Source organism: Sceloporus undulatus, chromosome 1 (assembly GCF_019175285.1).
Source record: "Sceloporus undulatus isolate JIND9_A2432 ecotype Alabama chromosome 1, SceUnd_v1.1, whole genome shotgun sequence".
Classification (NCBI taxonomy): Eukaryota; Metazoa; Chordata; class Lepidosauria; order Squamata; family Phrynosomatidae; genus Sceloporus; species Sceloporus undulatus.
The window spans coordinates 275501510-275573598 of record NC_056522.1 but is presented as its reverse complement, the minus strand read 5'-3'; the positions used below and the strand labels follow the sequence as shown (position 1 = coordinate 275573598).

The window sequence follows — 72089 nt, the reverse complement described above, 5'->3', positions numbered from 1 at the left end:
CACCTGCTACAATTGCCTGGGAGCAGGAGCTGTTATATGTCCAATCACTGAAGTCCATTACACTCCAATGATGCCACAGTTCTTGAGTTGTATGATTAACACGAACATACAGTATGGTGCAGTGGTTTGAATGTTGGACTACAACTCTGGAGACCAGGGTTCGATTCCCAGAAATAATGTGAAGACACATAACAACAACTGTACTATTAAGCAGTCACTGTGTAGAGTGAACTGTCTGCAAGAGACTCCTTGATTCCATGCCATGGTTTGAGGGGCAGTATGTTAGTTCATTATGAATATTTATGAGCTGCTTACATTTTTTTTATTTATATACCACTATTCCAAAGATCATAGCGGTGAACAGCAAGTAAGCTAATTAGCAAGTAAGCTAATTTGCCCCCAACAGTCTGGGTACTCATTTTAGCGACCTCGGAAGGATGCAAGCCTGAGTCGAGCTTGGGCCCTTTTGCTGGTCTTGAACTCGCAACTTTGTGGTCTTGAGTGAATGGCTGCAGTACAGGCATTTACTTGACTTGAGGCAGTTTGAGTTGATTTTCCAGGAATCCCAGAAACAATGGTATTCCCACCTGGTTGGTGGTTTGAACTTCAAAGTTACAAAAGAAATACTTTTTGCTTGATGGTAATGGCACTGATTTAATCAAGCAGTAATAAGTTCAGGACAACCCCAGGGTGTTTGGGATAAGATGGGATGTGGGAAAATATCATAGAGGCTAACAGAAATATTGCCTTAATGGTTTGGGCTGATAAACCTTTGTCTGTGACCTTCAAGAGGAAATGCACACATCACGGGGTGGGGAAGCAGCAGTATTCACAGCCATAAAGTTACAAGCGTGCATATCCTCCCACCCTAAGGCCTTGCCATTAAACAACAGAACAATACAGATTAATATATAAATCATTCCTCCCAGTCTAGGGTCACACAGTGAGAGTGTGTGTGTGTGTGTGTGTGTGTGTATCCATCCCACTCACTTCCATGCCAGCATTCTCTGAAGATGGAAGCCACAGATGCCAGCAAAATGTCAGGAATAATATCTTCTAGAACATGGCCACAAAGCCCGAAAAACCCACAAAAAAATGGATGCCGGTCATGAAAGCCTTTGACTTCACATTACAGGGGGGTTTCCACATGCCCTCAGATCTATGTGACCAGTTCACTTAAAGGTCCTCTGACCTTTCCAGGTTCACGCCTAGAACAAAATATAACAAAATATGTGTACCCTGAAATAATAACAAAATATGTGCACCCTGATAACACATAGATTTCAGGACTATGTCATCTAAAAGAAATTACTGTAATACCATTTAAAGTACTAAAATTCTTTTTGATATCCCATCATTCGGAGAAGAGGGAGGGAGGGACGGAGGGAGGGAGGGAGAAAGGAAAACAGGTGGATGCAGATGACAGAAATGATCCTCATTTCCCCACACTTCTGGGACAAAGGAGGTTGAGAGCATCAACAACTCAAGGAGTGTCATGGATCTGAAAAGTAGGTACGGCTTCAGTGCCACCTAATTTAGCCCTCTCAACTGCCCATCATGTCCATAATGTTTCTTAGCCCAGGTAGCCTTCTAGTTCCTGCAGGGCATTTCAGTACGGACATGGTTTGCTAGTCAGAAAAAATATTTTCGGTATGATTAATACTTCCATTTCTAAATTGCTCCCACTCAACTGGCAGAATATCTTCTGATTCGTGCCATTACAGAAATAGCACCAGATGGCATCTGTTTGTGTAATTAATTTAATTGATCATTTCTCTTCTTTTAAAGAGTGTAGTTGAAATCTCATCTCTGCAAAATTAGAATTTAATGGAGTTCATCTTCAGATGGCTAATATGAGTTCAGAGAAACACAAAGAATGAGGTTGAAGCTTCTATTTTTAACTGAAATTTTGGGGGAAGTTGTAAGACGCAGATCTTAGAATGTTACTTTTAAAAAATAATTAGTTACCATTATTTTTCATGGCTCGACAATTAGTCAATTGCCATTACAGTTGCAATGCTTTAAAAAGTAATTCTTCCATTTCTCACAAGTAAGTTAAACAGTTACTTTGAGTTACTTATAAAAACCACTGAATATGGCAGTGCAAGACCCAACATGAGCCAGAACATGAATGCCACCATATAGTGAGGTGACCTCCCATAAAAATAAGGAGATTATTGTACTGCCTCCGGTGCCCGACTTACCTTTTCCAAATTTGGCTCAAATTCAGAAGTTAGGCTGATTTTATCGCATGGACTTTTCTCTCAAAACACCTTCCCATTGCTTCCAATACTGAATTAGGGCCCTGTAAGTCACTTTGGTAGCCATTTTTTGCCAATCAGAATTTGGAAAAAATGGCCGCTGAAGTGACTAGTGAGGCCACGGGAGGCAACAGGAAGCCATTATGAGAGAAAATTCCATGCGATAAAATAAACCTAACTTCCAAATTTGAGCCAAATTCGGAAGAGGTAAATCGGGCACCGGTGGTGGTGCAATTAGCTCCTAAGAGTAACTTTAAAAATTACAATTAACCTGCCAAAAGAGTGATGCTATCCCTTCTTCAGTTGCAGCTGTAATATAATGAGTTTTAGCTTCTATATTGAGGGGAAAGGAATTAATTACAAGTAACTTGATATTTGTAAATAGCTCCTTCCAAGTTCTGTTAAAGAGTGGCACGTTTTTGACATCTCTTGGAACAAAGCATCCCCTTTAGGTTTCCGCCTATTCCAAGTTAACAAAATGTGACCGAGAACCTTTCTAGCCCAATATTCTATTTCCTTAGCAGATGATGATGATGAAGATAATAATAATAATAATAATAATAATAATAATAATAATAATAATAATAATAATAATTTTATTTATATACTGCTTTTCCAAAAGATCAAAGCAGTTTACACAGAATTAAAACCAGTTATAAACACATCATAAAAATAGATAAAAACTAGTAACACAATATAGACTATACAAATCTAAAACAATATACACTATACAAATGCCTATCGGACTCTGTGTTCAGGACATGAGAATATTCGCACAATCACAGTTCAACCAATCTTGGTAGGTATCTTGTCACTGGGTGCCTTATCCTCCATTAATCAGTCTTATTCCCTTTTTAAAGGCATCCAAATTGACAGTCATCACTTCACCTTTTGGTACCTAATTCCATAACTATGCTGCAATGTCTACCAGCCCTGAATCGCCAACCATCCAGCTTCATTGAGTCCCTATATTGGGAGAAAGACAGGATTGATGATGATGATGATGATGATGATGATGATGATGATGATGTTGATGACAACCACTTGAATCCTAAGAGAAAGAGTCAAGATTTTCTCTTTCACTTGCTCCACACTATGGATAGTTTTATACATCTTTACTGGGTCCTTCTTTTTATTCTAAGATCAAAAGCAGCAAACATTGTACCCTTCCTTCATAAGAGAGTTGCTTGAAACCGTTGATCATTTTGAAATACATATTGGGATAAAAACTGAGATAGAGAGTTGTATGCCTTCAAATCATTCCTGACTTAAGGCAACCCTTAGGCAACCCTATCATGGGTTTTCTTGGCAGGATTTGTTCAGAGGAGGTTCACCATTGCCTTCCTCAGAGGCTGAGGGCATGTGACGTGCCCAAGGTCACCCAGTGGGTTATTAGCCCAACTCAAAGTTTACAAAATATTGTGCAAGCTTTCTGATTGCCTAGAACTCTTCATCTGGCAAAGTGGTAAACAAAATCAAGCTAGGAGAAAAAGAAGAAAAGGACAAATATGACTAAATTTTAAGCTGAGGAATCTAAACCCAGTTGCAATCTTAAATGGGAAGAAAATGCAATTTTCACTTGCCCTTTCACAGAAACTTTTCCAGATCTGCAATATTTTTTTCTAAGTCTCAGCAGCAAAAACTGCACATAATGTTGTTGTTGTTTTTGTTTTCTTATATCCCCCCCCCCTTTATCCCAATATAGGAACTCAAGGCAGTGATATAAGAAAATAAAATAGCATTTCAACTATGGTTGCATTACAGAAATCATTATAGTGATGGGTTTATTTTTTATTCTTTTCCTAATGACTAGAAAGCAACAAATGTGCAGCAAATACATACATTCCAGGGAAGTCAAAGGGGTTGTACTGCAACATCCTGGATGCCTCACACCAAGCAGCTTTCAAGACAGCCTCTCTGCACCAGATAACAAGTCTATATACATGCCCAAGAAGAGAGTGGCTGGATGTTATGTTCAAGGGATACCATGTTCAATCTGTTTTCTGTTTCAGTGTAGATTGTTGCTCTTCTCTGAAGATGCCAGCCACAGATGCTGGCGAAATGTCAGAAAGAAACTCTACTAGAATATGGCCACATAGCCCGAAAAAACCCACAAAAAACTATGGATGCCGGCCAGGAAAGCCTTCGACTTTACATATGTTGCTCTTCTGTTTAAACGTTGTCCACTTGTATTCATGCCACTACTGTGTATTTACAGCACTCCAAGGAAGATTCTTGTTTAAACAATTCTTGGGCAATTTCAATGTAACAGTAAAAGAACCACACAAGCATCAGATTGTGGATCTATTTTCTTAGCTTACTTCTTTCCCCCAATTTTTCTCTTTCCAACTGAATTTTATCTGGTCAGTTGGAAAACTACCATTAGTCTTGTGTACAGGATTTAACTTTCCTGCTTTGAAGCACTGGACACTTGAATATATCCTCTGAAAGCACAATCTAATGTGCATCTATACTGTTGAAATGGTGCAGTTTGAAACCACTGTAACTGTCATGTCTCTATCTTACAGGATCCTGGGATTTGTACTTTCTGAGGCACCAGCACCCTTTGGTGGAGAAGGCTAAATACTTTGTAAAACTACAAATCCCAGGATCTCTTAAGGTGGAGCTACAGCAGTTAAAGAGGTGTCAAACTGCATTATTTCTACAGTATAGATACACCTCTTGTGCCCTCCAAATGTTTTGGACTACAGTTTTCCTCAGCCTTAACCATTAGCTTTACTGGGTGGGACTAATAGGAACTGTAGTCCAAAATGTCTGGAGGACACCGGAAAGATCAGTTTCCCTGGAAGGAGAGAACATTGAAATCTATATTTGCATCTAGATACTGTGTAGGAATGTTAGGGATTCAGTAATAAGAACAAGCAGCACTGAAGCCATCACAATACATTTGGTTTCAGATAATAGACAGTTCCAGAATGTGTAGTTTCTGTTTCTGCCAGCATTGTTACTGGTATCCAAAACAGTCAATTAAAAACTGCTTATTCATTGTCCTCCAGCTTGCCCCTGCAGTCCAGGAGTCAGGCTTCTAAGAAAAACTTAAGGTTATTTGGCATCTTGCCTCAGTGTAAAAATATTGATTAATGATGGATCCCATGAATTGCTGATAGATGTATGGCGATGTGGTGGTTAGTGGCGATGCTGAAAACTGATCTCATCATGAAACGGAGATCATTCATAATCAGTAATAGAACAAAACAAAAAACCTCAGGCACACTAAACAGTTTCATGAGCAAAAATAACCACCCTAGATCCCAAGCCATTAAAATATTGATCTTAGGCAGCAAGAATGTTGTGAGAGACTGGTGCCCTCATTTTTCACTCACCCTTGCATTTAGAAAAGAAATGCATAAGACAGTTTACAAGGATCTTAAAACTAATAACCGCATCTCAAAGACAATGGTTTCACTTTCTCAATAATACTGTACAGCCACAAATTGGAAATATAAGAAGCACCTTTAAAAAAAAAGACTTTATTTAGCATGCTTCCACCTAGATCACACCACAGAATCTACAGATTCATTCAGAATGGTAATCTGAACTGATTTATATTGTACCACTTATTATTGCTTCTGAACACTTCTTGATGTTTCTTGAGACTTCTCCATCCAAACACATTCCTGACTTTTAAAAACAAATCAGCAGAAAGCAGCACATTTCACTTCATATGTGGCCATCTTGCTTGTGAAATGAGTTGTGATATTGGATGTGCATGGGTATAATCTCCATCCACTCCTCCCCTGGTGTTATTCTTGAAGGGCTGTAATCCCCACATGTGCTCCTATTTATCCCCCAGTACCTTGCTTATTAAAGAAAACCTGTAGAGTTGTTGTTATTGTTGTTATTATTATTATCATCATCATTATTATTTTCCCTTAATCCTTCTTAGCCAAGGGTATCACACACATGAACGCACATCCCTTGGTTACATGTACTTAAAAAAAAGTTAACTATTCCATGAGCCAGTAAACCTATAAACGTCAAGGTTTATAAATGTCCCTATAAATGTAAGTTTATACTGAGACCTGTTCTAATCAAATCCATCCTTTTTACGATCTGGATTTCTGAGTCATGATCAAGTGAGATCTGAGAAAACTAAACAGCCAAATAAGTGGTTTTAATTTTTATCAAATTCAGAAATCTTCAATTGCTTTTAAGATGTGTTCCATTCTCCTATGGAAAGCCCAAATGAAATCAGTGGGAACAGGAAGAATGGTCAATAAATGCAGGTTGCAAAAATGAGCATGTGTTTTGTGATTTTGTTTTTTACCCAGTGCTATGTCAAACACAAGCAAAATCCACAGAACTGTCAGTGGCCAGTTGGAAACTTTTGGAAACTGCTTGACAGGTAATAATATAACAGGGGAAACATTAGCTTTCTTGAGTCTTGGTTTTGGGAGAAAGGCAGAGTATAAATAAAGACCAAAAAAAATCATCATTGTGAACATCACCATCATAAGCATGGGACCATCTGCCTGGGACTATGCTCTGATTCATTATAAACAGTTTCATAATAATAATAATAATAATAATAATAATAATATTTATTTGTATACCGCCCTCTGGCAAACCAATCCGGGCGGTTAACAACAGTAAAATATAAAATATGACAATTAAAAACACTTTATCCCTCCCCCCCTTAAGACAGTATTAAATAGTATAACATATTAAAAATACAATATCAAGGATAAAAACAGCAATTAAAACTAAAAACCCTGATATCCCTCTGTTGATCCTCAACCATCTCTAAGATGGGGCCACGGGAGGAATGAGGGAAGCAGGGAACCTGGGAACCTGGGCCGGGATGGTTAATCTGGAAAGGCCTGCCGGAAGAGATCCGTCTTGACCGCTTTTTTAAAGCTGTCTAATGATGTTATCTGACGGATCTCATCCGGCAGGTCGTTCCAGAGTTTGGGGGCGACAGCAGAGAATGCCCTCTGGGAGGTTGCCGCAAGCCTAGATTTTAGAGGCTGCAGTAAGTTCCTCCCAGAGGACCGGAGAGCGCGGGGAGGATTGTATGGGAGGAGGCGGTCTCTAAGATAGTTTGGACCCAAGCCATTTAGGGCTTTAAAGGTGATAACCAACACCTTGTACTGGGCCCGGAAGCTGATAGGCAGCCAGTGGAGGGACCTCAAAACCGGAGTAATGTGGTCCCTCCTAGATGTACCTGACACAAGCCTGGCTGCCATGTTTTGAACCAGCTGTAATTTCCGAGTCAAGCACAGGGGTAGAAACACAGGGGTATTAGAAACACTGGATAGTCTCCATTTGTGCGTCACTTAAAAACCTTTTTAAAAGGACAAAACAAGGGCTATGCTGAATTTTGAAGCAGACTGTTAAAAAGAAGTAGCAGAAGGAGAAAGAAGGCAGCTCCTGAACTGTCTGGGAATAGAAGTTTCCCTACTCAATGTAGAGGCATGTTTCCTGACTTGCAGTGCTGTATTTGTTAAGGAAAAAGCAACATGGGACATACAGTAGTGAAATAAAACTTGTATGTGAGAGTCAGAGTGACTCAACAGAAGCCAATTGAGAACCACACAGGTGTGAATGGTAAAGCAATTAACAGGTCCTGAATGCCAAGGACAAGAAGTGCCTAGTGAATAATTGGACACACCTGACAATTGTTAAGTGGTCAAGGCTGAGATGATGAAATCATTAATTGTGGGATGAACAAAGAGAACCAATGGGAATGATGTATACGCCTACTGGGTGGAAACAGACCACAGTAGGTGGTACCATGATATGGCTATAATAAGGACTATACATCCCAATGTATGTTGTGGGTAGTAGTAGTGGATTGCAGAGTGGAGAGTGAGGAGTTGAGTATTGTTAGGAGCTGTGTATATAGTAGAATAAAGTAGATCTTTTATATAAGACTACTGAGTTGTCTGGTGTCTTGGGTGAAGCTACAAGAACCAGCAGGACCCTGGTGAAGAAGGGTGAAGACTTCTGTGGAAGCAAGAGTGAGAAGGCTTGGAGAGTTTGTCGGGGTCTTCAGCCTGTTCTCTGCAACTCTTGCAAAGATATAACAACTGGCCAAAAATGGTCAGCGTGGTGCACAACCAGGTGGTGAGTTCCAGGCCAGGTGAAGAGCCACAACTACCATCATCCCTGACAGTATTGTGCTGTGAGAACAGTTTCATTGCTCCTCACAGGTCAGCATAGCATTACAAGCAGTGATGGGGAATACATGACCCTCAGTATTGCTGAATGGCAGCTGCCATCGTCCATTACCTTCAGCTGTGATGGTGAAGGCTGATGGGAGTTGCAGTTCAACACATTTGGAGGCCATGCCCTCTGCACCCATGCCATATAAGAAACAAGCAGGTGATCTCTGTTTTTCCTGTGTTGCACCAAAAGAGGTACCTGCCTTTACAGCACAGTGTGAGAAGACTAAGCATTCATGCCCAGCTGCATCTATGCCCAGGACATATCCCTTTCCTCCAACTCACCCACTACTTGCTTGGCTTCCTCAAAATCACAAAGTAAGTCAAGGGTGGGTTCACCAAAGGTATTGAGACTACAGCCCTCATAATCTCTCACTATTTTGGCTTGGACTCATTGGCACTGTGCAATTCTATAAGGAATGTGACATTACTTGCAGGGTAGTAATCAATCCTAAATTCTGGCTTCACTGAATTCTTGAATTTGGGGAGGGGGAATATAAAAATACCAGATGGACATAAGATAGTTCAACCATGGGAATTTTAAACCACTTGAAACCATTTGTCTTCCTCTTTGTGCAGTACCATAGATGCTACCCCACCAACAATGAAACAGAAATGAATCAATAAAAAAAGCAGGGGTGGAAAACTGTACTTGAAGCAGGAGCTAATTTTCTAGAACTTGTTAGGTTCCTTTATGACTCGGCCAACCCTGTTACTGCACTTCATGAAGTAACTACATGAGTAACTCATTACTAACATATTGCTGTTACTATTGGAAAATACAGAAAAAGCACTTTGGTACTGCCCACTACTGATCATACTTCTGAGTGGACTACTCTGCCTTGGAGAGCTAGCATATTGTAGTGCTTTGAAGATTGGTCTACAACTCTGAAGGCCAGGGTTTGAATCCCTGCTCAGTCATGGAAATCCACTGGGTGACCTTGGAGAAGTCACACTCTCAGCCTCAGAGGAAGGCAAAGGCAAACCCTCTCTGATCAAATCTTGCCAAGAAAACCCCATGACACAGTGGCCTTAGGATCACCTGAATTCGGAAATGACTTGAAAACACACAACAATAACAAATCCTGCTTTGATTTCCCCGCCAACCCAGCCTGAACTTACTTGTCCATGCAAAGAGTAAGAGGATCACATGGCTGCTAGATGCACTGTAGGCAGATGCTTTGGCTAGGCATGCAGAAACAGTCATTCACTCAATCCCTCTTCCTTCTGCATCTCCTGCTCATCCAAACAATTGTTCTAAATCTCCATTATACATGTAAGAAACACCAGCCAAGCCAGCTCCAGTGTGCACCCTGTGCTGCTGTTTGGAGCAGCCAGCCAGAGAAGACAGACTCTCCTCTTCACCCACTGCCATGCACTCACACTGACTTCTTCTTTTTCATTCTGGCAGAAACAGCGGTCTCTTTCATTTGGGCAGAAAAGGAGGATAGAAATGGTTGTTGCTATGTGCCTTGTAATTTCCTTCATGTCGTTTCCAACTTATGGTGACTCTAAGGTGAACCTATCATAACAAGATTTGTTCAGAGAAGGTTTACCATTGCCTTCCACTGAGGCTGAGAACATGTGACTTGCCCAAGGTCATCCAGTGGGTTTCATGGCTGAGTGTAGAATCAAACTCTGGTCTCCAGACTCCAAAGTAACACATCACATCTAACATGGTATTTCCATAGTCTGTGATTTTATTCTCTCTGCCCTCTCAACCAGCTGCACATCTGCATTTTTGACAATTTGAAAGTGATGTTACATCACTTCTGGTTTTGCTTAGGTCCACTTTACAGAGGGGAGCAATAAAATGTTTTGTGGGTTGGGGAAAACTACATAACCATGATCTGGTTATGTATGATCTGATCTGGCTATTTTGAGTGATTGCTAAGCTTTTTTTTTTTTTTTTTTTGGCCTTTTAAAAAAAAAGACAAACAGTGCTAATAGTCTGTGGTATACTGGGTCACAAAAACAAGACTGTATCAAATGATTTCTCCATCCTTTGAAGTAAAGGGTGGTCTTGATCAAGGAGCCTTTGTAATATGTCTTTGTAACATGTAATCTGTCTCACCTGTAAGAACAGTCTTTAAATAGTCTTATTAGCTGCTTGTGTGAGACTGTCTCACTCAGGCTCTATTCAAACAGTGAAAATAACCCAGGACGAATCCAGGTTGAATCTTTCTTGTTCACATGCATCCTCAATGCACCCAATTAAGCTGGGGGGGGGGGGGCTGCCAAAAACCCCACTTACCCTGGGATAATTGATATCAGGATATCTTCTGATTTTTTTAAAAAAGATTTCCATCATCAACAGTGTGAATAACCGATCCGAATAGACCCGGGATAATTCGGGATGAAACTTTGCATGCCTTGAATGCATTTCAAATACATTTGCATCGACAGTCCCATCAGCCTCCCTGGGATGCCCTTGTGTTCCCCATCACTTATGTCCCCCCATCACCTTTGAAAAATAAATCCTGATCACCATCATCCTCATGACCATCTTGGACGCTCTCTCTCACCTCACCATTGACTGAGGTGAACCAAGACAGAGGTACTTTGAGAGAAAAATTGGTGCCAACATTGTGCGCCAAGGACTTCCTTCCTGAAGGGGAGCTGGAGCACCACATTTGTAACCCAACATCCTGACACAGGACGCTATCCTAGGCCTTGTGTGGAGGCAGTCGAGAAAGCATGGCCCCTTCCCCCATGGAACAGCTGCCATTGAAACCAGGAGGAAAGAAAAGAGGGAAAGAGAGAGGAAAAGGGAGGAGAGAAAAAGAGATGCCAAACCCCTTCTGTCTGGCTGAAGGGTGCCGGTGGGTGTGGGGACAAGGGAAGGATGTCTACATGTGTGAGCAACCTAACTCACAGAGATGTGGAGAGATGTGGTTTGCAGAGAGATGTTGTTCCATAGTGTGAATAATAAATGAGATTATTCATATTGTTCCACCCAAAAAACAACATCTGATTGACCCCTCACACCGAGCTGATGAGCACAGACTACATTAGCAGTTGTAATGGGAGAGGCTGATGGGAGGGGCAACACAGACTGGAAACTTCTGGAGGATATTTCTGCCAGAAGAAATGGCAGGATATTTCTAGTGGAAGGTGAAACAAGCTGCACATGGCATCACACAGCACAAGCACACATCTAATATGCAAAGTTGGTTCACTTCTCCTTTACAGTCTGCCTCACATCTCTTTTCAAAAGGCAGAGCCTTTTGATGAAGACGATCTCAGGGTAAGTGTGAATGCAGAAGTAATTCACATTTTCTTTTTAGAATAATGGACAAAAATCAGCACAATAACATAGTTGACTAACATATCTAGGATCTTTCCCTAGATAGCTGCACATTAATCTAAATTAAATTACATTGTTCCAAGAAATTGCAGCTTCTGTTTCCTCCAATAATTGTCATGTTGTGAAATGAGCTAGAGCAGCTAGTGTATACCCAGGGGGGAGAATTCAATATAGTGACCCTATTATGATCTGGGACAGTACAAATACAATTACAGAAACCACAGTATTCATTAATGAATGAAAGCATTAGCAAATAAGGAAGCTAGTGTCCATTTAATGAACATGCATGACATTGCATCCTAGAAGCTGCAGAAAAAAATTAAACTGCCACTTACCATATTGCACAAAATGGTTTATTTTGGCTGATAACAGAGAGAAACCTTTTATAACAGAAACACATTGGCCATGCTTTTTCTCAGAGAGAATTCTGCACTTGAATTTGTCAGCTCAGGTGCTAAAAAATAAGTCTTGTACTGTGGATGTACTCTTTCCCATAAATAAATAGCCCTAAATGACACAGATTAATGTCTTCATCTGCTCCTCATGGCAACCTGCTGATAGAACAGATTTCATTAGTACTCCATCACATCATAATTATCCTCTCCAAAAATGGCAGTGTTCCCATGACAACATTTGCATTTTATTATTTAAGAACTCATAAACATTCTTAAGTGAGAATGTGTGCAGTATGGGTAAAAAGAAAATTTAAATTTGCCACTTATGGGAGATGAGGCATAAAATGCCAGGTGCAGCTATCCAAAAATAGAGACGTACCAGCAGATCTTGGAAAACACCACTCATGATTTCTTGTATCTATATCAGTTGCAGTCAGTTTATTTTCACTGTACTGAAATGAACTAATAAACTCAGATAAAGGCCACTGGTCACTGACATAATTTCCATAGATTCAAATGGGAAGCAGATAAGGCTTCACACAAAGTTCTTCAAACAACGTACTGTAGCATTAAAGCAATAAAAGATTTTCAGGCATGTAAAGCAAAGTTCAGTTCTGCTACTCCCTGCCAAACAGTACATCCTATAAAACAGATTTCAAGCAGGCAAAGCAGAGCTTTAAAACACAAGCTGCACTTTCCCCCTGTGTGTTTGGTTTAAATACTTTGCTCTTGCATGTCTTTAACATTGAGGGGCATTTGAACAGCAAGACTGATGTTGTTGTGTGTCTTCAAGTAATTACCAACTTATGGCAACCCTAAGGCAAACCTATCATGGGCTTTTCTTGGCCAGTTTCTTCAGAGGGTGTTTGCCATTGCCATTTTCTAAGGCTGAGAGAGTGTGACTTGCCCCGAGTCACCCAGTGGGTTTCCATGGCTGAGTGGGGATTTGAATCCTGTTCTCTAGAATCATAGTCCAGAGCTCAAACCACTATAAGACAATGGATAGTTGAGGTTTAAGTACCTTTAAATCATTTATCAACAATCAGAGGCAAGAATGGCTTTTCCCTTCTTACCACTAAAGAGAACCACCTAGACTCTCTCAGGGTGCTGCCACCCTGCAGGATTAATGCAGTTTGACATCACTTTAACTGTCATGGTTCCATCCTATGGAATCATGGGCTTTGTAGTTTGTTGTGGTACCAGCACTGACTGGGAAGGGTAAATGGTGTACAAAACTACAAATCTCAGGATTCCATAGCACTAAGCCACTGCAGATGCGACCGCAGTGACCCCATCCTGGATAGCTGTACCTGCCAAGAGGAAGACTTTCCTTAAGCCCTGCTGATGAGTTGGGCTATGCAGGGGGACTGTATGGGGTGCCTATTGCAGGGAATGTGTCTTGCCCAATACCAATTAGTGATTTTATTTATATTCTGCCATTCTTCTTGTATAGGATCCAAGGTGGCGAGAGAGGAATAGTTTGAAGTGTAGTCTAAGGGATTCATGGCACATAGTGCAAACTGATGGCTACTATGGGGGATCCTATGGGACAGGTGGGATAGAAATAAAATTTTATTATTATTATTACTCAGATGCATTATTATTATTATTCAATATCATCATCATCATCATCATCCCATCCTTCTCTCAAGACTGGGACTCAGTTTACAATATTAAAAAACAGAAACAGGCCCTATTGAGTGTCTTATCCCATGGTGCATTGCTACCTCTCCAGATGTTTCTGCCTGAAACTCTTATCAGCCCCACCAAGCCTGAATAATGGGGAAAAAATTGTGGAAATGTAGTCCAAAAACGGATCCAAAGGTTCTTACTGTTTCAGCTTCTAAACCACATGAAACTGATTTGCCTTACTCTGCAGACATTCTGAATCATCATGGGCCTTCATGGGAATTTTAGTGTACCTGGAGCTGAGCTTTAGCTCAAACCAGAAGTGCAGAGAGTACTTAGAGAGTGCAAGCAGATACCACATGCTACATTGTATTATGCTGACATTATTTTTCAAACTGATTGGCAACATTATGCATATATGGGGGCCAGCTCTGTAATAACCTAGATTACAGAGACCTAATTTTTATTTAGTAGAGTAATTATTGTGCCTTTAAGACGTATCTGATTTATGAAGCTCCTAAAATGAACCTATCAAGGAATTTTCTTGGCTAGATTTGTTCAGAGGGGATTGCCATGGCCTTTCTCTGAAGCTGAGAGACTGTAACTTGCCCAAGGTCACTGAGTGGGTTTCCATGGCTGAGTGGAGACTTGAACCCTACTCTCTCGGAGTCCTAAGTCGAACACTCAAACCACTACACCACACTCACATTTTGTATTAATATCAATCCCTATAAAAAAACTTACTATGATTTGAATTGTTTGAATAGGTCCACTGGATCAACTGGATTTGATGTCAATTCTTAGGTAAATTCTATTAATTCCATTGGACTAACAATTGGATTTAGACCATAATGTGTGTTCAGGGAGATACTCAGATCATGAAATGGCTTCAAACTATTTCATGATCTGAATGTCTCCCTGAGCTCACATGTCCAAGCATTATAGCCTAAATCCAATTCTTAGTCTGATGGAATTAACAGAATTTGCTTAACTGTTGATTTAAGTGTCGAGATGGCACCAACCATAAAACTAAATCCCAATTAGTCCAACATTGCTTCTAGTAGTAGCCACAATCATAGTACCATGGTAAGAACTTTCCATCGTTTGGTAAGAGCTATGCTCCCATTTAACATTGCTATCATAGCTGAAAGCTCTTCATTGGATCTTTTGTCTATAAACATGCCTACTCATTTTCCAAACTTTTTATCATACCAATAGCAGTTAATTTCACATGTTCTTTAAGTACTGTATGAAGGACCAGTGTGAACATGTCTCGCTTCTTGGCACTCAAAGTGTTCACACGTAAGTGAGAAAATTTTTAAAAATCCTTAAACTGTTCCAAAGTCTCTACCACAATTCCAGTTAATCATGCTGGGATGACATGTCATCAGAGTTATCCTCTAAGATTATTTATCACTTTGTTTTTGCTTTCATTGTGAAAGAATCTGAGATACATGGCATTTTATAAGTACAAGCAGTGCATTCAAGACAATGTAAAATATGAGACATGTTTCTACAATATTCTGTACTAATCACTAGGTTCAGTATCAGCACCAGATAATCATACGGATAAAGTCTTGGCATCACCCCAGTAATCAACATGTCCGGGAAGAAGGATTACTTTCCAATGTGGCAGAAACCTGTTATCAGTGTTTTCCCCCTCCATCTTTCTGATAAACCAGATCATTGTCTAAGCAAGCTTACCACATTTACAATTTAAGTATCTAAATGATAACATAATAGTGTCATCATTTATTCACAAGTAGCATATTTCTATAGCCTCATAAAATACCCTTCAATATATGAATTCAGTTGTAAGACTGATGGTATAGTGATATATACAGAATTAAATGGCTCAGGTTTGGGCTGCACATGTATGTTTTTTAAAAAAGATCTGTGAATGTAGAATCCTAAATTCTTATTATCAATTGATTAAGAAAGAATATTACTACTGTATATGAAACCTCTTAAGTTTGACAGTGCATTGAGTGCTATCATTTTGTTTCCCAATCTCATAAGGGAGAAGTCCAAAATGAAGCAGCTCAGCTAGAATTTCTTACTCTGCTTTCCAAATGATGGAAAGAATGTGCCTCCTGATCTACAGGGATACCCATTCATTTCAATAAAGAGAAACCCCATGCACATCAAGTATGTCCCTCTATGTGCAGGCTGTCCCTCTATTGAACAAAATGAAGTCTGATATCACTTTAACTGCCATGCCTCAAAATGCTATGGAATTTTGGGACTTGTAGTTTTGTGAAATGTTTTGTAGTTTTGTGAGATATTTAGCCTTCTCTGTCAGAGAAAACCCCAGAATTCCATAGAACTGAGCCATGGCAGTTAAAGTGGCATCAAACTGCATTATTTCTGTAGTGCAGATGCAGCCTTATTCAAACAGAAAAGAAGTACTGTGCTCAGCTGTCCCAGGAGTTTCATCCTCTCTCAACAGTAAAATGAAATCTTTCCCAAAATCTAACAAGTCCCAAAGTAGCGTGTGATTAAAAAGTCAGTCAGAACTTGTTTATGTCATTTTATTGAAATAGTACATATAGGAGACTAGACAACGTAACTTCTAAGGACATTAAGAAAAAAATGCAGATTTAATATTTTTATCAACAATGATCTTGGAGTGATAAGTAAAAACTACAAATTATTTGCTGGAATGCAATCAGCACAAGAAGATCAGCTTCTACAACCAAAGGAAAGAGAAGAATACAAGATGTCCTGACTCCAACAAGCAAAATTCCAAGCTCTTAACTATAATTGATCAGAAGAATCTTGTATTTATAAATTAGTTTTCTTCTGAGAGAGATTAATTTTATCACCAAGACTTAGTGCCATTCCCTGCAAAAGAGAGGAAAAACAATAGCTGGTAATAGTTCATGTAGTTTTGCAACAGGTAATATTCAACAGAATTGTATCTTCATTTATACATCTATCCTGAAACATCTGTTATTCATGGCTCCAAGCAGGACATTTAAGATTAGTGTATTGTGTAAAATGATGAGGAAAGAATTAAACTGTAGATAGGTTGTTATTTTGCCTTGTCAATGTAAATGCTGTCACAATAACAGCAATGAGGTTCAAAACAAAATGAAAGGAAGTTTGTATTGCATCAAGAAGCACTACTGGGGAAGAAGAGGGAGATACATCTAAACTTAAGGGGAAATATGCTTTTTCTAGAATATAGTAATAATTTGATCCCCATATTTCCACAAAAAGAAAATACATTTTCACCTCAGTAAGTCATATAATTTTCTGCAGGATCAATTTTCATAACATCATAAGGAGTAGGATATACAATTGTGGAACAGAAATATAAAATTATATTCTGGATGTGAAGTAGTAAAGAAAGATGGCCTTCTATCCTGAAGAGCAGGTTTCAATCACAGTCTAGTTTATATTCCTAAGTGAGGGTTCTGACCTATAAAGTGCTATGTGGCCTGGAACCTTAGTATCTGATGGAATATCCTCCCCCCCCAGGGGTGCCCATTTAGAAGAGCCTTTCTCCAATGGTCCCTCATTTTGAAGCCCACAAAGTGGCTTACTTGAGATGAGATCCTTTCAGGGGTGGTCCTGCAGTTCTGGATCCCCTCACCCAGGAAATTGGCCTGACACGCATATTTTTCTGCCACCCACAGGCTAGAACTTCTGTGTTTTCCCAGGCCTTTTAATCCCCCTCACATATTAGTAGTTTTAACTCATGCTTTGTTTTTGTTTTTTGTTGGTTTTGGTTCGTCAGTTTTTCCCTTGTTTTTTATTGGTTTGATTTTGTCTTGTATCACATTCTTTTTTAAAAATTAGATTGGTTTATCGTTGTTTTTAGATAATCACATTATTTATTTATTTTAATTATATGTTGCTACAGATTTTTTTTAAAATTCTTATAGCATCCTATAAATATCAACAATAAAGAAAGTATATTATATAAATTATAAATGCATTCTAAGTACATCTCCATCACCATACCAGACATTATTCCTGACAATCCTGAATCTTTTGGGAGCAGCTTTTCAGGGGGCATATATAAAGATATAAGAAATCCTTCTAAGCTTCCAAAAGCTCTTTGGATACCTTTCTGTATGTTTTTAAAAAATCCTCTATTTCACACAACTATCTGCTAATGACAGATGTGCCTTTCTACATCCCATAAAATATTTATTTGGAAATTGGTCTGGAGCTGCCATCCAGGATGATGGACTGAGATCATAGCACCACTCTACCCTTTGAAATTTATCCAGAAAAACAGCAACCAGAGAACTTGTTATAGCTAATGTTAAATGGTGAACTTCAAACAAAGACTGTAGACTGGGGTGGTACGTTCATAATTTAAAAAAGAAGAGTTTAACAGAAAATACTGTTACCTGACTTTTTGCACGAATTCTTATGTGTCCTGTAACTGGTGCATCAGGTCCAAGATGAATTGGCTTTTCAATGCTGACGTTTGCAAGGGCATCTTCTCCAAATATGGATCGTGCATATAGATTGGCAGCCATGAAGCCACAATATCCAGAAAGAGCCTAGAAAGACAAGAATTTATAACCTTTTGGAAATGTGTTTTACTCCAACAGGAACAATTCAGCCAAACTTTTGAAGAAGTATAGCCCTTGGGCTACGTGGCAATCAATCCTATTTTTGTAACACTCAAGCCTTCCTGACTCTCAATATTGCCCATTTCTGACATAGGAAAGGTGGTGAATTGTCTTTACTAGAAACCTGCAGAGGTTTTTGCATATGTTGTAGGTCCCCCTGCACTCTTTAGCATTTAAAGATGTATTCATTGTACAAAATCGGAAGTAAATTTCTGGCTATATCTGAATTAGGTTGTTTGTTTGTTTGTTTGGCATTTTAGCAGTCTGTCCAGGCACTGACATATTCCTGGAATAGAAAACTGGTCCCTGAATGTGTTGTAGTTGCTCATTCCTGGGTTAAAGTTTGATCTTCTCATTATACAGTATTTTAAATTCTGTCTCTCTCTCTCAGTCTCTCTTTCTCTCTCTACAAATTTTAACACACACACATAGACAGGACTCAAAGTTGTGTCCTCAAAACAGTATAAGTACTGAGCATGGAGCAAAAACTCCAAAATTATAACCATAAATATATGAAGGGATGTTAACATGGAACAGGTTTATTTTCTGCTGTTGTAGAGAATAGAACAGAGTGGATTAAAAATACAAGAAAAGAGATTCCGGGTAAACATCAGAAATAACTTCCTGACAGTAAGAGCTATTCAACAGTAGAATGGACTGCCCCAGAGAGTGGTGGAATCTACTTCCTTGGAGGTCTTGAAACAGAGGTTGGATGGTCATTCATGCTTACCTTTTCTGGGGTAAGGCATTTCATATTAGTTGACTTCAATATGTGTTGTAAATATTCATTCAGATCCACTATATTTGTATTAACCGTAACCTTTAAAAAATATAGAAATACAAGGACAATGACTTCCCAATCTCTCTTTTCTTTCATAAAATTAAATGTTACAATATATAATGCACAGAGATTTGTCTGTGAAATTAAATCGTAAATCTCAGCTAGTATTCAAGTTGTACTAACTATAATTCAATAATTAAATACTATTGCCTACCATAACTATAGTTCTCATTTCCTTTCAGATAGCCTATATCACGAATTTGTCTTCCGGTATTTTTATACTAGTATTTTGATCCATAGAAGAACAGAGTGGTGTAGTGGTTTGACCCTTGGACTACAACTCTGGAGAACAGGTCTTGAATCCCCACTCTGCCATGGAAACCCATGGGGTGTTCTTGGGCAAGTCATATTCTCTAAACCTCAGAGGCTAAGGCAAACCCTCTCAGAACAAATCTTGCCAAAGCCCCAGGATAATAATAATAATAAATTTTATTTCTACCCCGCCCTTCCATGGATATGATCAGGGCAGCTTACAAAATTTATAAAAAACAATTCAATACAAGATTAAAATTCAGTATAACAGTTAAAAACATTACCACAAAAAACAGGAACAGGAAATCAATAAAATACACATGTCAGGGGCAAAAGAAAAGGAAACAAGTTTAAATCAATCCAGGGTCGAAAGGGAAAAAGGGGCAGGAAAAATAAACAAACAAATTAAGGTGGGAAGGCCAGCCGGAATAGATATGTTTTCAGCTGTTTTTTAAAGACAGCTAATGAGGCGGCGGAGCGAAGCTCTGCAGGGAGCGTATTCCAAAGAGAAGGGGTAGCAATAGTAAAAGCCCTCTGTGAGGTCCGCGAAAGGTTAGACCTAGGGACCTCCAACAATTTAGTCCCGGAAGTTCTGAGTGTGCGAGGCGGATTATATGGGGAGAGGCGGTCCTCCAAGTACCCTGGGCCCAAGCCATTTAGGGCTTTATAGGTCAAAACCAACACCTTGTATTGAGCTCGGAAGCGAATAGTCAGCCAGTGAAGGTCTTTTAAAATAGGTGTTATATGGTCCAACCAGGAGCTCCCAGCGACCAATCTAGCTGCCATGTTCTGCACCAATTGCAGCTTCCAGGTTTGGTACAAGGGTTGCCCCATGTAGAGCGCGTTGCAGAAATCCAATCGAGAGGTTACCAAAGCATGTACAACAGATTCTAGGTCCTTTCGGTCCAGGTAGGGACGCAGCTGGCGTATCAGCCGAAGCTGATAACAGGCACTCCTGACCGTTGCATCCACCTGAGAAGTTAGCTGGAGCGACGAGTCAAGGAGTACTCCCAAGCTGCACACCGAGTCCTTCAGGGGGAGCGTGACCCCGTTCAGGACCGGGTGACAGATCTCACCACCAGAAACCGGGGAGCCTATCACCAGTACTTCCGTTTTCCCTGGATTCACACTGAGTTTGTTCTCCCTCATCCAGCCCATTACCGACGCCAAGCAGGCATCTAGAGGAGCGATGCCATCCTTAGTTACTGCATCAGTCGGAGACATAGAGAAAATTATCTGGGTGTCATCAGCGTACTGATAACACTGCGCCCCATGTCTCCGGATGATCTCTCCCAGCGGCTTCATGTAAATGTTGAATAGCATAGGGGACAAAATCGCTCCCTGAGGGACACCAGATGTCAGGGCCCTCCTATCGGAGCGACAGTCCCCCAGCTCCACCATCTGGGATCTGCCCGAGAGGTAAGAACGGAACCACTGCAAAGCAGTGCCCCCAATTCCCAACTCCCTCAGGCGTCCCAGAAGGATACCATGGTTGATGGTATCGAAGGCCGCTGAGATGTCCAAGAGCACTAACAGGGACACGCTCCCCGTCCATGCCCAGACGGAGATCTTCAACTAAGGCGACCATGGCAGTCTCAACTCCATAGCCCACCCGGAAGCCGGTTTGAAATGGGTCCAGAAAATCGGTGTCATCCAAGATCGACTGAAGCTGGAAGGATAGGTTTACCTTAGGGTTGCCATAGGTTGGAAATGACTTGAAGGCACACAACAAGAACACTTTTGATACTGGATACAGATCCTGGATACCTGATACAGTATGTTGATACTTCATGTGTGCAGTAATAAATTTATTCATACTAAAGTGTACATAAGTATCCTTTAATTGCAGTACATTCCCTAAGTTTTAAAGCATGTTACTGCATGCATGAAAATGCTGCACAAAATATATTTTTCTGATTCCAACCCAAGCCCCCAATATATAGGTAGAAGGGGGTAATGGGAAGCAAATTTCTCTCTTTCTTTCACACACATACTGTGTGTATCCATCTGAAATGTTACAAGTTAGTTATATGAAGTCACCTTTAGGTCACATAAAAAGTAATGGAGATTACTCTTGGAAACCTAAAAGTAAAAGAAAGGGCTAGAGAACTGGCACCCTGCAGATGCTTGGAAAGATACTCCTTTCATGGCAGCCCTCATTGCTGGCATTTCCCCCCCAGTAAAATTTAAATCAAAATACAGTGGGTCCTTGTTATCCCCTGGGGTTTTCTTCCAGGATCCCCCATGGATACCAAAATCCATGGATGCTCGAGTCTCATTAAATACAATGGTATGGCAAAATTGTGTCCCTTACATAAAATAGAAAATAGAGATGCTTGAATCCATGGATAAAAAATCCGTGGATAAGGAGGGTGACTGTACAGGGGAGACAATTTTGCTACAGTTCTTTCCATTTTAGATCTAGGAAAGGGTTTATGTGACAAGGAAATAAATCAGAATTTAATTATCAGTTTGCTTCCATGTGAAGTAAAAGCCTCTCCTAGGACCTAAAACAGTGGAGGACTGACCAAAATATGGCAAAACTGGCGTACACACATTTTTTGAATACTGCTTTTACATGGGATAATAATCTGAGAAAGAGGGTCATACTATCTTCAGCAGCACTTGCAGTATAAAATCATATATTTCATTATACTCAGTATTACAAAAGACCCTGATCAGCTAATAGTTCTACATAACCCCAAATTCTACATATTGTTTTAAATGATAGTTGGGCATGTCAGGAGTAATCTTCAAAGTATATTTCTACAGAGGAATTGCCTAAAAAGTCAGAGTGAAAGCAGTTCATTGGCTCAAATCCAAAGGGCTATCTATGGTGACTGGTTTGTTCAGAAGGACACATGCAAAGTGTATGGAGTACTTCCATCTCTTCTTCCATTTGCAGCTGTTCCCTAGAAATCTGCCATGGAGGGTAAAGGCAGCTTCAGAGGTGCCACCCTCACACAACTCAGTAAAGGTTTTTTTTTACAATATTATATTTTAAAATGTGAATAATCAAAACCAAAGACAACTCACTTTGTTTTCCCATTCAAATTCTGCCCACATCTGACGGAACTCTGCATCAGTACAAGTAGCAGGCTGGATGTAGTCCATTATATCAATGTGTATGTCACTGAGAACCACACAGTTTCTGTCACTGGCTGCTCCAGAAACATCATACACTAAAAAATCAAACAGATCAACAGAAATTGAACAACTCTACATCATCACTTTTAAAGTTTTAAGTTGAATCAAACTTACACATCTTCCAATTCAAAGCAAAGATCTCGCTTCAAAAACAGCCTTTCCATATGTTTTAAACTCTGCATCTTGAATTCTTGGATTATGTTTAATACACTTGGATTCATGCAGAATACAGAAGATGCTTACCAATATTACCAAAAATGATTCCATTTTCTGTAGAAGCGACTTTCACATTGGCCTTAATATTGGCAAAATCATGGGGAGCAAGTGTCAGAGGAGATGGTTTTTCAACAAGCTTCAAATCACCTATTTAAAATGGTTTAACAGTTAGCCAAGGAAACCACTGAGGGCAAATACAACTAATTGTACAAACAGGAGCCAGTATGGTGTAGTAATCTGAGTGCTGGAAACCTGAGGAAACTAGGTTTCCAAGTTGATCAGGGCTTGAATTCCCACTTAGCCATGGAAACCCACTAGGTGACCTTAGGCAAATCACACACTCCCCTTCTAAGAGGAAGGTGATGGCAAACCTCTGAAGAAATCTTGCCCAAGAAACCCTAGTACATTATTTTCATACACTGGTGTCAACTTGAAGACATACAGAACCAGTGGGATGTAGTTTGAGTACTGGTTAGAATTCTGGGAGCCAGGGATTCACATCCATGTTTGGCCATGGAAACCCACTTGGTAACCTTTGGCAAGTTACACTCTCTCAGCCTTGGAGGAAGCCAATGGCAAATCTCTTTTAAATAAATGCTGACAAGGAAACCCTATTATAAGTTCATTAATAGTAAGAGTTGACTTGAAGGCCCGCAGCAGCAGCAGCAGCAGCATCAACAACAACAACAACAGCATTGTTATTTACCTAATGTAGCTAATTCAAGTGTGCAATTTTGCAAAGTATCACTGGTCTGATTTACCACAAGCACATCCAATACTATATCATATTGGTTGACGTGAACATAAGCTTCGGCATAAACTGGATCGGAAAAGCCTGTCAACTGAGTCACCTGTGAAACAGGAAAAGAGATTTTGCCTGTAATCATGTACTTGTGTTGCAAGAGTAACCCCACTGACTTTAATGGGGCTTACTTTTGAATGGAGATATAGGTAACCAAGTAGAAGTGTTCCTAGGCATTACTTCTTTAACAGAAAATTTGGTACAAGAAATATAACAGAAAGAATAGCACGCAAATGGAACCTGTAGCACCTTTGAAAGAAAGAAGTTGGTAGCATAAGCTTTAATAGACTTAAGTCTACTTCCTCAGATATAATTGAGGAAGTAGCCTTCAGTATACACAAGCTTATATTACCAACTTCTAGGGAGCCCAGGTGGCGGAGCGGTTAAATGCTAGTAATGCAGCCACAACATTTTGAGTTTAATCCCAGGCTCCAAGGCTGATTCAGCCTTCCATTCTTTTGTAGTTTGGTAAAATGATTGCAATCAGTTTATAGATTGTAAATCGCTTAGAAAGTGCTGAGTTCACTAATAAGCTGTATAGAAATGTACATGCTATATTGCTGTAACTTATTTCTTTCTCCCTGCTATTCTAAAAGGTGCTGCAAGGTCTCTTTGCATGCTTGTCCAGACTACAATGGCTATGTGTTCAAACTGAAAGAAACCTTTTATCTAAAGCAAACAATATGCACATGTGAAACGAAACAATCAGGTCAAGTAGCCCTTGTAGAAGTAAACAAAAGCATTTTATGACTTCTAGAAACCTCTTGAAGGCTTCTTCCAAAATGCATCCATGGATTTTTTTTTTTCTTTCACCAGCCTCCACTTTTCTTATGATTTTCACTTTGGTGACCAAACTTACAGATCTATATTTCTTTAATATGCAGGGAGTAAGTGAATAGGCAAGGCTTACCTGCTTTCTACTCTTCTACTGACTTTCCTATTCATGCACACTTGGTAAGGGATGCTATTTACTTTGTCTGTTGTAGGCAGGCACACACTGCTATAGCAGGATCGGCCGAAATAGAATCCCATTCTTTCTCAGCTCGTTATACTGCATTGTTTACTTGAGGAACATCGCTGCAACCTAACACCAAAAGTCTTTGTTTCTTCAGACCTCCTTCTACAACCTCCTGATGTTCCTTAAAAATAACTCTAGCTAGATAGAGGACAAGAAGGAAAAGAGGGCCTAGGAAGGCTTTAAAAGACTTTGTAAAAATTATCTTTATCAGAGGCTTTGTTAAGTTAATTGTGCTATTAATGTTTTATCAAAAAACTGCAGTAAAGACAGAAGGCATCTCAAGATGCTAAAAAACACACACATTTGTTTCATTTAAAATAAAGGTTAGTGTGTTATGGCCAGTCTTAGTTTGCAGCTTCCTTCAGAAATCATATTAAGGTAAGTTGTTGAAAAATTTACCTCCTCAACACAATGATTACTTTGATACTAATAAAATGCTATGAAATTCACGGGGTCACCATAAATGAACATCCGATTTGGGGGCCATACATACACTCATACTTATTTTAGCGGCTGATCAATGTGTTCAGAAGCTGCCCTGTTATTTTAATAAAACCCCTGAGGAGGCCCTAAACCAAAATTATGAAAACCAATCTTGGCTTTATCTTTGAATAAAACAAAAATTCTTTTTTAGCTTCTTCAGATGTGGCTTCTCTTTAAGTGCAGATTGTTAACATATGCTCACCAGGTTGTGACTGTTTTAACCCATTATCAAAAAGCTAATTTTATTCTAGAACCATGTTGAACATTGTTTTATTCTTTGCAATGCTTTCTTCCATTTAGGTAAACAAGCCAGATTTAAGTTCTTCCACATCCCAAACCAATCAAAAGTATAAATCCCAAAATACCATTATTTTTTGCAGTATCCATCTCTTTTTGTAGGCAAATATTCACAGAAACTTCCTTTTCTTTCTCTCAGTAAAACTATTTCTATTCAACGATCATGTCAGTTTATCTTCATTCATGGCAAGCTTCCCTATTTGCAGACTTCTCCCCCAGGCCTTCATTACTGATTGGAAAACATAACAAGAATTCCTACAGGAATCTCTTTGGCTTTAAGAATGTGACCCGTAGTAGGCTTCATATGCTTTCTAATGTTATAGCACAATGCAAAGATAACTGTGAAATGCTAACTGCCTAACTGATTTCCTGGTTTGCAAAGAAAGTATCTTAGATTATATGGCAGCATTAGCAGACTATATGGCAGTATTATGCAAGTTTTAAGAATAATTTTATACAAAATAAATTAATGGAAAGTACAAACTATTGGAAACTACTTTGAGTTCCAATCTAAAGATTGCCTGGGAAGAGTTAAACATTGCACTACCTTGTTGAGCTTGGATGCCAGTGGATCAGCAGCTTCTTTTCTTTGTGTGTTCCCCATAGCGGCTAACAGACTGAGCTGGAATTGATCTTCCTTTGAGCTCATTTCATTTTTAGCAGTGAGTTGCATAAAACAAATGGGGTCATCTGGCTGAACTGTCACATTCCTCTTCTCAGATTCTTTCTGTGGTAAGGAAAAAGAGGGATTTGTTAAGATACGCTTAACATACACATAACAAAGCAAATCCTTTATTCCTTTCTCAAGAACTGAATTTGGCTCTGACAAGAGTTGAAACCCTAGAAAGATCACAAATACACAGGTGCATATGTGGTCTCACCTTCTGAGAGAGCTTCTCTTCTTCCAGTTTGGCAGATAACATGTGAGAAAGGGACTGCCGACATTCCTTGTTGAAAATGTCATTCATTAGAGGTGAACATTCTGAGAGCACCTTGAGGCACAGAGAAATCCGATCAACATCATCATCTGTAATTGGCTTTTTGGGAAGAGATGACTTGCCCAAGTGGAGAATTGTGGCCATGAGTAACATTGCCTCAGCTACAAAAGACTAAATTAGGAGAGATGAGAAAAAAGAGGAAAACAGTAACACTTGTTGTTTTTTAATTCCATACAGCTTTCCTTCTTAAAGACATCATGTAAGTTCTGATTAAAATCTGGTACATATATTGGCTGCATTTAGACATTATGCTAAGCGACAAAAAGCCTTCTACTCTCTCCTTCCCCTCTCCTCCTATGCCACAGATATAATGCTATCAGCCACATGTTGGCATGATTTTTGCAAAACACAATTTCATAACCCATTGTTTGAAGTTGGCCTGTTTCAAGCAAACCACACTTAACATTAACGGCAGTTTGATAGGTATTAAAAACACAAGTTGATGTTAATGGATACTAGAAGTTAAAGCTTCCAAACACATTCATCTTGACTGCGGCAGATTAAAAGGGGAAGATGTAAGGCTCAGTGTGGCTTGTGGTCATCATGTTAAATTATGGTTCATGGTAAACTATGGTTCACCGTAACATCCTGGTTTGTCTATTATGTCTAGAGCAAGGAAGATGATGGAAAACAGCAACAGTTGCCTTGAAGCCAAACAATATAACTTAAACACAGATCAAAGCTCTAAGATGCTGAAACCAACTTCCGTGAACAATAACTATACAAACACCATAATTGTCAAGTAACTGATGAGTTATACTTTCTCTCACAACCTATAACACAGCAAAAATCACCTATCAATATTTCCAACAGAAATAACTTACATTTTGTTTCTTCTTTTCTGGAACCAGAGTTATGTAACGTAAAGCAATCTTGGTCAGAGTTGTGGCAAGAGAAGCAGCAACAAAGAAATCTCCATCCAACAAGAACCCTCTCAGCGGAGGTCTACAAAGAAAGGCAATTTTGAATTCAGGAAAATAATATCTGGCAGTTTATACATTTTCTGTTTGTCTGTACAATACATTTTCCTCCACATAAACATTTAAAGCTAGCAGACTATGTGAGGAAAACAGAAAAGACAGCTTCTACATTTAAATCAATTTCTGAAAGACTATGCTATACTATATTATACTGTGTGGCTTCAAAACCTTTGCGCAACACATACCAAACTTGCAGACAATCACAATAAAAACAGTCACTTTTAAACACTATGGGGAGTGGGGGGTGGACTATGTATATAAAAGAGGAGAACACATGACCATACTGTCTGCTCTTAGTGACTAAAATTTAGTTGTACATGTAAATTGGGCTAGAATATTTCTGCACCTTTATCATGTTGTCTAAGATGGAACTCTGGGATTATTGGGTGTTTATAATTAGGCTCTAAAAATCTAGGAATAAAACTATGAATAAAAAATGAAATTGATTTTTAAAAATTAATTTTAAAAAAACCAAATACACATAGGACTGCTTACAAGGGGCAAACTTTTCCCCAGAATCAAGATGCTGATAACTAAATCCTGTCTGTATGATTCAAATAATACAGACACTCTGTTGTCATTCTGGCAAACAAAATTGCTTTACTTTAAGCTGAATATTACTGTTTGCTTTTCAGAAGCAGCAGAAGTAAAATTTCCCTATCCTAAATCATCTTTTAGTAAACAAAAGTTGAAAATACAGTGCACCCTTCCCTTATGTGGGGGATCCATTCTGGACCCCCCACCCACCCACCCACCCCGCATAAGGGAAATACAGCATATGCTGGAGCCCCATTGAATACAATGGGGCTCGTGCCTGAGGTGCAGCACATGCACCATTGCCTTTTCTGGGGCACAGCTTTCAGTGTATGCTGAGAACTGCATATGGTGCACTCACATATGATGTGGGCACACTGTATGCCTTATTGATTTTATTGTTGCATATTAATGTATCAAGACCTTTTCCAGCAGCCCAAAGAAGTTTGGATTGAAATACATATGGTTACAAGAAACAAACCCAATAAAGCATGTTTACAGTATAGCCCTGTTTTTATCTTCACATATCTAAGCCTCATGATGTTCAGAAGGGTTTATTTCTGGGTTAGAGAACCACTGCTTTAGTAAGGTTTAAATATTGTATTGAAATTAATCCAAAGCATTGCTTGGATGCTATTTTAATTAAGATACTCAGGCATGATGACTAAAAGCCCACAATTCTCTTGCATTGGTTTGAATTTAGTGTAACACAGTAATGCTCATGAGAAGAGAATCCCATGCTCCGTCTCCACTGTAAGCCCCCTCCCCCCACAAACCTCTTCCAATGGTGAGGGACCTGCAGAAAAGGCCTGGGATGTGTGGGAAGAGACTGAAACAGTAAATAACATTTGACGAAGTCAGGCAGAAACAGCCTGTGCTGCTGGAGTTTTCCTTGGGCAAACTGCCTCACCATATTTTACCACAACTGATTCTGGTATAGTACACATTCATTAAATTACTAATTTTAAGAAACAAAATAAACCTAAGAAGAGCAGCCATGTCAGTGGAGGCAGTAGGTGAGCCCATCCCATATTGTTGGTTGGAATCATTAGTATGTCTGCACCATGGATAAAAGCTTCTTATAAAAAGCAATCACTGTCGCTTTGTAGAAGCACAGGGTGTGTGTCCCAATGCCTCTGCAAACAAAGTTCTCTGGTGACTCAGCAGGATTCTTGGCCAAATTCTAGATATCCTGTGTGAACTCAGTATGTCTGCAGCCAATGATGCACTTTTGACTGCTTGCTAAGAGATAAACCCCTGAATTGTGCTACAAGATAATTAGCACAAGATGGAGGGTGGACTCCTTCTGGATGTTAGGTTTTAAACAGGGTAGACTATGTTCAGTTCTGAGCAAATACCAGTAAGGACAGATAACTCAGATTCACTGTTAGTTAACTGCTGCAGTCTGTACAAATAAAAGCCCTTAGGTGTTACATTCTTACTAAGAGAGCAGATATGAAAGCACAGATATAAAATAAATAAAACCACACAAGCAAACTCTGTGAAGGAAATGCACATATAAACACAGTTTTGAAAAAGGCAACAAAATTAATCACCTGTCTTCTTCCTTTTTGGCAGGTCTTGAACTACTAAGAGCACTCTGGGTAGCATATGTTCCCATCTCTGTAACCAGCTTTTGGGCAGGACCCACTGTAATTTCCTCCTCAGCCTTCAGCTCACCAGCTTCTTTCTTAATTTCAGATTCTACTATTGGGATCTGAAAGTGTAACAGAAATGTAATTTTTAAAAAATACTAAAGCATATAATTTAGCCTAGAAATAACTCTCAATTTTTGATACATTGTTTAATGTATTAAAATATACAAGTTATCCAGTCCCATTTTTGTAAACTGTTTCTTTCTTGAAATAAAAGTATCCTTTGTCCCATTGTCTATTATTATTAATGAGACAATTAGTTGTTAGACTGAATCGTCAAAGCTTTGATTCAGGAGTTTCAATAGTACATTACCTCTTTCAGGATTTTTATTCCCCTGAAATGTAGGAAGACAGAAAAAATGTCTTTGATTAACACTACAGATAAATACCTCTCCCAGTGATCTACGGACTTCTGTCATTACACTCTGTATATCTTCCTTTGTGCTGCAGTATTCTCCAAGGATCCAAAGTGCTCCACGATAAATTCTACAAAGTGAAGTACAAAGTAAGCCTTGTTATTTATATGGATAATGAATGTACACTGTGGTTTCATGCATTACATAGATACATAAGTCATTCCACCTCAAAACAATTCAAAGCCTACAAGAAATATATTTTCATAGCACTGCCACCATTTTCTACTCAACTGCATATCAGAAAGGAGTAGGGATGTCTCAGAGACATGCTAATGAATGGCAAAACCCCATGTCTCAGGCACCACTACAGAATTATTTCCTCCATAGAAAAAGCACTGGAGAAATGGCACATATATGCCCCTGAATCTTTACACCAAGGGTGGGCACAGTGCAGCCTGTGGACCCCACTCTTGTAGCCCCTGAAGCCTGCCAACAGTGCCATTTCCAATTTAAATATATACATATACATATATATTAATCTAATTTTGCCATATTTTGATGAATGGCATGACAAATGATGCCCTCAAATCATGCCAAACATACCAAGTTCTACACAGACTCCCCCCCTTCCCCCGAATCATTGCTCAAAATGTGACAGGAACTGAGGCAAGCTCACTTCCAGTATCCATTTTAAGAAGGACTCCAAAAGAAGCAGAAGTATTGGGGATAACAGCAATATTTTCATAATCACTTGCTGCTTCATTATCTTTAACAGAACAAATTAATTTAATTGCCCAAACACTTCTTTTTCATATTCAGACTTTACTATGAATGCTAGTCAATGATAAATGCAGTCAACACATCTAAATCTCTTCAAAGGATTTAGATTTGCCTGACTTTACCTAGCAGATCAGAAATGACATTTTCAGATATGCTAAGAGGCAGGAAATTATAATAATCTCATGCAATAAAATGAATTTGTTAGATTCTGCCCTCCATGCAACTCATTCATATTTAAATGATTTAACCATCCAGCGTCCCATAACAATAGTTCTAGTGGTACAGTCGGCCCTTGGTATCCGTGGACTTGCCATCTGTGGATTCAAGCATCCATGTATGGCAACCCCACACTGCCCCCAATGGTGGTGCATGCACATGGCCATGCTGCCATCAGGGACAGCCCCAGGGACAATGGAAGTTTCTGCTCCTATTCCCTCTTTCAGTCACAAACCAAGTGGGAGGATGCTGAAGGGAGACGATCCACCACAACCACCAAAAGAGCTGCTGAAAGGGACAACAACAATGGCAGCACCTTTCTCCACTCCAGTGCTAGCTTGCTGTGGTAGGCAAGTTCTCAAAGTTCTGTTATTCCAAGTGACAGTGACACCACTGGGGAGAACAGAGCTTGAGCATCCACAGATTTTGGTATTCACAGAGTGGGTCTGGAACAGATCATCTGTGGATAACAAGGGCCAACTGTATAAAGAATACAAAACCGTTGGCAAAAATTTAACAGGGAGATCCACAGATGGAACAGAATCAGGAGGGATGCAATCTTCTTTCTCCACTGTAGCCTCCCCATGAACCCCCCAAACTGGGAAAAACTTACAGAACTGGTTTTTGAGTGCTGCTACAAGGTGTGGGGGAGAGAAGAAATTTCTACAATGCCATTTTAGATGGCCATTAGTTTAAAGTAGCGAGCTGTACGTTTGCTTGAGTTTGTTAAGCTTACTTGACAGATTTAATAGCATGGAACACTTCCAACATCTTCTCAACAATAAGTAGCCTGAGATTTTCAAAACGTTGGATGGCTTCACGAACAAACTCCAGCACATCAGCAGCAGCAGCTTCATTGTAATCACTAAGGAACTCCATCAACTAGAACAAGAATGCACATGAACTAACAGCATAATAACATAATTTGGAAGAGATACTCCTGCCCCGCTCAACAACTAATAAGGCAGCAACTGGCTTGATTGTACCATTCTGGTTTAGACTCAACTTTTTTCTGACATGCATAGACCACTATTTCTCATTGTGAGAAACAGTACATCCTACAAGGGGCATTTAGGCAGAATCACCAGCACTCTCAATGGTGCCAGTAAAATAAAACTTATTCAGACATGCAGATGGTTATAACTCTGGCACTGTTCTCATTAATTTCAATATAACATTAAGAAAAGAAATTCCCAGTGGATTGTGCCAAATAACAAAAGCCTCAGAAGAAAGTGAAAGGCCAAATCTTTGTTTCACAACTTAGCTAGATGCTTTCTGGAATAATACACTAACTTAGAGAGTAATCCGAACTCCAGCTGAAATCCAGAGAAAAGACGTTAGGAAGGGTACAAGTAGTGCTGTATTGAAGGGGCAGCATGTCTGCCCCAAAGGCCTCCCTGGCACTGGGGAAGGTGCTAGGAGTGGATATCAACAGCATGGCCTGAGACAGATGGGCCAAAAGCGGCATGGCGGTGGCAATACTAGGGTTCCAGACCCCACAGCAACTGCATGGTCCGGAACCCTAGTGTGTAATGGTGGCAGCCTAATGGCGGTGTCCCATCCACACGTGCGATGCCATCTTGATGTAAGGGACGCACAACGCCTGCATGTTGCTTACATCATGAGTGATCAATGGTGCACTCGTGATGTAACCCAAGTGCCGCAAAAAAAACCCAGAAGAACCGGGGTTCTTTTTACTCCAGAAGGACATTGCACGGTTTGGCGGCTGCGGCGTCCCTCCAGAGTTAAAACAGGCACCTGCAGACTGCCATTTTTGGGCGGTCTGTCTCGGCCCCATGTCACATTGTTAGTGGAAGTAATCAGTTCAGAGCATACATGGGCAGTTTTGGATCCACAATCCCCTTGTGTTCTGACATGCCCATGGATCAGGTATGTCCTTACATTTGCCTGAAGATGGCATAGTTAACTGTCCTCCACTTGTCTCAGTGGAAGGCAAAAAGAAGACAGAAGTTAAACAACAATCTAAAACTTCTTTGCTGCCCCTAATGCTGTGAATTGATTAGATTTGGGAAGTGGCAGATGATCTCTGCTATACCTCTTCCTGCCTTCAATTCTTTTTTTTTCCTGTTACCGTTACTGCTTCTGTTAGGCAGTAACCTACAAGAACCTTATTATGACTTAGTACTGAATGATCTGTACATCTAGTCTTACAGTAGGCTGATAGTGATTGCAAGTTAGTTGCAAGAGTAACAGTGGGAAAGTGAGAAACAATTTGAGTTACATACCACAGGAATGACATTTGCAGCCATATCAGGGAACCGAACGCTACAAGAATGTAATGTTCGAACAAGCAACTGTCTGTATTTATCGGTGTCTTCATGTTCTGTCACATTATTTGTTTTAATTACTTCTTTTTTCAAAACAATCACCAGCTGAACAGAAACAAACACAAAAATTGCATTTAAAAAAAGAAAAGAAAGAAAATATGAAGAAGATTAAGGTTGAAATCCTATGTACATGTGAGTCAGAGTGAGCCCACCCCAAGGAGAATGACTTTCAAGAAAATACAAAGAAAATAAAGCTCATGCTGCCAACCTCTTTCTTTCAGTTAGTCTCAAAGGTGCTATAAAATCCCTTTTACATACTTTCAATAAAATATGCACTGCTGTTTCTAAAAAAGAAAGAAAAAAAGACAGAGTAATCTGTATCTTACCTCTTCTACATTTCTAGAAGACACAAGATCAAGAGCCAACTGTAAGGTCTTTTTGCGTACTTCCAAATCTGGAGTACTCAAAACTCTTAGTATGTCCATTACCAGATCCTGAAATAAAATGCACCTTATTTATAGGGATTCAATTATCAGTTTTTAAAAATACAGCTATTTTTTTGTGTACGATTAAATCATGAATTTTTAAACAGAATCGAAAACAGTACTCTCTACGGATGGAATGTATACTAAATGGTACACACAATACAATCAACTAACAATTTTTAAAAATAGAAAAACAGCCTTGGAAAAGTGCAATTTGGAGCCAGGGAATTGTAGAAAGAGTGCCTGGATCATTTCCTGTTGTTGGCCTGTTTTGTAATCCAATTCCCTAATTCAGCCATTTCCCCCTTCCACATTTACTAAAGCAGACAAACAAAGGGGGAAAGAGGGTGGAGACTCTGAACAGAAAACAACCACTGGTAAAAGGATTAAATAGCTCCTTTCTCCACTCCACAAGGCAACTTTTACTCCAAATAACAGATAAAAATACATTCAGGTCATCCATTGTTGTTTGAAGAAAGTTTCATCATTTTTATAACTGTGGATACAACTCTGTAAACAAAAATCTATTCCTTCTATCCCAAAAGACTATTTCATTTAATCACAATGCACTTCAAAAGTTTGGCTTCAATGCTTTAAATATGTTAAAATAATACACACTTGCAGAACTCTTTCATGGGCAGGGTGATCCTTGAGTTCAATCAAGCGATCCAAGACAATGAGCTTCACGTTGTTGTCACTTTCTTTAATAATCAGGTCAATATAGCACTGAGCTGCTGCCTTAAATTTAAAAAAAAAGAGAGAGATTCAAATGTTTAAAATGTTTCCATTTGTAATTTGGAAAAATGAATTAGAAATTGGGTGAAGAAGCAACATGTTTTAAAATAATACCAAATTTCACAGCCCAAGACCTGCCATGTTGTGAACATTCTAGTCCATTAACACACAAAGAGCAGACACCAGAACAGCTAGTTTTTGTAATGAGTGTTTTCTAACCTCTCTCTTCACCTCCAACAGGACTTAGTTGACTCATTGAAAAAGAGGCATCTATTTGGCATTTTCTAGCAGTCTGTATGTAATACAATGGTCCGAAACAGACAGGTCAAAAGGAGCCGCTTCCAGCTGCTTCGGGGGTGTGGTGTTCAGTTGACACATGCCCCCAAAGCAGCCAGAAACTGTTCTGAAGCCACACCTAGGCGACAGGAGCCAGACTTTTCAGTAGCAGATTTAATTCACTCCTGCCGGCAGCCTATTCAGGAATGCGGCAGTGCCCCACTTCAGGAGCAGAGTGTGCGGTTGTTGTGGGCCCCACCCAATTGAGGCTGGAGTGACCACTGGCCTCTCCTTCCTAGGTTCTGTGCTTCAGCCCAATGTTTCCCTAGAAAGCTACCTAAAGGAATGTATCTTTCCATATCAGTCTGCCCATGTTTTGGAGAAAGTGCTTCTCTCAGTCTCAACACTTTCACAGGCATGTTTGGTGAGAATACGGGAGAGAGCCTTCTCTTTGGCTGCTTTCAGACTCTGGAGCTCCTTTTCTAGGCTCAGATGCTAAATTGCTTCCCTCCTTACTATGTTTTCATTAGCAAGTGAAGACCTTTCTGTTCCAGCAGGGCTTTCTGTTTTAGTGTCCTGTATTATTTTTTACTCTATGCTTTTAATATTTCAAATGTTTATAATTTTATTGATCTTTTAATATTATTTTAATCTTCATTTTTGTACATATTAGCTACTTGTATTTTGTTTTTATTTGTCTTTTGTTTAATCTGTAAACTACCTTAAATCCCATTCTTGGTGAAAAGGTGAGATATAAATAAAGTGATTGATTGATTGGTATTCACATTCAGAACAGAAATCTATTTCTGAAGTATAAAAATCAGCTCTGTCGTTCAACCCATATTTTGGGTAGGTAAAATTCAAAATATGTTGCTATACTGCTTTTCACTTGAAGACTGAGGCCTGTTACAGACTGCCAAAATAAAGCTGCTTCGGGTCTCTTTGGAGGTATGCTATTTAAATGATGCATGGGTCCTAAGAATCCGGAAGCTGCACCAAAGCTGCACTCCAGTGCTTAGGAATGGAGTGTGGCTTTGGAGCGACCTCCGGACTCTTAGGACCCATGCATCATTTAAATAGCATACCTTCAAAGAGACCCGAAGCAGCTTTATTTTGGCAGTCTGTAACAGGCCTTAGACGCTGAAGTGTTTTGTTAGTATAGTTTCTGGACTTCACACAGGAACTTTTCTCAACAAGACATCTGTATTCAGCATTTACCACAACAAACACAATAGAGAATGAAGTCAATACATGACACAGCTTTCAGGTCACCAACTACTTCTTCAATTTTTTCCCCCAAATCTTTTAACATTTTCTTTAAAAATTTAAAAAGTAGCTGTGCTAAATTATGCAACTTGAGGGAAATGGTTATCCATACACGCTTTCTTCCATTTAACACACAAACCAAACAGTCCTATTCAAGCTGGTTTCTTTTTAATGTGGCGCATTATGCGGTTAAGTCCTAACTTGGAAGGTCAACAAGCTACATAAAAATCACCCCATCTCTGATCACACAGCATTTTCAAAATTGTGTGCATGATAAACCACTGGATCAGTGATTCATGCAATGTTCTTACCCATCTGGCAATAATCAAGAGATACAAAAGTACTTCTGTAACCCTTCTATTCTATCCCAATTCACAAATCTTAAATCCTCAGCATTTAATTAAATTAAATGAGCTGCACAATAAAAAAGTACTTTAAAATGTCACAGTACCACTGTACCTTGATTGCAGTCGGAGCACTGGAAAGTGTAACTAATGTTCCTGCTGCTTCATATTTTACTGCAGGGCTTGATGACTGCAGTAAATTGTAGATGCAACGAATAAACCGAGCTCTTTCTGATGGATTAGCATGGCAAACCTAGATTTGGAAACAAAAGATACAGAAGTAATGTTCATCTGTTGAATAAGGAATGGGTTTTTGGTTCTTGACTTAAGTTTTGGGGTTTTTGTGTGAAAAATCTTCAACTGCTTAGTTCCCTTATTATGGCAGTGAGCGGTGAAACACAGACACACATGAATACAGCATGGTGTAGTGGTAAGAATGTTAGATTAAGACTCTGGGAAATCAGAGTTGAAATACCCACTCAGTCATGGAAACCTAAGTTTTACCTTGGGAAAATAACATTCTCTAATACACTTAGAAGAAGACAATGGCAAACCTCCTCTGAGTAAGTATTGCCTAGAAAGCTCTATGAGAGGGTGCCATAAATCAAAATCCACTTAAAATCACATCACAATAAATGAAGACTATCTCCAACAAAAAAAACTCCAATAAACTGCCAGCAAAATTCAATTGGTTGAGCATGGTTTTCCTGGATTTGTTTCCTGTCCCTAAAAGGCAATCCTAAGAGTTTAGAAGCCCTCAGGCTCAATGCAGATTTTAAAAATGTGACAGCTATCAGACACCACAGATTCCATCCCACCCCAATGTGCAAATGGATCCCTTGAAACCAACCCACTTTCTTGTTCCATTTCATGAAGCAGACAGTGGCCCACAAAGTGTTCTGGCACAACATATGCAATCCTTCATGTCCCATGGTGCCACCCCATTTCTCCATCCTCACAGGGTTTTAGCAGAACTGTAGTGCTGAAAGCCATTTAACATTTCTTGTGTAGAGTCCACTTCTTTCACAATGAAAGATTCATTTCGGTTTTATTTACCTTGTAGATTAGTTCCACAATAACCAGTTGGAGAATATCACCGAATGTCTGGACTTGATCGATGCAGGTACTCAAGTAATCCAAAGCTCGATCCTTCACAGTGAAACACAAGTATGAGTTTTACCATGTCTTATTTTAAACACCCACAGTAAGACTTGTGCATTTTTACATTTGCATCCTACTTTCCAGCCCTCACAGTCACAACTGACAAATGAGGATTATGATTATTCACATGAACCTCAAACCTTGGGATCAAATCTGCTCCTGGGTTTCTCAAGTGGCCCCATGCCTTTCCCTATGATGACACTGGAAAGTTCCCAATTTTTTTATGTCTTCTTGCTGCCTCCGTGCTTAAAAGGTGAAATGCCTCTTCCAAAGATTAGTTACTGACTTTGAGCTAACATGGGCTGGAATTTCTTGTCCTACTGTTTTACTCTTAGTCCCACTCACCACTGGAATGCAGCCCCCCAAGAAAATCTCTGAAACTAAATTGAGCCTTCAGGATGAAAATTGTTCCCCACTTTTCATTTATACCAGTGGTGGGAATGCAGATGGGGCAGAGGGCATTTGCCCATTTCAGCACAATGAAATTGATGTAATGTCATTCTGGATGTCATTTTGTATTATTTTCAGGCATTCGATGTTTTTGTTTTGTTTTGTTTGTCTGAGAGGGTTGGGGATCTCTGTGGGCAGGAGAGAAATAAATAACTGCATTTTGGCCTGCTTTTGGCTGGATTTCAAGTGAAAATGTTATGTGCCAAAAACTTAAGCACTGGGGACTTCAGGAGCGACACCCTGTAGTCCCTGAGCCACATAAGGCCCATAGGCCACATTTTTTTTCCTGCCCCTGATTTATACTGTACCATTCACAAATGTGAAATGGCTCCAAAGGACTTATATTATGAACACAGGGAGATAGCAGAAGAACAGAAAAAGGGAAGAAGAAGAAGAATTGGGAAAGGGGGGCAAGAGAAAATGAAGGAAGAATATGCAATTATTGTAGTTACACATACTTAGGATTTTGTAGTTCAGACAAAACTACATGTTCAGTAATTCAGACAAAACTGGTGGGGTTGTGGTAATGTTCTGGGCAGCAATTTCATATATAAGGGGATGTTAGAAGAAAAAGAGTAGTAGTTTTGAGGGAACTAGATCAGTGAAGGTCACATAGGAATGTGCTGGGATGTAAGAGTAGGCAGAGAAGGGGGAAATGTCAGTGTCAAGATCACACCAAACAAATGTTAAAGCATAATGCAAAGTCAGCACTGGAGGCCAGTATTTTTACCTGATCAGCATGAATAAGCATCATGAATGCATTTCTTTTGCAACTTGCATCCTTCTCATTCACCAGGAAATCATGGATCAGTTCAGGGGCATCAGGTATGAGATGCTCAAAGTTTCTTTGGAAACAACAGAGAGAAAACGTAAAGCTCAATGTAATACAAATGTAATTATACAAACTATACTGTTGTAGTCCTTTGATTCCTCTGCGAAAAAGCAGAATATAAATAATAATAATTATTATTATTATATTATATTATATTATATTATATTATATTATAGATGCTGCAGTCTCAGGGTGGAGAGGCAATCATTTCCTACATTTGTTCAAATATATTCAAATATCAACAAGACCTCCCACAACAGGTAAATTTATTTCCATTCCTCTGTCTGACACTGTTTATGCAAGAATTCATATTATTTTCCACAGACAAGCCAGAGGATATATACTAAAATCACTCCTGGGTTATTTCTCTGTCATAACAAGAGAGAGCCAAGTCACAGAACTAGCTTCTTCCAACAAAGAAACCAGTCTGCAGTTTGTTTAGCTTCCCCTGTTGCAAGTGAGAATGAATACCACTACTGACCAGGATACTTCTTGCATCCTCAACAAGCCAGAATTATCTTGAAGTAATGCAGGTGTAATCTTAATCTGCATCTTTAGTAACTTTACAGAATTTACCTGTAAATGGTATAGATCGCAAGGACTGCATTTCTGCGCACATAGCTATGACGATGTTCCAGACATGCACGAATAGCTGGCATCAGTGGTTCCAGAAGTTCTGCTTCCTTAAGTTTGCAAAGAAAACGAAGAGTGGAGCCTCTGATGAACTCATTTGGATGTTGAAGATCCTAAGATCAGAGAATCAAGATGTTAGTGATTTTGGAAACCAAATGATATCACAGCACTCTCCTCTTACAAACACAAAGCCATCCTAACTTGAACAAGAGATATAAGAAATCCAAAACTGCCACTCATTTTTACAATAAACCCACTGTTTTGACCAAAGAGTAGATTTCAAGAGACAAACGGAAATAATAAACACAACAACAAGAAGAACAACAAAATCAAAATATTTCTTTGTTTACAGTTCCATTGATGCAAGCATAAGTGTCTTCTGGCACTTTCTATGCCATTAGGCATAGAAAAAAAAAACCCAACAGTATTTGTATGAATGTTTAGGCTTGGCTCTAAGTATCTCCCTAAATGGTCATTCATCACTGCTTATAGATGGGCTTGTACTTAGCCATACTTTCATGTGTAATTCCTTGTGAAAAACCATTCAAAAAGTCCCTTAACCTTTATGCAATGCAGCACAAAGGGCTGCAACTGGGGTGAGGAGAAAGATTGTTCATAGGATAAAAACTGGAAAAGTCAAATCCTTCAAATGGCAGAGAGGTATTTTCCCACCAATGGCACTACTGTTTGTCTTGGCAGCCACACAGGGATGAAATTAACCCTTTGGCTGCCTATAAAAATAAAGCCAATTGAGGAAACTGATTTATGCCTGGAAAAGGGATTTGCCCCACACATCATACAGCCATGTATGGACTTGAATCATGGTCTACAAGAATTTGAGGCTGAAATCCTAAGTACATTCTCCAATAAAATTTTAGGATTGGTCTGGTAATATTTACACCATAAATTTAATCTAGTTCTCAAAGATAATACTTGTCTGATGCTGCTCAAAAGGTCAGACATACATTTACTGAGCTTCAAAGAAAAATAAGTCTAATAATAAAAAAAAACCTTGAGAATTGCATTATCCAAGTAATTCCTCCAAAAACCACATGCAACTCTGCACAAATATACAGCTAGTATTTGCTATAAAGCAAGCACTATTTTGCATATTACTTAGTCATAGGGAATGTAAACTCATACATTTTCTAAAATGTCATAATCTGCCAAGTATCTGAAGAGGAGGAAACAATAAATAAGGAAAAATCCTGTCCAAAATTCAACTGTTAAACCTAACTACTGTAGACCCAGTAAATCAACATTTGTATAAATACCATTAATTCAATGGGTCTACTTTAGTTAGGACTAACAATCTGATATAGGCCACAGATTAATTAAAAATAAATTTAGTATTTTTATCAAGTCCCAGATAAGAGTCACAGGTAAATCAGAGTTATGTAAATCTCATTTACTCAACAGATCCATTCCAGTTGGATTAGAAATTGGCTTTAGGATTGTGTCAAACAATAAAAATCACAGGCATCCAATGGCACACTTTGTATCACATATAATTCACAGTCATTCACCACATTTTTGAACTGTAAGCAGGCACATCTTTGCACAGATCTAAGCAGTTCCAAGTAGGAAGAATTATTTTAATTTGCTCTCTGCTATATTTTATTGTTTGAATGCTAAGATGTATTAGTATATATTATGTTTAATTATTTTTGTAGAATTTACGCCATAGGCAGGTTTATTTTATCTATTTAATTTATTGTATGTACAGCGCTGTGTAAATTTACAACACTTTATAAATAAAGCTTAATAATAATAATAACAACAACAACAGCAACTTATTTCAGGCTTCTCTTGTCAAGCTCCTTTTTCCTAAACTGTGTGTGAATATGGACTTAGGCCCCATGCAGACAGGCCAAAATAAAGCTGATTCGGGTCATTTTGGAGGTATGCTGTTTATATGATGCATGCATCCTAAGGACTGGGCATGGCTTTGGCACGGCTACCGGACTCTTAGTATGCATGCATCATTTAAACAGCATACTTCCAAAGTGACCCAAAGCAGCCTGTCTGTATGGGGCCTAACTTTAGCACTTTTACACTTCCTTAATTTGGATGCAGTTCTCTTAAGATGAAGTCTTAAATTTACAGAGCTGAGCTATGAACAAATTCCTTCACTCATCCTTTGGCACACTACACCTGAGTATTTCCTAGGTTTAATCAAACATGTGTTGTTAACTACATAGTTTTCTGTTAATGTCTAATGAATAACTACATCACCTGGAATCAAATCAAACCAGGATTTAAAAAAAAAAAAAGAAACCTTCAAGTCATGGTTTATCTGTTTGCTGCAAACCAGATAACCGCAATTTCCTAATCTGAATATTAGCAGAGAAATATGGTTAGTAAACTTAGGAAATCTTTAGTTGCAACACACTAAGAAAGGTGGAGTGATGGAGCAGCATGTGGACAGATACAAGAAAACAGGGTTTATGCACTGCTGAAGATTAAATAAACCAGACTAAATACATCCAAACTGAGTTGGATTATATACACTGGGGATCTAAAACATTCTATAAATTCTATAAATCTAAAACATTCTATAAATCATACTGGTTTGCACTGCACCAGTGATATTCTAGTGATATTATGGTTGATCACATAGTATGATTATGTGGCATACATGCAATAAACAGAAGACTAACCTTTCTATAGGCATCACAAACAAGGATCATTTCTTGCAAGAGCCTCCCATCTGGAGTGGTTTTGGGAACAATCTCCCAAAATACTAAGAGCAGTTTTTTGATGGTGTGGTCTTGAAGTGGCAGCACAAATCGAATAATAGTCATCAGAAGTCCTGGCAGCTTTTCCCCATTTAAGATCATTATGATTACTTTCTTCAAGGCCTCTGTTTTGGATTTCACATCTCCTTTCTCTGTTAGATAAAATAAGTTGTTTCTATTAAGATGAAGCACAGCATGTACCAGCACAGCAATTCTTAAAGTTTGTTCTAACTTGTGTGTTCTTTACCCACTCCCATGGCCTAGAGGTTTAAGTGCTGGACTACGATTCTGGAGACCAGGGATCGATTCCCAGAAACCCACTAGCTGCCTGAAGAACCTCTGCTCTCTGAGACAGCTATGCTATAAATTTTAACCAAAAGAACACACATACAGATGGAAAAAAAGGGGAAGTGTGCTGGGCAGTCACTGTTAGCTTTGCATAGGCCTCCTGTCATTGAGAGGAAAAGAACCATGTTTGTGGCCTTGATTTAACTGCAGAAAAGACAGGATATAAATGTAATAAATCAATACCATTATTTTAAAAAAAAGACATCCAGAACTATTACTTACCCAAATCATTCTTTAAACTTATTTCAGATGGTGGTTCAGAGTCCATTGGAACTATAATTAATGTATAACATACATTCTCTGCAGCCGTCATTTTGTCTCTTTATCAAAGGCTCTCTTGATGCAATAATTGTTTAAATCCTAGAAAACATATCCATTAATGAAGCTAATTTGTGACTGTCCAATAATGGCAAATACTTCAAAAATAAACCCCTAAAACTTGCATTTCATAAAATGTACTGAAGTTTATAATACAATGTACTGTACTGTATTGAAAAGGCTGCAACTATTACATTAATGTACATAGTCAAATTCCTGTGCCATACATGACAAAATAACCAGCTTTCTATTACTGTATTGTAAAGGGGGCTTAACTACATGAAAAGAAAGAATACAAAGCATTTTCTCTTTAGGAGCACACAGAGTGAGGAAGCTCTTACAGAAACATAACTGACTGCACATCTCATTAAAATGAATGGACAGAACCAAAAGCAAGCACCATATGGCCCACCAGTTTTAACTTTAGATCAAATACATTAATATCTAATAGATTTAGGTCCCCAGGGACATAATTCACTGAGAAAATATTACCGGTAATTGTTTGGTCAAAATGTCCAGCAATAAGCTTCACTCAGCATGAGACCTATGTGAAACAGTTTTTGAAAAGTTGACAGATGTGCCACCTGGGAAAGCTGGGAGAACATTCAACACATTTAGGAATTTAGGAACACATTCTAGATACAGCTAGCATAATATGAATGATCTTCCTGTGGTCTGGTAACTTCTGAAAAAACTAATGTTTCCGCAAGAATTTCTCACAATGGAATGATAAGTATGCAATCTTTAAGGAGCAATATTTATACCAGTACTATTTTATTTCTTTGGCAATGGTCCAGGTTTGTATCAAAGTGGCCAAGTCTGCTGATGACACCAAATTATTCATTATGGTGAAAAATGGAAAGACAAGGATTTCTCTAAAACGGTCTACTGCTTTGCCAAATGAAATTTAATGTGAATAAATGTAAAATGGTAATACCACAAAGTTCCCAAAGTTGCAAAAGAATCTTGGGCTTTTGGAACACAAAAGTGTTGCTCCTTACTGTTGACTACAGTTGGCCCTGCTTAGCCATGGATTTTTTAATCCGCAGATTCAAGCATCCATGGCTTGAAAATATCCAAAGAAAGTATAAATTCCAAATAGAAAACCCTGATTTTCCATTTTATATAAGGGACACCATTTTGCAATACCACTGTATTTAATGGGACCTGAGCATCCATGGATTTTGTAATCCACGGAGGGTCTTGGAACCAAACCCCAGCAGATAACAAGGACCCACTGTATTTCCAGAGCTAGGTGGGAAATATCAGTTCCTGGGCTGAATCCAGCCATCCTATGGTTCCAGTCTATGCCTCACCAGGCAGGTCCAGCTCCATCAGGGCTAGCCTGGAAGAAGGAAGAGCCCTCCCTCCAATCCATCTGCCTTGGTCCAGGCCTCAGAGGGAGAGAAGAACCACTGGACCTCATCCCCTTTCCCTCCACCATTCCCTTCTCCTTTTGTTTCGTGTCTTTTAGATTGTAAGCCTGAGGGCAGGGAACTGTCTGATTAAAAATAATAATTGTAAGCCGCCCTGAGAGCCATTAGGGCTGAAGGGCGGGATATAAATACCTAAATAAATAAATATGCCAGATACCCATGTCCTCACCCCATAAAACCACAGTTTATGTCTTGCCACCATCTGTACACATTTTGTTCAGGGTTTTTTCTATTCTAAAAAGGCTAAAATGGCTGAAGCTTCGTAACTGTCATTAAGAGCTTGAAGCTAAAATGGGCTGATAGTTTGGTCCCACCCTTTCGCGTGTCACCCACCATCACCACCACTAGAATGCAACCCATTGAGGTGAAGGAGGTTCCCCATTCTGGGCCTGAAAAACAAAGGTGGACAAAGATGTTTTTGAACTTCAACTTGCAGCATTCCTCAGAATGGACTATACTGGCCAGGGCAGATGAGTACTGCAGTATGACAACATCTGGAAAGCCACACTTTTCCCACCCCAGGTTGAATGCAGGAGGCCCTCATCAGTTGGGCTTAGAAACAGCTAGACAGCCTAAAGATATTCCATGTAGGATTGGTATATGGAGGCAGACAATCACACTGTTGCACCCATGCAGGGACAATAAAACAGAACAAAATAATTCTGTATATACATGCATCTGGTAATTAATACCCAACACTAACATCCTAGGATCATGGTAGCTAGTCCAGGGAAAGCAATGGTTCCACACATTGCAGCAATAGAAAAGATATTCATGCAGAAGCTCTTTTGAAAAAGACTGATGTTCAAGTAGTTACTAGAACAATATTTATAAAATATGTGTGTACGTGATGTGGCCATATCTACAATTATCTTCACTGGGGTGGGGGAAATTGCAGATCTGGGAAATATCCCCAAATGGGAAGGCAAAATAAGGGAATTGAAGCAACTTCCCTTTATTACAAAAAGGATACAAAACATTTGAGACCGTTAGCCTGAAAACAAATGAAGCAAATGGGAGTAGGGCATAAGTAAGATTTATAGATAAACATGGCACAGAAAAAACATTTTAATGCCCTTTCTCATTATCCTAGAACTAAAATCTCCCAACTGTCCAAAGGAGGGCGACAAAAATGGTGAAAGGTCTGGAAACCATGCCCTATGAGGAACGACTCAGGGAGCTGGGGATGTTTAGCCTGGAGAAAAGAAGGTTAAGAGGTGATATGATCACCCTGTTTAAATATTTGAAGGGATGTCATATTGAAGAGGGAGCAAGCTTGTTTTCTGCTGCTCCAGAGAACAGGACCCGGAACAATGGATGCAAGCTGCAGGAAAAGAGATTCCACCTCAACATTAGGAGGAACTTCCTGACAGTTAGGGCTGTTCGACAATGGAATGCCCTCCCTCGGAGGGTGATAGAGTCTCCTTCCTTGGAGGTCTTTAAACAGAGGCTGGATGGCCATCTGTCAGGGATGCTTTGATTTGGATTTCCTGCATGGCAGGGAGTTGGACTGGATGGCCCTAGTGGTCTCTTCCAACTCTACGATTCTATGATTCTATGATTTGTAACAGATGCAGAATTTGAAAATGAAAGTCTTCAAGCAATGTCTCATTTATTTACTGAATTCATTGACACAAGACACAGGAAGCAATGTTTAAAGAAAACTTTGAATAAGTTTAGGAAAATTTTATGAGCTAGATCCAGAGAACAGAGACATAGCAATATTAATGTGGAATATCAATATACAAAGGGATCTTTGAGACTAACTGTGCGAAAGAAGTTGTAGCATAAATTTTGGTAGACATGCTTCTAAGGAAGTAGACCATGGTCTAAACTGCACTACAGAAATAATACAGTTTGACACCACTTTAACTACCATGGCTTAATGCTATGAAATGCTGGTATTTGCAGTTTGTTGTGGCACCAGAGCTCTCTGACAGACCAGGCTGAATACCTTACCAAACTACAAATCCTAGGACCCCATAGGATGGAGACAAGGCAATTAAAGTGGTGTCAAACTACATTATTTCTGCAGGGCTGATCAGACCTAAGTCTACAAAAGCTTATGCTACAACTTCTTTTAGACAGTTAAGTCTCAAAGCTGCTACCAGATCCCTTCGCATACTGGATCCAGAGTTCCCTGAGGACAGGAGATCCAATGGCAGCTCCGGATGAAAAAAGAAGAGGAGGTACTTCCATCCATTTGCTCTTCATTTCCCCACCTGCCACAATAGACCACAATCATCCTGTCTCTGACTGCTCTAACAGGAGCACCCTGTGAGCACAGTTCATCCATTGGGAGGGCACCTCTAACCACCAACAATTTTAACTCCATAATACAGCCTCTCTCTTGCCAAAGTTTCAGTTTAGAATAGCTAACAAGAACTGGGCTAATTGATGAAGGATGGACCTACCAACAAATATGGTCCATAATTCCCATGAAGCCTCCGTGTTACTTAGCCAGGCTGCCACTGACCACTAGCTACCAGACTGCAACCACAGTGAAAGGCTACTGCACCCAATGCCCTGCTTTGTGGGTTTTCCATAGACATCCAGTTGGCTACTGTTGTTGGTGTTTTTTTCGGGGGGGGGGGGTTGTCATATTTAATATTGAAATCTATACTTCTGCACCACTATTCATTGTCTGATTAGTAGGATTATAGAGATAATATCAGTTTTATCCTAAAGCAAAATTAAGCCTAGTTTCAATTACCCACTTTGCCTCTGCACACAGGAACCAGTCCTCCCCTCCCCTCCCAAGACATGGACTTTGGGAAAGCAGCTACAAAACAGATGCTTTAATGCACAGAAGAGAAACTTCGTCCCCAAAAAGGGCACTTTTGTCCTCTGTATTCACCCATTTCAGAAGAAAATCCCCTCTTGCTGGTATGTACTGAGAGCCTCAGACATTGAGGTCTACACTGCAGGAATAATGCACTTTGAGACAACTTTAAGTGTTGTAGCTCTATCCCATGAGATCCTGGGGTCTGCAATTTTACAGGGCATTTTGCCTTCTCTGCCAAAGAGGGATGGTGCCCCCCCAAAAAAAAAACCTACAAACCCCAGGATTCTTCAGGACGGAGCCAAAGCAGTTGAAAGTGGCGTCCAACCGCCTAAGGCTGCATCTGCACTGCAGAATTAATGCAGTTTGACACCGCTTTAACTGCCATGGCTCCATGCTATGGAATCATGGGAGTTGCAGAGCTTCTTCTCTGACAGAGAAGGGCTAAATAGATCACAGAACTGACAAGCAGTTTGGTGAGATATTTATCTGTCGCAGAAGCTCTGGTGCCAGACATTGAGCCATGGCAGGTAAAGTGATGTCAAACTGGATGAATGCTACACTGTAGCTGCAGCCTCAGGGCAGGAATCAACCAGCTGGAGACGCTTTAACTGCCCTGGCTCAGTGGCAGGGAATCCTGGGAAGTGTAGTTCTGTGAGGCATTTAGCCTTTTCTCTACAGGAAGAGAGAGAGATTCCGCCTCAACATTAGGAGGCCCTTCCTGACAGTGAGGGCTGTCCGACAGTGGAACACACTCCTTCCTCGGAGCGTAGAGGAGTCTCCCTCCTTGGAGGCCTTTAAGCAGAGGCTGGGTGGCAGAAGGGGGCTGGGCTGGATCAGGGCCCTTGCGGTCTCTTCCAACTCTGTGACTCTCTGCCAGAGAGAGCCCTGGTGCCACAATGAACGACAATCCCCAGGGATCCCTAGCACTGAGCCAGGGCAGCTACAGCATCCTCAAAGTGGGTTATTTCTGCAGTGTAGACGCAGCCCAGTCCCATCCACTCTCCCCTCCCCTCCGCTCCGTGTCCCTTGGCGGCCTCTCCGTCTTTCCCCGAGGGTCCAAGGAGCGGCCCTCACCTCAGCGACGGCTCCTCTCTCCGGACTCGGCTAGCAGTGGGCAATCCCTCTCGCTCGCCGCCACCTTGCCTTCCCCTCCTCTTCCTCCCTCTCAGTCCGCTGCCTGCCTTCTCCTGCAGCTGACGTGGAAGCCCTGCGCTCATAGGCCACATAGGAGCTACGGCGGCCCGAAGAGGACACGCCTCCGCTGTTCGCGGAAAGGCCAGCTTCCTGGGGAAGGAGAAAGTTCGGCCTCTTCCGCAAACGCGGGCGCGCGCGCGCTCGCTCGCTCACTCACTCGGACGCGCAGTGGGCGGGGCCTCTCGCTGTGGGAGGAGCTTGTGACGTCGCAGCCTTCAGTTGAGAAGCTCCTTGTTGGCTCTCTCGAGTCTCTGGTCTCCTCAGTCCGACCGAAGCAGTGTCTGTGTTTCTTGTTAGCTGGCAGACTCCCGGCGACGCCGTCAAGGGGCCTCTGTCTCCAAGGCCCACATCACACACTGCAGAAATACTCCACTTTGAATCCTGGGAATTGTAGTTTATTGTGGCACCAGAGCTCTGTCTCTGACAGGGGAGGCTAAAGGTTTCACAAACACTACATTTCCCAGAGTTCCCTAACACTGAGCCAGGGCACTTAAAGTGGTCTCAATGGAGATTATTTCTGCAGTGTGTGTTTTGGACCCAAGACACACACAGAGCCCAACCCTTCCCCTGCTCAGCATAGGCCCTGGAGACTCATATCCAGGGTCTCTTTAATGGAGTCCATCCATCTGGCATGAGGCCTTCCTCTCTTCCTACTTCCGTCCACCTTCCCCAGCATTATTGCCTTTTCATGCCTCCTCATGATGTGCCCATCTTGGCCTCCTTCCAGGGAGATTTCTGGCTCTCTCTGCTCTGGGACCCCTTTGCTTGTCCTCTTGGCTGTCCTTGGGGTCCTCCGCACTCTTCTCCAGCTCCACAGCTCCAATGAGGCAGTTTTCTGCCTATCTTATTTCTTTTCAGCTCTCAGAGCCATACATTGTAATGGGGAATACAATAGTTTGTATCATTCTGACTTTGTGCTCAGTTATATGTCTTTACACTTTATGATCTTTTCTTGCTCTTTCATAGCTGCCATCCCCATTCCTAGCCTTCTTCTGATTTCCTCAAATGAGTTGGTTTTCTTCTTGTCCACCTTCTTAATTGTCTGAATTTCTTAGTTGGAGAACTGAACAATCACATCCATATGTGTGACACAGAGAGATCTTGCAGCACCTTTGAGACTAACTGAAAGAAAGAAGTTGGCAGCGTAAGCCTTCGTAGACTTCAGTCTACTTCCTCAGATGCATCTCTGAAGACGCCAGCCACTGATGCCAATGAAACATCAGGAATAAACTCTACATCATTTTGAATTGGCTAGGATTACCTCAGAGCAGGCATGCATAAAACGCTCTGCCCGTTACAGAGCTAGTTAATAAACTTGGTCTGCAGCAGTCCTAAATACTCTTGGTGGGCAATAAGCCACATCCAGCAGTGGGATGGCTTTGAACAATAATGTCCTATTCACAGTTTTTCATAGTTTGCTGCTATATAGCCAATAAAAGGTTTATAGATGATACCAACTATTACAAACCACCCTTCCTTCTTCTTCTTCTTCTTCTTCTTCTTCTTCCTTTGTTTTTAAAGAAGGTAAATCAACAGTCTGATTTTAATGCCTGCTTACCTGATTGTCCATTTTGATCTATCTGCACATCATATAACTGCATTAAATATACACATACTAATAAGGGATGGGGATGAAGCGTCAAAGGTATGCTAAAGTAAGGAAACTGCTGCTCCAGTTGTGTATTACAATGAGCAGGAATGATCTTGCAATGGAAGAAGGTCAAATATTTCCCTTACAGCTCAGAGAACAGCATTTCTTGTTGAGGCATTTACACGTTTGGCCATTTTATATTTTAAAGAGCATACATGTGTATAGGTGTATGAATTACATACTGAGATAAAGAGAAGCAAAACGCATCATAACAACCAAACACATCACAACACAGTAAATATAATAAACAGTAAATAAATACACAGTAAACATTCAGATCAGATGGAATCAACTCAAACGCAAACTAAAAAACAAGCATACTGAGCTGGTGTTGTAATGATTCCAGGACTGTACCAGCCACACTTCAATGGGAAGCCTTACTGATTTCAGTAAGCTTAAAGGTCAATGAACTAATATACTGAACTGAAAGTAAGCTTCAGCCAACTTACATCTGAGTAGACATGTATAGTACTATTTGCCTGGATTAAACCTGTGAACATATTGGTAATGATATATATATCCCATTGACATCACTGAGAAACACTGGATTGTTAGCCATTTGGATGCAATTCAACCATGTTCATTTCCTGCACTGTATTAGAAAAGCAGGGCACAAGGCTGACTACAGTATGTCAAGCCAACCAGTTACAACCCCCAGAATGCTATGAAGTGGAAGGAGGGGAAATACAAAATGAGAGACTGGCTGTTTGTCAGATGTGGAAGGGAGCAAATATTATGTACTGAAATGGGCATAAATGGTTCATCAGGAGGAATTGCTTCAGGCTACTCACAGACTAGAGGTCACAGTGCTCAAGGGGAAAGGCATTATTTGCTTCCTCTTCTTTCCCAGTCAATTCCTGCATCTTGCAATGTTTCTGATACCACAGTTGATTTGCTATTTTAATAATTGAGTAAAACTGCAAGGCATCAAGTCTTTCTGAAACTCCAGACTGAAAATGAGTTCACACATAATGATTTGGGTGCTGGTCACTCATTATTTCATTTCCTAAATTAATTTCTATGCCACCACTCTCACAATAGGTCATGCAAAGGCAGAAAGGGAACCCTATATGTGGAACTGTTCCAGGGCCCCAGGCACCTTGATTTGCCCTTGGGGACTGGTAATAGAGGTGAGATGAGACAGCAGAGGAGAAGGCAGTCCAGCAAAAGTTTAAAGTAGAAACAATTTGCTACATGAAAAGTAGTGAGTTAGGTTACATGCTTGCTATGTGAATCTATCTGTGATTTACAATATTGTGTAAATCTACAGCACAATTTGAATAAATCATCATCATCATCATCATCATCATCATCTCCTCTCCCTGTTATTCCATTGGGGGTTTAATAGGAAATTCAGTCATGCATACAGTCCTGAATCCAACACAGATCTATTTGCTAGTCCAATACAGTAGCCATCTTAGGACCCAAATAATAAAACCAAGGCATGGTTTAAAGATTTTAGGGCAAGGGTGGGTGGCAGGCAGAGTTGGTGTCTGTATGAGCAACTTGGCTGGGGTGAGCCACCAGTCCTTATTCATTCCTATTTGCTGCAAAAGCTTCTCACAGAAGTCAGCCAAACTCTTAAGAATTGTCTAATTACTGTATATTACTGTATATACCTCTCAGGCAGATTCCAGATGGTGCAGTTGGGGGACACTTGCTCCTCTAAGAGGGAACTGACATCTGGTGTCCCTCAGGGAGCCATTTTGCACCCCACTTTGTTTAACATTTACATGAAACCGCTGGGAGAGTTCATCCGGAGGTATGGGGCGCGGTGTTATCAGTACGCTGATGACACCCAAATGTTTCTCTATGTCTCTGACTGATTCAGTGACTAAGGATGGCATCTCTCCTCTGAATTCCTGCCTGGAGTTGGTAATGGGCTGGATGAGGGAAAACAAACTCAGACTGAATCCAGAGAAAATGGAAGTATCTGTGATAGGTTCCTCGGGCCTAAGGAAGGAAATTTGCCAGCCTGTCCTGAACGGGGTCACACTTCCCCTGAAGGACGAAGTTCACAGTTTAGGAGTACTTCTGGACTCGTCCCTGCAATTGACATCTCAAGTAGATGCAACGGCCAGAAGTGCTTGCTATCAACTTCGGTTATTACGCCAACTGCGACCTACCTAAACCGAAGGGACCTTGAAATGGTGGTACGCGCTCTGGTAACCTCGTCTAGATTTCTGTAATGCGCTTTACATGGGGCTACCCTTGTACCAAGTTCGGAAGCTTCAGTTAGTGCAAAATATGGCAGCCAGATTGGTCACCGGTTCATCAAGGTTTGACCATATTACACCTATCTTAAAAGATCTTCACTGGCTCCCTATTTGCTTCTGGGCACAGTACAAGGTGTTGGTTATTACTTATAAAGCCCTACATGGCTTGGGCCCGAGTTACTTAAGGGACTGCATCTCCCTATATAATCTGCCCCGCACTCTTAGAACATCGGGAAAGAACCTATTGGAGATAGCAACCTCTAAGTATGTTGCTACTTTGCAAAGAGCATTTTCAACAACAGCTCCGAGAATCTGGAACAGTCTCCCTGAGGAGATCCGCTCGGCAACCTCGCTAGAGACATTTAGAAAAGCAATTAAAACCGAGCTTTTTAGCCAAGCACACCCCACCTGATATGAATACCCCCCTGATATGAATGACTTGCCCTGTCTGTGTATGATCCCTGCCTTGTTATTGTATGATGCTATTGTTACTGTATGATGTTGTATATTTTATTGTTTTTAGCTGCTTTTAATTGAATTTTTATGTAAACACTTTGTGCTTTTTTAGTCTGTAACCCCGCTTCAATCCACCGGGAAACAAATAAATCATCATCATTATTATTATTATTATTATTATTTTGAGAATTACTGTGTAATGAGATTTTTTAAAAAGAAAAATCACCTTTCTGCACAGCCTGTTGTTGTGTTCCTTCCAAGTCATTACCGACTTGGTGACCCTAAGGTTAACCTGTTATGGAGTTTTCTTGGCAAGATTTGTTTTGAGAAGGTTTGCTGTTGCCTTCCCCTGAAACTCAGAGCATGAGACTTGCCCGAGATCATCCAGTGGGTTTTAACACCTATCAAAATATTTAAAGACATTAGCTTGGCCAGTATTGCATTACTATACCATAATAAAGGCCTGAATTAGAAACAGAAGAAAAATAAAGACAATATAGCTATTAAGATTCATTGATACTGGAAATTATTAGGTCTTTAGTAATAAACAAGTAGCTAATTCTTGTTTTATGCAAGTCAGGAAAAATGCTAGATTATAGTATTTAAGTGATTGGTCAATATAAATGTCTGGCATTTGAGAACTATGATACACCCTTTGTGAAATTAAGCAGCTTATTTAGAACTGGAATTTGACTTAATGTTATTTATTTTCTCCTACAACAAATCTTCACAAATCCTCACCCAATCTCTTTTCTCAGTTATACGCTTGGAAGGGAGATATTAATTCAAAGCAGCACAGTATAGCTTGCATTGATTGCAAAGTAATTTTAAAGAACTGCAGAGAATGATATTTTCCCATTCTCTCCTTTCCCCTGTAGTCATTTATATTCCCAGAAGGGACCTTCCTGATCAGTGTAGAACTGAAAGATGAGGAAATTGTCCAAGATTACATGGAAACTCCCAACCCAGCAACCTTCCCAATCCCACATTGCTAAGAAGCCTCCTGAACCTCAGCTTTGCAGGCAGCAGGAAAGAATAGGAAACTTTCCTTCTGCGACATTCCTCATGCTAAAAAGCAAGATTAACATATTTCATAGCTAATAGGATACAGTGTGATATAGTTCAAATAATCTGATGTAATGAAACCAATGAAATTATTTTAAAAATTGAAATGAACATCATGGGAATTAGGGATAATAGTATTCAATGATTGCCTGATGTTTTTCCAGCTTATCATATAAAAAAGACATCAAAGCAATATATCTCAAGAAAGAAACAGATTTATTCAAAGATGCCTTTATGGTATAAAGCACCTTGTTCATATAAAACAGTATTCCATACTTTTAAAGAAAATTACATCTTTTCTTTTCAAGAGAAGTGGTCAGTTTTTCTCTACTGCCAGTGTACGGTTTCTGGCAATACATTTTGAAGACCAACTCACTAGAACATGTCACTACAATATGCATTTGTCGCAGTTAAGTTGTCAGAATACAAATGAATGTTCCAGCATTGTTGCAACTGGAGTAACTCATACTTCATGTGCAGTATTTAGTGCTCCATTGGTTCCTCAGCCTTTTCTGCTGTATCCTCAGCAGGTTGAGCAGTCTTGAAAAGATTAAAAAAAAGGTAGACAAGTATTACAATATTAAGTGTCACAGATACAAAACTATAAAATAAAATCTCACAAAGAAATGCTGAAATCTATGACTACTGAATACAGAGGCTGCAGGAGTACAAGATCTAGGTTGCAAACAATCTAGTTTGACACCACTTTAACTGCCATGGCTCAATGCTATGGAATTCTGAGAACTGCAGTTTATTGTGACACAGAGCTCTCTGACAGAGAAGGCTAAATGTCTCACAAAATTACAAATCCCAGAATTCCACAGCATTGAGCAATGGCAGTTAAAGTCATGTCAAACTGGAATATTTTTGTAGTGTGGATGTAATCCCAGTTTCCTGAATTAATAATCAATGTATTCAAAACCAAAATATACTCTCATTTTGGGGTGGGGATGAGGAAACGCTTTGATAACATTTATATATTTCTCAGTTCATCCATAAACCTGAGAGTCATGCAATACTGGATTAACTATAAATATTTAATCTTCTGGTAAAAAATATGGAGTTGAAATTCTCACTTGTCTCCATCTAGAAGAGGTTCACTGAGGAACATTCTTTTGTGAAAAAAAAATCAATGAAGGCAGTCCAGAATAACTTGTTAATCTTTAGTAAGTGAAATGGTTACTAACAAATTATTCTGTGGAAATATGTTCATCTCTTTTCCATATCCTCAATGACTTGAATCCAAAGATAGCATTCGATAAAGAAATTAACAACTTAAAAATAGTTACAATTAAAATGGGGGAAATGCAATGGCTACAGTTGGAGGAACACATCCCCTCTTTACCTGCAGCACCCAACACACAAAGGGTGCTGCCAAACATCAGACAAGATAAAGAGGGAAGAAAAAGCCTGCAACTTTGCATTGGACTATTAAACAAGAGAGCAGTACAGGATACAAATTTCAGCTGTGATTAAAAAATGGAAAGGACAGTTAAGCCTGAATAAATGAAAACACCATTGTCTGGTGCAAAAAGGGCAAAGTAAACATCAGGAGAACCACCCTGGATGGAGCATATGGCACATAAGATGCTGCAACATAGAAAGGTCTCAGAAGACTGGGGATCTTAGAAAAGGACCTCAAGAGAAAATATCAGCATGGCAGGCAGGTCCAAATGTTTAAAAAAAAAACAGTCAAAAGACATTTGGAATAAGAAGAAGAGCAATCAAGTTCAGAGAAACAGTAAAGTAATGTATTCTACAAATTGTGTGTGCATTAAATGTACATACCTTTCTCTGTGGCCTTTCCTCAAGGCCTTCTAGGAATGGTGCTACATCATCATCATCATAAATAGTGAACTCCATATCTTTGCCAACAATCCCAATAGAAACATTCTGTTAAATGAAAATTGAAAGAATGAAGACTGTCTTGTTTACATGATAATAAGGCAGATGTAAAAAAAAAATCAGCCTTTTCCATAACATATGTACAGTATGTCCTATAAAATGTTCCACATTCTACAGTTTGTAAACACATCTGGGCCGGGGGGACCTTGAAACGGTAGTACATGCTCTGGTAACCTCTCGTTTGGATTTCTGTAACACGCTCTACATGGGGCAACCCTTGTACCATACTCGGAAGCTTCAGTTGGTTCAAAACATGGCAGCGAGACTGGTCACTGGCTCTTCCAGGACCAGACACATAACACCAATTCTGAAAGATCTCCATTGGCTGCCTATTCGCTTCCGGGCACAATACAAGGTGTTGGTTATTAACTATAAAGCCCTATATGGCTTGGGCCCAGGGTACTTGGAGGACCACCTCTCCCCATACATTCCGCCTCGCACTCTCAGATCTGCTGGGAAGCAATTGTTATGTGTCCCAGAGGCAAGATATTCTACCACCACTCAGAGGGCCTTTTCTATTTCGGGCCCCATCCTCTGGAACTTGCTTCCAATCGAGCTCCGCTCAGCCACCTCCCTGGAACACTTCAAAAAGGGGCTTTAAACTTTTTGTTCCAGCAGGCTTACCACTAACATTCCATGTTGCCCCCTTCTCTCTCCTCATTGTTCTTGTAATTTTGTGCTAGTTGGAAAAAATTTTAACTGGATTTTAACTGTTGTAAGATATTGTGAGGTTTTGTATTTTTGTATTTTAATTTTTTGTATATTGATTGTATCGTGTTTGGCTGTTGTGACCCGCCTTGATCCTAGGAAAGGCGGGCTAAAAATAAAGCTATTATTATCATCATCATCATCTACATTATTTCTCTGTGACAGAAAAAACAGGAGAAATCTTAAAACTCAGGTTTAAAACTGGGGGGGGGGGGGGGGGGGGGGGGGGAGAGAGAACCAGGTATATTTACAAACAGATAAAAATGAACAACTCCACTGGGTAGCAGGATACACCTTCTCATCTAGCCATGCTTTTAATAGTGGTGTTAAATCAAAGTCAAGCAAATTGTGCCTCAGGTGATAAAGTGCCCCATAATGTGGACCCTGCTAGAAAGGCACAATCCTATGGCCTTGCAATTCTGTATTTGTAAAGGAACACAACATGGAATAATGCCAAGGAACAGATATGCCAGAAAATCTGCTATCCAGCTCTTAAATCAGATTAATTCATGTAGCATTCAGGCTAGCCTGAAGAAAGGGAGTCCTCCCTCTATGATAACTGTCATTCTTCAGCCTGTGAGGGAGTGAACAGGCAGGCCCAGCTCCACCAGGGCTAGCCTGAATTCCCTCCATCATAACTGTCATCCTTTGGCCTGTGAGGGAGCCCAGCTCCACAAGGGCTAGCCTGAAGAAAGAGAGCCCTCCCTCCATAATTGTCATCCTTCGGCCTGCGAGGGAGTGAACAGGCAAGCCCAGCTCCACCAGGGCTAGCCTGCAGATAGAGAGCCCTCCCTCTATGATAACTGTCATCCTTCAGCCTGCGAAGGAGCGAACAGGCAGGCCCAGCTCCACCATAGCTAGCCTGAAGAAGAAGAGCCCTCCCTCCAGTCCATCTTCCTTGGTCCAGGACTCAGAGGGAGAGAATAACCACCGGACCTCATCCCCTTTCCCACCAACATTCCCTTCTCCTTTCGTATCATGTCTTTTAGATTGTAAGCCAGAGGGCAGGGAACTGTCTAATTAAAAATACTTGTAAGCCGCTCTGATAGCCTTTAGGGCTGAAGGGCGGGATATAAATACCATAAATAAATAAAAATAAATAAAAAATGCAATCACTATTGTCACAGACCTACATTGCCACAGCATAGCAATCTGCTGGTGGAGTTACACCAGGTTAGTCCTATGCAACCCCCATCCAAAGAGAAATGTTGTGCAGCAGATGTTCAGGAAAGGGACTCATTGCACAATGTACAATGATAAGCACGTATAATTGTACTCATTTGGGCATCCTCATGTGCAATGATTCTACCACTACAACTCTACTTCCTCCACTGTCAGCTGAATATGGCTGTTGCATGATGTCAAAATGACAGCTCTGCATGTGCTGTACAACTGAAGCTTGCATATGTCACTAACAGGATGCCAGCATCTGTGTGAAATAGTTCTCAGTCAAAACAACATAAAATATTTGGTAAACCAGCATAACAAATTCTAAAAACTAAAGTAACACTGGTGATACCCTTAATAAGGCAGTCAGAAGGTGCGAAAATCATTGTGCTCACTTTCAAAGTCCACTGGCTATTTCATCAGGCAAAGATGGTAAAAAAAACCATGCAAGGGTAGAAAGCAATGTTACCGGAGTCACAGATCTACATCTTACTTATTCAGAGTGTTACAGAGAGTGTTTATGCAGTTGGAAAATTCATGCCCACCCTCCCCCCCCCCAAAAGGAAGTCAGAGAAATAACCAAGCACGAAGGCAGTAGGAGGAGGCAATAAAATTTCTGTTCTCCATTTGACAATTACTGGTGTATTACAAATTATTTAAGTAAAACTTGTTGCATTGCCACTCATTTTTCATTCACGGCAAAGTTTAGAATTCAATACCAACTGCCCAATGTCCAATTTCTCCCCAAACCACCTATTTCCAACTACAGTTCTACAAATTGGCCACATACTGGTCCACAGAAGCACCAGCTGACAAGCATACAACTATCTTCCTATCATTGAACTCAGAACTAACATCATCTGCAGGGATGTCTGGAAGTTTTCAAGGAAGTAACCATGTTAGTCTCAAGCAGCATAAAAAGAAAGAAGGGAGAGGAAAAAAGAAATGTGGTAGCACCTTTAAGAGTAACTGGTTTTTATTTTTGCATGAGCTTTTGTGGATATAAACCCACTTCTTTGTCTCAGGACTGCATAGCTACTGAATACAAAGATGTAGATTTCTATTTACATGCAAAGCTCATGCAAAAATAAAAACCAGTTAGTCTTTGCTGCCACATTTTCTCCCTCCCTCCCTCCCTCCCTCCCAGGGATCTGTAGAGTTTTCTGCAGATGCCTGTGATTGTGTGTCTAGCTATAGATATATATTAGAAAGGACTGGCACCTTAGATTTTTAAGTCCAACCTGGTCATTCGTGTATTCTGGGAAACATGTCCACTACATACTTGTATATGAATCTTGGCTCCTGAACTCAATATACTTCCATGCTGTACATAGCTACTGTTAATCACATTCTATTATTCCAAGATAGACTACAAAGAAGAGAAGTCCATGAACTTGCCTTAGTAGTCAGGTCCTGTTCAGCAGGCAGTGTCTCTCTCAAAGCACGCAGTCCATGTTTAACTAGCTCATCCAGATTACCTGAAAAATATGTACATATATAACCAATACATATGAAGTGAATTGAATTACTTCTCTTTGAGTGAAAGAATGCCTCAGACACTATTTGCCATGTGAGAGGTAGCCAAACTTGTCTTCAGCATGAAGCCCCCAAACCTCACAAACCAGGGGGAAAAATTCAAGAGAAAAGGTATGGAAATATCAGCAAAGTAAGATACTCCCATCAGACAGAAGAAACCAAACACTTACAGTCAGAAAATTCAGTCATGCGTCGTTCCAAGTAAGTTCGAGCTGACTGGGATCTTGCACCAATGGACATAGCTTTGCAATCAAAATAATTTGCAGAAGGGCAGGTCTGGAAGATATGAGGGCCCATGTCCTAGCAAGACAAAAGGACAATTTCTACTAGAAAGAGAAACACCACTGGAGACTGATAACATTTTATTTCAGCATCCAAATAACATCTATAAACCACAGGCAGTACTGTATAGGAATACCTCAGTTAACAACAACCCTGACAAAGCTCCTTTTTACAAAATCTTTTTAAGAGAGCCCAGCCCACCTTCTTCTTGTTTTCTGTCTAGCTGGAAGTATTTTTGTAGCATTGGCACTGGGAGGATGGTGAAGAACAACTGGAGGAAGACAGTGGTTCAGTGCTAGATTGCAGCAGCATGTCTGCAGTAAACAATGCAATAAAGCCTCATCTGGGAAAGAATGGGATTCTTCTCTAGGTGATCGTACTGAAGGTATGCCTCCAGATTCACTTAGTGGACATGTAGGATGAGGAAAACGGGGGGGGGGGAGTGGAGGATGAAAGATTAGCCTGCCCCACCAGCTACTACCCTGACATGTTGAAAAAGCATAGATCTGCATGTTTTTCAACAAAATGTAAATCATTTTTTTTTAAATGGAGGCTGTTGAAAGACAAAATCACTCCGGGATGCATTTAGGAAGAAGCTTATGGAGTTGTCTCTAGATGGACCAGGCCTACCTGACTTGGTTGTTTCATTACACATGTGCATAATGTTAGTTTTGGACAAAACCCCAAAAAATCTGATGGAACACATTGACTCGGCTTTCTTTTTTTTGGTATAACAACTAATCTGTATTTTATCCCTTTGTTTTCCATATTATATCTACCTCTGGTACTAAAGCATCTGTTAAAGAAGCCCAGGAACACATTTACTTCATTAACAGAGGTCTACAAGAACATGATACCACTTCCTTTCCGCATCAGGTACAAACTTTTGTTACTCACCTTTAAAGCCCTGCATGGGCTGGCCCCTCTTTATTTGACTGATCTTCTCTCTCCCTACATCCCTACTCGCACTCTCCGCTCTGGTAGTCAAAGTCTCCTCTCTCAACCCAGGATTTTCTCTGCCCCGTCCCGGATCCGTCCCTTCTCTCTTGCTGCCCCCCATTCCTGGAACCTTCTTCCTCTGCATGCACGGCTCATCACTTCCCTAACCAGCTTTAAGGCTGAGCTGAAAACCATATTGTTTAGGGAAGCGTTCTAAGGGAATTTGTGATTGTCATCTGGTTGTCTGATAATGTTTGATGTGATTTGCTTTTATATCTGATGTTTTTTAACTTGTTTTTTCTTTCCTATATTGTAATTTTATCTATTCCTCTATCCAACTGTTATTACTTTCAGAGTGTACGCCTTGGGCAGGCTTTTATATATTCCTTAAATTTACTGACTTTGTACAGCACTGTGTATAATTACAGCGCTTTAGAAATAAAGTTTAATAATAATAATAATAATAATAATAATAATAATAATATTTTTATGGGAAGGTCCACATTTAAGATATTTATACCATATGCTGTTTCATAACCTGTGAGAAGATTCATAACCTTTTTCTTCACACTTGTTTAGGGATGGAAAACTCCAAACAGAATATAAACAATGTATCTTCCAGCAGATTTTTCTTTCTAGATCAATGAAAAGCACCACAGTACTTACATCATAACCTGCAATGAGAAGTCCCACACCATATGGTCTTCTGCCATATCGTTGAGTTGGTATCTGTGTTTCTTGAAAATGCTAAGGAATATGTCTTAAATGTTTAGTTCACGTATTTACATTTGTCTTATCCAATACAGTGGACCCTTGTTATACGCTGGGGTTTGGTTCCAAGATCCCCCATGTATAACAAAATCCGTGTATGCTCAAGTCCCATTAAATATAATGACATAGCAAAATGGTGTCCCTAATAAAAAAAATGGAACATCAAGGTAAATTTATACTTTTTTGGAACATTTTCAAACCGTGTATGCTTGAATCCGTGTATAAAAAATCTGTGTATAAGAAGGGCCGACTGTATAGTAATTCACTTATCAGTCTTAGAAAGGAACACAAAGTAGCTTACAAATACTGTACATAGGGTCAGAACAATAGTTAAAACAGCTTTTAAAACAATCATCCGCAGAAAGTCTCAAAACAAAACCATTAAAACACTCCAGAGGAGACTGAAGCTAAACCAAATGCTCAATGTCCAGTTGTTGAGTATTATCTTGAGCCACTGTCCAGCTGTTGATTAGTAGCTTAGCAACTATTTATTTTCCAAGATATCCATTCCCTCAAAAAGGATACTGCTTCCAATTAGAGATACTAGTCGAGACACTGGAAGAGGCCTGTCAAATACAAATCTAGAATCCAGACATTCTTGACGCATAAAATTGCTGCAATGTTAAGAAAAGAAAAGCAGCATACACAGTAGTCAACTTATTTCATATGAATTTCATTTCACACAACTTTACCCTTTAATAGGATTAGTCTTTAATATTCTAAAATACTCTTGCTTGAATGCTAAAGCTGATGGAGCATAGTGGCCAGACATATGAGCCTCCTTAATTCCAGGATGTAGTCTACTGTTCAAATTTCACCTCAGCCATGAAATTATTTAATGCTTTCAACCACATTATATACATATACACATGGTCCTGTCCACATATTGAATGTGTGGGGAAGCTGTGTGGCCTAGCTCTATCCATTGTAAACACCAGGCATAACTGCCATACTCCACCAAACAGTCACTTATCTCTCTGTAGGCACAAAGAGCTCTTTGTGATAAACATCAAGCAGCTATTCATTGGGGGAATGTGGTGGTGATATGCAGAGGGTGAAGCCATCCCCTGTGGTCCCATCTACACCTTTATTCAATGAATGAAGGAGCTGGATGTACTTCCAGATTATCTGCCCACTGTACAGATTCAATATAAGAGAAATATAAGTGGGATGGAACAGAAGGGAGAAAAGTGTTTTGCACATGAAAATGTGGTTTATAACTGGAAATAATGAGGGGGGCAAAAATAGATTTAGTTCTTATTTGGAATAATGCTTGAGACAAACATAAGCCAGCAAAAATGTTAGACACGAACTAGAGGTAAGGGCTTGAAGACCCAGTTGAACTTTAAAGTCACTGTATGTCCACTGCCAATGTTTCAGTCTTCGTTCCAGCCTTACTGTTGTAACGTGTAACATTCAGAAACATCCACTCACTGACCTATATACTCTGTAAATTGTGAAAGTAACATAAAGAGTATCACTATGCACTGCAATTAAAATACTGATTACTCTTCATAGCAGGGATTCACACACCAGAGCTATAAGGGCTACACCATCCTAATTTTGGCTCTTCTAGAGCTCTGGAGGACCAAGGGGTGTCATCACAGCTACCATTCGGGATGACCAGAAGTGATGACACATCTGGCTGTCTTTCACTGAAGCAAATGGCTATTTGGGGTGCAGAGTTCCCCTAACAGCATGTCACAGTCCCACAAAGGGCTTTTTAATCTCTATTTTTTTAGGGGGGGAAAGGAACTCAACTTTTGGGCCAATACAATTATGGTGTGCAGACTCTTTTGAAAGGTCAGTGGCAGTCCCAAGGGTCAAAGAAAATCCCCACTTGAAGAGCCAGAGACAGCCTATGGGCCACACAATTTCCACCCTGCTTTATGGGAACATATTATTACTTTTAAGCTTCCATGGGACTGAAGCCTTGCCAAGTACATTTTCTTAGACATTTGTATCATTTGGAGCTTTATTTGGCATTTAAGTACTCTACTGGCCCAAAATAAATGCTAATGTTAAAAGCAGAATAAGTTCCTCCTAACAAGACATCCCACTTCAAGTAACACGACAATGGCCTGGGAACCCAATATGAACCCACAAAATGTGACTGCAATTTGGTACTAAGTTCACCCTCAATGGTAGCATTAGAAGTTTTACATTGATGTTATCATTAAAGAATATAAAATCAACTACAAATTTACCACAGGAGACGTGCATCAGCAGTTAGTCCAGCAATTGAAATTCCAATATGGTTGTCAACATAGAGGATTTTTTTCTGATGAGCTGCTAGTTCTGACTGTGCTCTCTAAAAAAGCAAATATTGATTGTCAGTCAAATAAAGATTTATGACAATGACAAGAAATGTTAATTCACAGTTCTCTACATATCCATAAATATGGAATATAAGTTCATATAAGCAGCTTCACACTTTGATACATGATTAACCCATTCCCTATAAGGACACATGAAGCTACCCAACCAGTGATGTGTATAATTCAGTAATGTCTCTTCTGACTAGCAATAGCTTAACCACATCCTGAGGAGGGATCATTCACAGAAACTGGATTCCATTTAACAGTAATGCTAAAACCATGGCTCGAATTTGCTCCTCTGTTCACATTAAAAAAGGGATGTAAAATTTGCCATTGCACCCCAATTGGGAAGAGGTGGTCAACCTTCACGATCCATTTTCCAGGCATGGAAGGAGCTCCATAGGGAAGAGTGGTGGGGAAATCCCTTTCCATGAATATAAACTCTGTTTCATTCATGCAAGGGAAGTCCATGTGCTGTACTGCCTTACTACTCGTGTCTAGGAACATCAATTCTCTACCTTCAGTAAAAGAAACAAACCTCGTGCAAAGGAGACTACACTCGTCCCTCTCCAATTGCAGACTTGGGATCTGCAGTTTTGGTCCTTCGCATACGGCAAGCATAGAGGAACAAAATGGGGTATGCACTTACGGCAGTGCATGCAGGAGCGTTCCGCCATTATAACCAATGGGGCTTGAATATCTGCAATAGTTCTGATTCCTATCGGGGGGGGGGGTCTGGAACAGATGCCCCACGAATCAGAAGGGACAAGTGTATTTTAAATATTGCAAAATATATGTTCAGAAGCCTATCATTTTGGCTGACTTTCCCTGGAAATGCCCTACCCACCTCAGAGCCACTTTAGAAAACCATGATTTTTTGTGTTGTTTTCAAAAGCATCTACTTTGGAAGAATCTTAGTGCAGATCCAAATCACTATAAATCACTATAAACACCCCTAAAAAAGAATGGAACAAGGAAATGCAGAATCCAAGGGAGATTCTGCATTTCTGTGAGAATTTAGGCTTCTTTAAACCATCACTGAAAAGCTCAACTCTAGGCCTGCAGGCTTAGAACTGAACGTTGCACCTGATACATTTGCCATTACATGCAGAATATATGTACCAATGCACCAAATCTTGTATCAGTCACTTGCCCCATGTAATAGCTCCACTGTCTATGGACACGCACTACATTTTTACTTTTTGAAACAAAAAAGGCTCCAAAGTTTACTCTCAAGTGTACCTTTAATGCCACCAGAACTGCATGCGTTTTTGATTTAAGCCCAACAGTTGCAGAGCCTTGCTTGACAGCCTCCATTGCATATTCAATTTGATGAATTCGGCCCTATAGAGCAAAAAATAGAGCATACTTCCTTTAAACATGAAAATTCTACAAGTAAATGGACTACCCATTAATAACTTTGACAAAAATTAACAAAAAATGTTTTTTTTCCAGTTAAGTAAAACCAGACTTCTTGCTCTACTTTGCAACAGATCACAACCTTCAGGTTTTAAAATTTAGTTATGTCTTCACTGATTTAAAAGTATTCCACAATAGCTCTTGAGACTTATTACACAAAAATATAAGCCATACACATAACCAGCACACTTGCTCCCTGAGGTTTTTGTATGTGTATTGAAAGTAAGCAATTTATTTTATACCATTAGTTGTGGTTAAGATTGCAGTGTTGAGAGACAAATGTACACCAACTTGCAATAATTATCTATCTTCATATAGGGACTTTTGAATGAACATGGTTCAAAATGGCAGTTTGGATAGCGTTTAGATGAGGGAATCAACCTTTCAGGTATTGACGAATGGCCACTCACTATTGGCCAAACTGGATGAGGGGAACTGGTGATCCTATAGAAGGCCACTGATTCCCCAACTTTGATTTAGACTCTCTCGGCATCACACCCTTTACAAAGGCCCATCACTGTGGACTAACAGAGGTCTCTTATTCCCAGTGTATCCCTTTACTCCAAAATTCAGCTGATAATGGAATACAAGTGGCTTATTAGTCATGAGAAATCAGTGGCTTCATATTACTTTGCAGACCCTCCTGGTTTCTGTATAAGAGCTTTGATCAGGCAACCAAATTGTCTGATGCTCTTAGTATAACCATGACAAATGAAAAACTAAATATACAATGAGTAACAAAACAACATACCTGGGGGCTCCAAACAGTGACATCATTGTCATACTGGTTACGGAACTAGAGCAAAGAGAAAAGAGCTCATTAATATAAGTAGCCATAACAATTTGGAAAAGACAGGCTACGTATTTGCTTCTTCAAGTGAAACAGATACTCAACATTCACTTTAAAACTCTTTTATTTTAAGTGATTCCAAGTGATAATGCAGATCTGAAGGTAGCATGACTGACTTTTAAAAACGATAGCCGACAGGAACTTGGCAACTATTAAGATGTACTAAGAGGCATACATTGTAAATCAAGGGCAAGGAGCGAAGGAAACAATTTAAAATATAGGAGAAAAGACATCACAATTGCTCAAAGTAACTGTAGACAAACGTACTGGCTTGGACACTTAGCTATTTTTATAAATCAAGAGAAGACATTTCAGAAACAATTAGTGGCCAGCGACACAATGTTCAACATACCACCTTCAGAAGAAGGTTTCATTTCTTAACATGGTAGGCCTGCTGAGGCCTAAAGCTACAATCCTCCTTCTTCAAATCAGGGGGCTTTGCTTTCATTTTCAACAAGAGCAACAATAGTGGCTACTGGAAGCTGCTATTGCTACTTGAAAGACCAGATCATAGCCAGAATCACCAGCTTCAAAAGGAAAACTTCTCAGTACGGAAGAACATTAATAACTCTATCCTACGCATGCTGGTTGAATCTGAAGTTGCTTTTAATTCTTGCTAACGCTGCATCCACAAATTCTGGGAGAAATTAAGGACATTTTGCAATTTTATTTTAAATCTAGTATCTCCTAAATAAACTATAAGTCAGCATGAAGTGTTACACTGCTGTTGTTTTAGACCACAACCAGGCGGTCTCTGGAAGGTCCTCTACAGGGCCATAAGTTATGCAAGATACCCCCCTCTGAAAACGCTCAGAAACAATGACATTACATGCTGCTTCTACTAAGAGGAACTAAACTGTTTAGAACAGACACTGCAGTCTGGAAGAGTCCAGCAAAATGCTGAATCATGTTACAGTGATGCAGAAGGTTTTGGGCCTCCTATAAACCATAGGAGGAGAAAAGGAAAGCAACGGGGAGAGTCACAAAGTGTGGCAAAGGAAGAATGGACTGCAAAACCCAGAGCGACTCCTCTTGCATACTGACCTGGGAATACAGGAAAGTGAGTAAGGATCGCTTTCATTTATTGATGTCAGGATATTTTCCTTATTTGGGACACATCCGATTTCATTCATCTTTCAGTATAAGGGTTTGTTTGAGAGCCAGAGAGCTTGTCCCTTATAAAGGATGTCCACTATTTGAGGGCTGTCCAGTTTTTCCTTTTATATAGACTGAACAAGAGGCCAAAAACCCCTGTGTTTTGAGGAGTGGGGCCTTCGTAAAGAATTGATAAATGTGGCCAATGCACTGATCTGACAGAGAATGTGAATATTGTGGTATTAATATCATTGTGATAATATATGGCACAATGCAACACAGTTGGCCCTCCACAACTATGGATATTTTCTTATCTAGTGCAGTAATAATGCATGTAACAATATCTTCTCCAATGCTCAGATCAGAACAGTCTGCTCCGCATCAGGAAGTATCTGCCAAAGGCTCTCTATTCTGCTGAAATATCAAATGCTGGCTTTGGTTTCAGTTAAATTAGCCTTGTATTCCCTCTCTCTCTCTTTCTATATATGTGTGTGTTATAGACACATAGCATAATAACATATTATTACATACATTATGACTGTGCAATGAACCTGTTTCCTTTCTCAAAAGGAGGAGCGGGGCTCCCCAAAGAGGCCTCTCCGTCCCGGGGCTCAAGTGCTGACTCACCCGACGGAGAGAAGGGCCTCCCCGCCGCAGCCCTCCTACGGGGCCCGTCAGAGCCCACTCTTCCTCCGCGTCCGCCTCCGCCCTTCCCTCCCATCCCTCTCTCTCTCTCTCTCTCTCAGTCCCTTCCTCACCATTTCGGCGGAACCCAGGAGACCGTCTGACCGGCGCGAGGTCTTCCCAGAAAGGCGATGGATCTATGATTCGGCGAGCGACGGCTTTGGCCTGGGGAACTTCCTTCCGGCTCTGCCGAGGAAAAGAGGTCGATGCCCGAGCCATCGATAGAAAACAGGAGAATAAACCCCGCCTCTTCAAAACCGTTGGTGCGACAGGAGTGCCTCAAGCTGCGCGTGCGCACTGGGTTGCTGCTGGGAAGAGGCTGAGAGTTGTCCTCAGTTGGAGGAAAGGGTCTGAGGAGAAACCCAGTTTAACTGCCCTGGCTCAATGATGGGGAATTATGGGAACTGTAGTTTTGTGACGCATTTAGCCTTCTCTGTCAGAAAGAGCTCTGTTGCCACAATAAACTACAATTCCCAGGATTCCCTAGCACTGAGCCAGGACAGTTAAAGCGCTCTCAAACTGGATTATTTCTGCAGCGTGTGTTTTGGACCTTAATCTGCATTCAGTCCACCTTGTTCCCACTGTTTGCAGTACGTTCCTCAAAGGGGGAACAGCAAGTGTGGGGCTACTCAGTGGGCTTCTTAGCCCTGCCCAAAATGGAGGACATTTGGAATTCCTCCTGGAACAGGGTGAACCAGGCGTCCTCTTTTTCTTGCACCAGTCCTCCCGTTTCAAACTTCTGTCCAGGAGGAATTTCTAAATGTCCTCCATTCTGAGCATGACTAAGAAACATGCATTTACATTTATGTTAGTGCTTGTAGCTTTTGTTTTGTAAGGTCCTACATTTTCTTGAATGCCCTACATTTTGCAGAGTTCTGAGCAATCATGCTGGCCACATGATCACAGAGTAGTCTCTGACGATGCTGGCTCTTCGGCTTAGTAACGGAGATGAACACCGTCCCCTTTGGTCAGACACGACTTGACAACCTTGTCAACAGGGAATAGCTTTACCTTTTTAATGTCACTTTGCAAGCTTATAATTGTTGAAATCCTATGAATAAAGTGGTTCTTCCTTTGCTCCCGAGACAGACTGCTGGGCTGCTCTCTTCAGGAAGGGAGGTGAACACCTTGATCCAGGATAACAATTTTCCCACACAGATTCAGGATCGAGACCCGCAGTCCACGTACATTCAGGGTGGTTGTGGTGGGAATTAATATCTCAGATCTCCCACCTCCTTATAAACACCACCCAAAGTTTTCCTGATGCAAAAACATGAAGATATCTTGAGAAATTCAGTGTCTTCTGCCTATCAAAGAAGCCTGTGGCCTCAAGAAGGATGGAGACATACTGGATTGCAAAGGAAGTACTGCAAATGGATGTTAAATCTTTGGACTTTGGGAATCTCCCAGTAGCTACATGGACAGAAGGAGGAGGTGTCAGTCTGCAAGAGATACCCCATTGTACCATCTAAACTAAGAAGGCCTGTGACTAACATCTTCAATTTCCCCCCCTCCTATATGGCTTTTACATCTTGTCTGATGGAGAAGCCAATGGTGTTTTGAAAGTTTGCAACATGCATATTGTGCATTTTAGTTGGTCTAATAAAGGTATCAGTTTGGTGAATTTTTGATGTTATTGGATTTTCTTTCTTTCAGTTAGTCTCAAAGGTGCTACAAGATTTCTTAAGGTGTTCTGCAAACATCTTAGCCTGTGCTCACTGAAGGGAAAAAGAACAGTAAACAATGGAGTGTGGATAGTGTGCAGAGCTTTAAAAAGTATTAAAAAGTGAAATGCTGTACCCGTCGTGAGTGTGATGTGATTTATATACAAGGATTTGTGTTTACTGCTCTTGCTTTATAGTGTGGGAAATCCCAATATCATTGTCAATCATGACATAGGCTTTAAGTCTACAAAACCTCATGCTTCCAGATTCCTCCTTTCAGTTAGTCTCAAAGATGCTACTAGATCCCTTTGCATACAAAATGTCTCTTTGTCACCTTTCCCCCTTTTTCTCTAGTGCCCTTGCACAACTGATATTTATTTACTGTAAGCTTGTTGTGGTAGGGACCTTGTTTTGTTTGTTTCTCCTTGCTCTTTGAAATGCAGGCTACATTGGTAGAGGTTAATAAATAATTTGTGATATTCCTGATGCTGTTAAGTGGATCACTTGACGTCACAGAGTGTGTTTAGTCTAACAGACACGTGCAGCCCAGTCCCATCTGTATTGGCTTGCAAACAAATTGCAATGACTTCATTGTTTACAACAAATCCCATTTATTTATTTGTATTTGTTTATTTATAATATATATATATATATATCTTCATAAATTTCTTTTCCTAGTTCAGGACTCAAGGCAGCTTATAACAGTTGAAACAACCATAGCTAAATATTCACAACCTACAAAAGTTAAACATGTAATTAAACCCTCAATAAAAGTGAAACTAGTTAAAAACATAAACCATTAAAAGGAAAATAACAAATAGAAAATCCATCACATTATGCAGGCCCCTTTCACTTTTGTCCAGTCAGTCTTCCAAGGCCTGTCAAAACAAAAAGGACTTCATCTACTTATGAAAAGATGGCAAAGAGGGTGCCTGTCTAACTTGGGAAAGGAGTTCCAGAGTCTGGGGGCATCCACTGAGAGGGCCCTCTCCTAAATGGACCTCTGATGATGGGACAGAGAAGGGCCTCCCCAGAATAATACAAGACAAGAACAGGCTGGCATGAGGGAATTTGTTGTTCTTGTGCCTCCCAAGTTATTTCCTACTTATCGTGACTTTAATCACAGGGTTTCCTTGACAAGGTTTGTTCAGAGGAGGTTTGCCATTGCCTTCCTCTGAGGCTGAGAGCATGTGACTTGCCCAAAGTCACCCAATGGGTTTCATGGCCAAGTGGGGAATCAAAACCTGGTCTCCAGTGTCATAGTCTAACACTCAAACCACTGTGCTACGCTGGCTCTCATATGAGGGAATACGGCCCTTCAAATAGCCTAGACCTGAGTCTCCCATGTAGAAGTGGATGCCACAGATTATGCCCACTGATTTCAATGAGCTGGTGGGGGACATATTTCAGGGTTGTGCAGTCGGTTGTGGTGAAGAGCCCAGCCAGCTGGCCAATCACAAGTTGGGGAACAGTTAGGTCCGAGAGAGGACTGTGTTCCAGGAGTTCCTGAGGGAACAGTCAGAGTTTGGCTGCAGACCAGGAAGGGTCTATTAAGTCCAGAGAGGGATGTTAAAATATTGGGAGTCTGATAGTGAGAGACTCTAAGTTAACCGAGCTCTGAAAGAGGGTTGCAGTTTGATAGTATCCTGAGGGATTTTATAGCCTGGGTGGCTGAGTTAACAATAAGGATAGAAAAACTTTACATCTGTAACTGACTAACAAAGCAAGACTAAAATAGCAACTATGGTGCGTTACAGATGGCCCAGAAGGGGCCGTCTCGTGCCGCCGCTGGTTGCAGCGTCCGGGAACCGCAGCAGCCAAACGGCTCGGTTCCCGGACGCTGCCAAGAAGGAGCGTGAAAATCTGATCTTGGTGTCTTGGTGCTCAGTCTGGCTGCAGCATTCTGAATCAGTTGGAGCTTCCAAACTTGATACAAAGGTAGCCCCATGTAGAGTGCATTGCAGAAATCTAAATAAGAGGTTACCAGTGCATGTACTACTATTTCAAGGTCCCCTGAGCCAGGTAGGGACGCAGTTGGTGTATCAGATGTAGCTGATACCATGCACTCCTGGCTATCGCCTCCACCTGGGATGTCAACTGTAGAGACCAGTCCAGGAGTACTCCCAAACTGCCGACTTCATTCTTCAGTGGGAGTGTGACCCCGTCAAGGATGGGTTGGCAGATCTCCCCCCCCCCTGGACCAGGGGCACCTATCATGAGCACCTCTGTTTTCTCTGGATTCAGCTTCAGTTTGTTTTCCCTCATCCAGCCCATTACAGACTCAAGGCAGGAGAGGAGAGATGTCATCCTTAGTCACTGCAGCAGTCGGAGACATAGAGCAGTGAATTTGGGTGTCATCGGCATATTGATAACACTGCACCCCATGTCTCCGGATGATCTCTCCCAGCGGCTTCATGTAAATGTTAAAAAGCATGGGGGACAGAATAGCGCCCTGAGGGACACCAGATGTCAGTTCTCTTTTACGAGAACAACTGTCCCCCAGCATCACCATCTGGAATCTGCCTGAGAGGTAGGAACAGAACCATTGAAGCACAGTGCCCCCAATACCTAGCTCCCTCAGGCATTCCAGAAGGATACCATGGTCAATGGTATCGAATGCCGCTGAGATGTCCAAGAGAACCAACAGGGCCACACTTCCCCTGTCGATGCCCAGACGGAGATCATCGACTAAGGTGACCATGGCAGTTTCAACTCCGTATCCCAACCTAAAGCCAGTCTGAAAAGTGTAGTTGTTCCTCTTCAACCAAGAGTAATTTAACCTAGTTGCTCTGGGGCATCTCCCTAACCACTGTGGCCTAAATGTAAGGGATTTTCATTTAATTTTGGCTGCTGTAACCAAGAGCATTCTGTGGTTCACTGCACTATATCTTTTCCCAGCCAATGAAAACAATAGACTGATGCTGCAATTTATCATGAATAAAAATTTGGAATCTCTTTTGCTGTATGAAAGGCTAATATTGTCGTTTGAGTGCTGCAGTTCCCTGCTGTGCTACTAGATGGGAACAACTGCCTTGATTATTATTTATTTAATCTATTACTTTCATTATGTCTTTGTTTAATGTATATGCACTCTCAGAGCTGGCCAGGAGCCTTGTCCGGCAAATAAGCT

General features: G+C 40.3%; 2 protein-coding genes across 3 annotated transcripts; both read right to left on the bottom strand.

Moving 5' to 3' along the window:
* Positions 1-16292: 16292 nt before the first annotated feature.
* COPB1 (COPI coat complex subunit beta 1) lies at positions 16293-48292 on the bottom strand. 2 transcript variants are annotated; one of them, XM_042441563.1, is made up of 23 exons: positions 48114-48292; positions 43311-43411; positions 42723-42860; positions 42075-42304; positions 39358-39527; positions 38680-38794; positions 37395-37487; positions 36454-36591; positions 34336-34455; positions 33619-33726; positions 33191-33337; positions 31681-31826; positions 29982-30078; positions 29494-29654; positions 27248-27368; positions 26307-26534; positions 25973-26152; positions 23532-23676; positions 22853-22972; positions 22499-22644; positions 19100-19189; positions 18142-18297; positions 16293-16621 (listed from the first exon to the last, which is right to left on the bottom strand). In XM_042441563.1, the coding sequence occupies exons 3-23, from the start codon at positions 42811-42813 to the stop codon at positions 16562-16564; spliced, it is 2862 nt and encodes a 953-aa protein (XP_042297497.1). In that variant the 5' UTR covers positions 42814-42860; positions 43311-43411; positions 48114-48292; the 3' UTR covers positions 16293-16561. The 2 variants fall into 2 exon arrangements, with proteins under 2 accessions (XP_042297497.1, XP_042297488.1); XM_042441554.1 differs by lacking the exon at positions 43311-43411.
* Positions 48293-53820: 5528 nt separating this feature from the next.
* Positions 53821-67466, bottom strand: PSMA1 (proteasome 20S subunit alpha 1). The gene is made up of 10 exons (XM_042445286.1): positions 67370-67466; positions 65418-65462; positions 64490-64591; positions 63137-63240; positions 61455-61543; positions 60825-60895; positions 59108-59237; positions 58800-58879; positions 55410-55514; positions 53821-54161 (listed from the first exon to the last, which is right to left on the bottom strand). The coding sequence occupies exons 1-10, from the start codon at positions 67370-67372 to the stop codon at positions 54105-54107; spliced, it is 786 nt and encodes a 261-aa protein (XP_042301220.1). The 5' UTR covers positions 67373-67466; the 3' UTR covers positions 53821-54104.
* Positions 67467-72089: the final 4623 nt, after the last annotated feature.

What these genes read in the sequence shown, in the direction of transcription:
- COPB1 (XM_042441563.1), bottom strand. Translation starts at nt 42,813, where the DNA reads ATGACGGCTGCAGAGAATGTATGTTATACATTAATTATAGTTCCAATG. An exon ending in AATTTGAATGGGAAAACAAA is followed by an intron (nt 19,190 to 22,498) that starts GTGAGTTGTCTT and finishes TATTTTTTAAAG; the next exon opens with GTTACGGTTAATACAAATAT. An exon ending in GAATTCGTGCAAAAAGTCAG is followed by an intron (nt 16,622 to 18,141) that starts GTAACAGTATTT and finishes TCTCTTTTGCAG; the next exon opens with GGAATGGCACTAAGTCTTGG.
- PSMA1 (XM_042445286.1), bottom strand. An exon ending in TCACTGTTTGGAGCCCCCAG is followed by an intron (nt 64,592 to 65,417) that starts GTATGTTGTTTT and finishes TTTGCTCTATAG; the next exon opens with GGCCGAATTCATCAAATTGA. An exon ending in AACAGGACCTGACTACTAAG is followed by an intron (nt 55,515 to 58,799) that starts GCAAGTTCATGG and finishes TTCATTTAACAG; the next exon opens with AATGTTTCTATTGGGATTGT.